General features: G+C 31.6%; 10 protein-coding genes, 1 non-coding gene and 1 pseudogene across 27 annotated transcripts; 4 read left to right on the plus strand and 8 right to left on the minus strand.

Annotated features, from left to right (window-relative positions):
* Positions 1-587: 587 nt before the first annotated feature.
* Positions 588-5,730, minus strand: LOC25499054 (cyclin-T1-5-like; annotated as a pseudogene).
* Positions 5,731-20,192: 14,462 nt separating this feature from the next.
* On the plus strand, positions 20,193-22,631 carry LOC25499056 (probable LRR receptor-like serine/threonine-protein kinase RKF3). The gene is made up of 2 exons (XM_013594207.3): positions 20,193-22,310; positions 22,514-22,631. Exons 1-2 carry the CDS (start codon positions 20,336-20,338, stop codon positions 22,522-22,524), a joined length of 1,986 nt encoding a protein of 661 aa, XP_013449661.1. The 5' UTR covers positions 20,193-20,335; the 3' UTR covers positions 22,525-22,631.
* A 4,802-nt stretch (positions 22,632-27,433) lies between these two features.
* On the plus strand, positions 27,434-31,536 carry LOC25499057 (sugar transporter ERD6-like 7). The gene is made up of 18 exons (XM_013594208.3): positions 27,434-27,731; positions 27,888-27,950; positions 28,201-28,290; positions 28,400-28,459; positions 28,548-28,613; positions 28,705-28,770; positions 28,882-28,957; positions 29,084-29,148; positions 29,251-29,343; positions 29,463-29,543; positions 29,746-29,830; positions 30,013-30,056; positions 30,147-30,209; positions 30,305-30,364; positions 30,448-30,501; positions 30,605-30,664; positions 30,921-31,035; positions 31,180-31,536. Exons 1-18 carry the CDS (start codon positions 27,555-27,557, stop codon positions 31,293-31,295), a joined length of 1,434 nt encoding a protein of 477 aa, XP_013449662.3. The 5' UTR covers positions 27,434-27,554; the 3' UTR covers positions 31,296-31,536.
* A 273-nt stretch (positions 31,537-31,809) lies between these two features.
* On the minus strand, positions 31,810-32,522 carry LOC25499058 (SKP1-like protein 1). The gene has a single exon (XM_013594210.3). It carries the CDS (start codon positions 32,450-32,452, stop codon positions 31,973-31,975), a length of 480 nt encoding a protein of 159 aa, XP_013449664.1. The 5' UTR covers positions 32,453-32,522; the 3' UTR covers positions 31,810-31,972.
* Positions 32,523-41,756: 9,234 nt separating this feature from the next.
* On the minus strand, positions 41,757-42,260 carry LOC25499060 (SKP1-like protein 1B). The gene has a single exon (XM_013594212.2). The coding sequence runs from the start codon at positions 42,236-42,238 to the stop codon at positions 41,768-41,770; it is 471 nt and encodes a 156-aa protein (XP_013449666.2). The 5' UTR covers positions 42,239-42,260; the 3' UTR covers positions 41,757-41,767.
* A 1,491-nt stretch (positions 42,261-43,751) lies between these two features.
* Positions 43,752-44,569, minus strand: LOC120576858 (uncharacterized). The gene is made up of 2 exons (XM_039827433.1): positions 44,384-44,569; positions 43,752-44,074 (listed from the first exon to the last, which is right to left on the minus strand). The coding sequence occupies exons 1-2, from the start codon at positions 44,417-44,419 to the stop codon at positions 43,775-43,777; spliced, it is 336 nt and encodes a 111-aa protein (XP_039683367.1). The 5' UTR covers positions 44,420-44,569; the 3' UTR covers positions 43,752-43,774.
* Positions 44,570-46,265: 1,696 nt separating this feature from the next.
* LOC25499062 (SKP1-like protein 1B) lies at positions 46,266-46,780 on the minus strand. Its single transcript, XM_013594214.3, has one exon. The coding sequence runs from the start codon at positions 46,755-46,757 to the stop codon at positions 46,287-46,289; it is 471 nt and encodes a 156-aa protein (XP_013449668.2). The 5' UTR covers positions 46,758-46,780; the 3' UTR covers positions 46,266-46,286.
* Positions 46,781-47,598: 818 nt separating this feature from the next.
* Positions 47,599-50,533, plus strand: LOC25499063 (uncharacterized). Of its 17 annotated transcripts, none has more exons than XR_005642849.1 (7): positions 47,602-47,829; positions 48,054-48,062; positions 48,195-48,215; positions 48,495-48,564; positions 48,912-48,995; positions 49,906-50,028; positions 50,305-50,533. XR_005642849.1 is itself a non-coding variant. In XM_024769854.2 (6 exons), exons 1-5 carry the CDS (start codon positions 47,614-47,616, stop codon positions 49,918-49,920), a joined length of 477 nt encoding a protein of 158 aa, XP_024625622.1. In that variant the 5' UTR covers positions 47,599-47,613; the 3' UTR covers positions 49,921-49,962; positions 50,305-50,533. The 17 variants fall into 17 exon arrangements, 2 of the variants coding, with proteins under 2 accessions (XP_024625622.1, XP_024625621.1); XR_003006696.2 differs by lacking the exon at positions 48,495-48,564 and adding an exon at positions 49,380-49,444 and having other exon boundaries at positions 47,604-47,829; XR_005642847.1 differs by having other exon boundaries at positions 47,612-47,829; positions 47,935-48,062.
* Positions 50,534-52,497: 1,964 nt separating this feature from the next.
* LOC25499064 (probable indole-3-acetic acid-amido synthetase GH3.6) lies at positions 52,498-55,160 on the minus strand. The gene is made up of 3 exons (XM_013594216.3): positions 54,685-55,160; positions 54,200-54,307; positions 52,498-54,087 (listed from the first exon to the last, which is right to left on the minus strand). Exons 1-3 carry the CDS (start codon positions 54,966-54,968, stop codon positions 52,737-52,739), a joined length of 1,743 nt encoding a protein of 580 aa, XP_013449670.1. The 5' UTR covers positions 54,969-55,160; the 3' UTR covers positions 52,498-52,736.
* A 6,938-nt stretch (positions 55,161-62,098) lies between these two features.
* On the minus strand, positions 62,099-62,180 carry TRNAS-UGA (transfer RNA serine (anticodon UGA)). The gene has a single exon. It is a non-coding gene; the product is annotated as a tRNA-Ser (tRNA).
* Positions 62,181-63,787: 1,607 nt separating this feature from the next.
* LOC25499066 (protein RESISTANCE TO PHYTOPHTHORA 1, chloroplastic) lies at positions 63,788-66,173 on the plus strand. The gene is made up of 4 exons (XM_013594218.3): positions 63,788-64,179; positions 64,606-64,816; positions 65,360-65,529; positions 65,687-66,173. The coding sequence occupies exons 1-4, from the start codon at positions 63,931-63,933 to the stop codon at positions 65,711-65,713; spliced, it is 657 nt and encodes a 218-aa protein (XP_013449672.1). The 5' UTR covers positions 63,788-63,930; the 3' UTR covers positions 65,714-66,173.
* Positions 66,174-66,833: 660 nt separating this feature from the next.
* LOC25499067 (probable galacturonosyltransferase-like 4) lies at positions 66,834-68,058 on the minus strand. Its single transcript, XM_039828236.1, has one exon. It carries the CDS (start codon positions 68,041-68,043, stop codon positions 67,198-67,200), a length of 846 nt encoding a protein of 281 aa, XP_039684170.1. The 5' UTR covers positions 68,044-68,058; the 3' UTR covers positions 66,834-67,197.
* Positions 68,059-70,694: the final 2,636 nt, after the last annotated feature.

Raw genomic sequence — 70,694 nt, forward strand, 5'->3', positions numbered from 1 at the left:
TACAGATCAAAATTTAAATCTGTCACTACCTCATTCACGAATTATGGCAAATCATAAATTAACCACTCAAAGGTATGAGAGATTAAAATAGGATATACAAACAAAGGTGTAATTAACAATAATGTTTTTTTATTTTATTTTAGGAAACAATAAATATTGAAAGCATGAGAGATTGATTCAAATTGCCATTCAAAATAGAGATTGATTCATATTGTTTTTTTAGAAGAGATGTATTCAAAGGAGGATAATACTTGAGTGACATTATTATATTGTGGTTGGTGAGAAAGAGAGGGTTGTGTGAGGGCTGCGTTTGGACCTAAGATGGATTTGGATTTTTTTTTTACCATGATTATTTAATTAAAAAAACATTCAAAAGCAATCTAAAACATTCTTCTATTTTTCTCTTGTTTAATTAAATTTAATGTAACTGTGGAGACTTAAGTGTATAGAGGTTGAAATAATCAGTTTGTGGAGAGATCCAAGTCTTGAGAGGTTTAAGTATGATCCCAAGCTAGGATTTCCAATTCGAATTTATTATATCCATTCCTAAGCCAAATACTCACTCACCTTTCCTATACACAAGTTGCTACTTTGAAATATATTTAATTTTGTAATAAACCTGTAATAGAAATTGGATAACTCTATTTTATATATATAGCCTTGAACTACTCTAAACATACACAACTCCAAAGAAGAGTTCAAGTGTCATATCCTAACAATAATTAATTTTAATGATCATATATTGCGTATCCTAAGCTGTTTCTTCATCTCTGGTTGCCTAGCTGGAGGATTATCCATCTTTCTTTTGTGACTGTTCAACAATGATGAAGCATCATCATATCTATCACCTCCCCTTCTTCTGCAATGTATTCATTCATGTCTTTCTGCAATTGTCCTTTCATGCTCATCTGTCTCTCATCTTCATCATCAGTCTTAGGCCAATTCTGTCTTCTCTCTCGCTTATTTTTCTCATTCTCAAGAGCTAATTCAACTCCATCTTCTAGCTTCATCTCAATGTGATCATCCTCATCCATTACATCTTTCTTTATTATGATTTCACCTCGTTCATTTCTGCTTTTTTCTAATGCAACTTTTGACTTGTCTTTGTCAATCATCTTCACTGCTTCTTTGGGTGAGTAGCCAAGTGGACTTTCCCGAAGATCCAGATTTCCACCAACCATTCTATCTCGGTCTCTGGACACTATATGAGGCAACTTTTTTGAGTTCTGTGAATCCTTGGTTTTCAAGTCCATCTTGCGATCGGTAATGTCACTGCCCATTTCTTTACTCCCACCGGTGCTTTGGTTTTTAGTTCCCCTATATTGTATTGCACTATTTTCTGCAGATGAGTGCTGGGGGACTGGATGGGATGGAATTTGTTTCCATGCCTGCTCATCTGAGGCAGGAGACTTTGTTCTCCCTCCAACAGCCACTTCTGCTTCACTTCCTTGTGATAGTGGAATGCCAATCTCCTCATAGAATTCCAGCAGTTGATTGCAAATTTCTGCAAGAGAATAACAATAAGAACTCAGAAGGGTATACAAAAGTATTAAAAAACACAAAATGACAGCCTGCTGTTTAACAGCAAAACTACACATGGCATAAAAGTGGGTTTGTTGATTATGTCTAACTCAATCAGATATGTGGATAAAACAATTCAGACATGTAACACTAGCAGAAATTAATATAATGTATTTAGCGATGGGAACACAGAAAACTATCCAAATTGGATCAAATTTCTTAGCATGCAAATGAATTGAGGGGATGACAACACCAACCCTCCAATTGTCGTGGGGTGACATCAAACCCTCGCCACCAAGCCTTCTCACCACCCGACGGAAGCTTCACCTTCAGGAACTTGGCAGCAAGGAAAATGGCACTTGCAGCAATATGCTTTGGCTTAAATTGCAGGCAGAGCGATGTACTCAGCCTGAAAGCCACTTTCCAGAGAGCGAACAAACAAATTACAAAAATGAATTCAACATAATTAAATTAGAACAAGTGGATACACAATCATACCCATCATTAAGAAAGTTCCATGCAACTTGTGCAAGGGCATTATTTGCAACATTGAACTTCTTTATGGCCGCAATAAGGGGCCCATATGGTTCTTGAACATCGAAGTCAAAACCTAAAGTGGCAAGTACAACCCTTTCTCCAAGTAAAATTAATTCTTTCTGCTGCTCATACACTTCCTGCATCATTTACAAACCATGTTGAACAGACATAAATATAACAAGGACTATGAGCAACTATCTCATAGAATGGGTGGAATCAGGGAAACTATCCAATAAAAGACATGTGAAGACTTTTTGTAATTTATAAGCTGGAAAAACATTGTATAGGACTTCAATCTTGAGGCACCATCTACCATGTTTGAGACATTAATATTATGACCAAGATGTATTGACTAGACCTTAAAAAGTTGGTGGACAGCCCAGTATTGAAGCAAATAGATTAGAAAAAACTTAATTTCGGACAATAATTGGAGAAGGATAGAGCAAGAAAAAATTACTGGAGAAATATAAGCTAACAGATAAATTAAGAAATCACAATGTCAGTGTATATGAATGAATTAAACAAAGCACAATCAGTAATAAAATACCTTCTGTTTTATCTTCTGTGCAGCCGCAGGATCCTTCTCATGAATCATCTCATTGGAAACAAAAATTATATCCCTTAAATGACAGCGACTTTCTTTGACCTTGCTAGCAAGGAACATGCACACTGTTGCAATGATCTGTAAAAATGTTCAACAATTGGATTATTAATTCAAATAAAGTAATCTTTGAGTTTATATTGCTTTTATATCTATCATTTTCCTAATATAAAGCTGGAACAAAACTACAATCTCTCGACATTAAAATCTCGAATAATAAAGCACTAATGGGTTGAAGATTCTGACACTTGCTGAACAGAAAACTTCAAGAAGAAAAATGCTAAATTTTCTATGATTTTTGTCCTCTACTCATTTTCGTATGTTGAAAATGTTCAATGATTTTTTCATACCCAATTCTAAATTTTTTATCAACGCATATAATCAAACAATCAACCAACTATTCATCTCTCCATGCTCCCCATTCGTTCCACATTCTTCTTGGAGATTTTGATTAAAAATCACAAAAAAAAAAATATAAAAAAATCAGCCTCTTAATCTCTTTCTTTGTTTGAGATAGTGTCTCATTTTCAAAATATGACGCTTTTTTTGTCATCTTGGGTTTTTAGTGTTACAAGAGCGGTAAGAGTAATAGTAAAAGACTAAATTAGAACCAATTTAGGTTCTCTTCTATATAATAACTTTCTACAAGCATCTTAAAAGATCTTGTCTTTTGGGGAAATAACTTTTCTGATGGGGGCAAAAATAATTATTAGAAAGGATAAACAACCATTTTGGTCCCTGAATGTGTTGGTGCTTCCATTATTGTTCATGAATGCATCTAAATTGCAAATACATCACCAAGTGTCTCTTTAGTAAGTCATTTTAGTCCTCAAATGTGTCTTTTGTTAGTCACTTTGGTCCTCAAATGTGTTTTTTGTTGGTCAGTTCTTCAGTCCATAAAACTACTCACAAAAGAGAAATTTAGGGACGTATTCGCAATTGACATACATTCAGCAACTATAATGTTAGCACCTCACACGCTCGGGGATCAAAAAAACTATTTACCCTTATTAGAAATGTTCAAGTATTAAGGAATTACCTTGGGAGGGGGGATTGTCTCTATCCCTATTAGGTGTTCACATTACAAGTCAATAAAAAAATACCGAATTGAGTTTTTATTTGTGAGAAAAGATATCCAACGTCAAACATGTGAAGTTGTAAAATAAGTGTCGTGTAGATATTGGGAGCGCATGTTCGAACCCACAAAACCCAATCATCTGTACTAAAAAAAAAAAACATGTATCAAGCAGCTTTAAAGTACCAAAATGGATCGCTAAAGCCCATCTACCAATTATCTGCCAAGCAAGCATGCCAAAAGCATTGAAAATTAAATTAAGAAAATAAGTTTACAGAAAACTAACCGGCCTCTAGATGGTACTGTAGTATTTCTATGTGTATGTTATATGTCAGTTATCTATCCCGTTAGGCAAGAGCACAGACGTGCCACACAACACTAAATTAAAATGGAACTTACTAAACTGTTTGAGAGGTAAAATGCCTACATAATATCAATTTGAAAGCGCTACAACCTACCCTATGGTCGTTCTTTGCATGAGATTGTCGAAGAAAGAATCGCTGACAAAATAATACGGCCGTTGCAATAGTTATCTGAGGCCTGCAGTGTAAGCAATTACAATCAATATGAAAACCTCCAACCGAATTCCAACACCATGATATTAATGTTTTTTCCATCAAAGAAAACTCAAACACATAATAAATATGTAACCCAGACAAATAATAGTTAATAGCAAGTAGCAACAAACTCACATTTTAAGTCTGATGCCTAAATCCTTTAAGAATGTGCAGTAAGACTTGCGCAGACTTGTCTCTTTCTTCAAGTCAATTCCATCTTTTCTTGACGGGGAATTTTCCTCGATTTCTTTTCTAGACATATACCAGGTACCCATATGTAGCAGAAAGATTCTGGAGGATAAATATAAAAAATGAACATCATTAGTCATAGCCAGGAAGTATGGATTTTACAATAGAAATGCTGAAATTGTAAATCAAAAACAAATGCTTTTACATAGTTATTGCTAAAACAAAAAACAAAAAAAAAAGTAAAAGATACTTCTGCTGGCTCTGAAGGGTTTCAACTTTCAGCTTTAACCTTATTATTCATTACACAGTAATATTAACATCTTAGGGATAAATATAATATTAACAAAGAACAAATGTAAATCAGAAATAAATACTATGATGGAAAATATAGTTTAACCATGGAAGATTAAAAATAGCAGCATCAACCATACATGATTATAGCACGGGAGTATGAGAAATTAAAAGGTAGAAGTAGTCCACACAAAGCATACGCCGCATTAAAAGTAGTAACATGAAAGTTTAGACGTTTTTCAAGCGAAGATAATAAGAAGGACGCTAATAAAAAAGTGAAGTTTGGGTTCAAGTTCAATAGCCCCAAAGTGAAGTTTGGGTCGAAATTGAAAAGCCATTGAGTTAGGTTTCAGTGGCCGAGCTTAACTATAAAATTTGGGATGCAACAACCATAACAACCAAAGCCTTGTCTCACATAGTGGGGTCGGCTACATGGATTAAATTACGCAACTTGACTATTCTCTATCTGATCCACTCCTTACTACAAAATCCACAAGTCTTCTACCATCATCTTTTCTTCTATCTACGGACTCAAACTACCTAAGCCTATTTTACATCATCTTTTCTACCATAGGTGCTACTCCAACTCTCTCTCTAATGTTGTCATTTCTTATCATATCCCACTTAGTGAAAATAATAAATAATAATGCAAGTTTTCTTTCCTATTGAAAAAAGAATCAATTTTTCTACCCTTCATTTTTATATAGGAACAACAAATTAACAATAACTCAATTCAAAGTAAGCAACAAATCAATTCAAATTTAAATTAAACAAGAGAGTGAATGAATTCAGTTCAAATTTCAATTAACAATAACTCAACTTTGAATTGAAAGAAGAACTCACATGTACAACGCAGTGGAGACGAACAGACAGTAGCGGCAGCCGGAGTAGAGAGCGCTGCAAGCGCCGTCGTGTAACAGGGGTTTCTTAGGGTTTAAGAATAGGTGTTGCAAATTTTAATATAGGTGAGGGTATTTTAGTCATTTTACTAACGCTATAATCTTATTTAATTAGTTTTGGGACCCTAAATTGATAAATGATCGATTGATACACCTTCAATTTGTGATTTGCTTTTTTTTTTTTTTTTTGTGGTAATTTGTGATTTGCTTTATTATTGATTAAGTGTGTGTTTGGTTTAGAAAATTGATTTTGGATACAACTAATTTTGTTTAAAAGTGAGTTTGTGTAAATTTGATTTATATTATCGTAAAAGTTTTTTTAATATATAATATTGTTGATAAAATATTAATACGTAAGTTCTCACGAGTTTTGCTCAGTTGACATGGACCACTACAATGTATAATATATGGTTTCAATGTTTTTTTTTTAATAGGTTAAAATGGAATATATTACCAACAAAAAGTTCTTTCCTAGCACAAGGTGTACTAGGAAGAAGACAATAAAGTGAACAAAATATTTATAGACAATTCATGTATGTCTAATGTTTAAAAGGCAACAATGTAAATGTTTTATGACTTAAAAATCATTTTGTTACATAAAAAACTTTACGACTAACTTATTATAAACATCTAATTTAAAAGATCGTTGAAAGTATTTAGTCTTTTATAAAAATAAAAATAAAACTCTTTAATTTTTAAAAATAATAAATACAATAACAAAAAAAAGCAAAATAATGAATACATAAATTAAAAGCAGGAAATTCATTGAAGTGGTATTTAGATTTGAAATTCATCGACTTAATCCATAAACTATAAAATTATGCTGAATAGCCTTTAAAATATTGAACTTCATCAATTTAGTTTGTGGTATTGAGATAAATTTTAAAAACACTATTTTTCTAACTTTTTTTTCTTCAAACATTCATTTTTTTATTGGATGAAACATACGTGAATCTCACCGGTTTATGTGTAATTCATTTTCAAATGCAATAATCACATGAATTTCAATCAATGAAAAGTAAATGTTAAAATGAGAATGTCCGGACATCGTGGCACTCATCTATAAGAGAATATGGATCAATAAAAATTCAAGGTAGTACACAATTTTTATCTTGAGAATATATCTTTCTTTTTTTATACATGAAAATATACCTGTTATTGAACTAAATATATCAATTTTTTGTTAACTAACATTTTATTGATAAAAAGGACCGGATGTAGTACATAATTTTTATCCGGAGAATATAAGTCAAATATTTGCAAAAGTAATCAATACACAAGTAATCTTTATATAAAAATTACTTTAAGGACACTTGATGATATTTTCTATAATTTATTTTCATCGTTGATATGTCTTTAAATATACTAAAGTCACCAAAATCATTGTGACAATCCATTTTCCTTTATTTCACATGACCTTAGATCAAATAAGTTTTTTTGAGCAAAAACCTTGGGTCTTGTAAGTTTTTTTGCTCTATCTTTTTTCTCATCGCATTAGTAACATATCACATCTATCGCATCTCTCTTTCTTTGTTTCTTCCTTATGTCTCTTGCAAGATGTAAAATGGATATATATGTAGTTGTTCATATAAAAATCCAAAAAGAATATCTAAAAACCCACTTATCTTACGTTTTTTTTCCTTTCTCTTAGTACCCCCTCTTTCTCATTTTTACCCACTCTATTCCAAACCAACTCTACTCTCTCTCCCTCAATAGTTTGTGTTTTCTATCACCGTTGCTATCTCTGCCTAGAGAGTTCAGTGTTTTTTTTCCTCAGCAAACAAAAAAACAAACTTAACTCTGAAATTTGTATCAAATATTTTCTATATATAGCTAAGCAGCAAGTTCAATGCATTTTGGATTCTCCATCCATTGACTTTGTTCATTTTTAAATTCATCTGCTCTCCTAAACAAAAAGAAACTCAAAAGTCTATCTTTTTCTTGATTCCTAGTTCTTTTATCTCTCAAGCAACAAGGAAACACCACAAGTTACATCCAAAGTACTACAAGATATAAAGAAGAAAATTTGTCTAGTACTTTATTTTTATTTTTCCATGATTAGTGTAAAGAGCAAGTACCAAAAAATGTGTGTTTTTATCATTTTTATGCTTCTTCTGATGATGATGTTGCTACTGAGCACTGCTACATGTGAAGCATTAATTGATAAAGACAGGTTTGAGAGATCCAGAGCTGGTTCATATGCTAGTTCTGAGTTGAATTCATCTTCTAAATTCCATTTAGTAAACAATGCAAACAAAAATGGAGATCAAGTTTTTGGTGATAACAAGAGGAAAGTCTTCACTGGTCCTAATCCTCTACACAACAGATAAGTTAATTATTATCTGCAGAGACAACAAATCCACTACCATTTCTATCCTCAATCCATGTTCTCTTAATTTCTCTTTCTCTATTTTCCTTTTCATTTTTTTTTCTTCATATATTACACTTTGGAAGCATATTTTTTGAGCAGTATGAGTATATAGGTTTAATATTGATGATGATGATGAGAATATAGTTTTATTCTTTTTTTGGTGAAGTCTTATGCATGATGAGGTTTTAGGTATATGTAGTGAATGAATCTTCGATCTTGAATATATTGGTCAGCTTTTTGTTTAGGTAATGGATGTGTTTGTTAGCATGCTTCATTTGTCTTCTGAGCTTTTGGTTTCTTCCAAGAGATTCTCATAGACAGAGTCATGTTTTCTATATCTCACAAAGGTTAATTCAAGAGATTATAGAAGATATGAATTATGTGATGATCTTGAATATATTCTAATAGTGTTTGCTGTCTTAATTATGTGATGATATGAATATATTAGTAGTTCTTTATAAAATGTTCTGAATTTTTTTGACTGATGATGTGGATATTGTTGAATAGCTAGTTTGGTACGTATATATATACACCTCATCTATTTTCTATTGTTCAATAGTAATCCTCTCCTCGTATAAAGTACTAGGGTTTGTGGTAGCAATAAGTAAATATTTGGTGGACCATATAATTTGTTCAACATATATAATGTACAAATGAGATGAATTGTGCACCATGGTTCTGCTAAAAACTTTTCAACCTACATCAACACTTTTAATCATGAAGCTAAAAATCAAATGTCCTCGCCGTCTAGTCTTGTATATTAATTTCTCTATCGTAATTATGATTCAGGCCCCATTATTATTCCAGCCACATATCCAATATAGATGTAGGGTGGGAGTAAAAATGAAAAATGCTTGTATAATTGATTACATAGGTATAGATATCACTCAATTACTTCTTTTATGTCATCGATCATATATAAACTAAGCATGTCTAATCTAATTGAATGCACTATTATCTTTTATACATAACCTAGCTAAAATATTTCCCTGGTAATGTTTAAAGTTCAATTTAGTAACAGGAAAGCATGTTCTGGCAAGTTTAAGCTTCAACTTTTTCTTCTTCAATTAAACATTAAAAGAAATAACAATGAAAACTATCTTTTTCTAGGTTTTACTATAAAAATAGGAGTAACATGCAAGCGACAAGAAAGTTAGTGTTTGCTCAAAAAAAAAAAAAAGATAGTGTTGCTGCTTTTTACCTTTTACAAGTAAATATAATAGGGATAATGTTTTCGTTTAGAGGCTTCCTTTTTACCCTCTTTACCTCATAAGGAGGATACAATTCAATAAGGTGACAACTAGGGTACCCATAAAAAAATGGTGGGTAATTTACCCCAACCAATAAACATTCACCTTTTTAGGTGGTATCTATAAACTATCTTGACCCCACCAATAAATTGCTCATTATGATTGGTTGGTGGGTTATTTTTCAAAGGTAATCTAAAAAAAACCATTCAATAATCATTTTGGGTACAGAACATACCAATATTATTTTGAGAGGAGATAGTGTGAACAATTTCTATGTGGCTGCAAATGCATCACGATTATGGAGAATTCTCCATAACTCGAAAGAACACACGACGTTTGATAACGAAGAAAGACCAATTTTACCTACGTCCCCATAGCGGTTGCGGTTCAAATTCGTATTATGTATGATTTTAAACTTAGGATTTACAAAAGTACCTACTGACCGCCTTCACCCAGCACCCCAGCCCGTCAACCTAACAAACGTTTGGGTCTAGCCTAAAGGGCAGGTCTCTCTCGCTCTACTTGATGGACCTGCCCACTTATCACATTTGCAGTTTTTTGAAGAAATCAAATTTAATATCATATCGAAGACATGCGAAAAAGAGGATGGACGAGAAACCAAACACACCGAAATTGTAGCTCTAAAATGATTGTGTATAGTACCACTGTGTTTCCAAGTCCTTCTACAATCTCAAATACCCTTCTAAAAACAATGTTTAAAAAAATTAGTGTGCAATTGCATTTTAACTCCAATTCGTTGTAATATTAATTTGAGATGCAACCACGGTTTAAAATCATTTTCATGAAAATTTATCAATAAAAACTCTCTTGTTCAAGAGGTATTCTTATTTGGTCACAAGACTAAATCTATAATGCTTAGACGCACGCACATAAAGATACACTTTTTCTCAAAATGTTAAATCAGTTGTTATAAATTATTAAAATAAGTACCTCATTCCGTGTGTGCATAAGTACTATAGGCTTGGCCTTGTGAACATACAAAAATAGCTCTTTCAATACATGCATAAACAAATACACACATGAAGAATGTTAATTAATAACATATTAACATACATTTTTAATAACATAGTCTTTAGTGATTGTTTATTTCATAAAATATCAACAAATTTTTGAAAAGTGATCAAATTTTCAATGAAACTGGTGGGATTTTTAAAAGTTATGTCTAGGCATTCTTAATTACAAGACATCCGCACGAAGCGGAATTAGCGTTATGATACCACTTCTTAAAAGTTTAAGAGTTTCGCGAACAACATCTTCTTAAAAGGATTCATACTTCAATGACATCAATGACAAAGAAAAGCAAAGAAATTTGCAATAATAGTAGGACTTGAATAAACAAAGTATAGCCAATTTACCCTATGCCTGCACTGATAGAGTGAAAATGAGAAGAGGGTCCATGTCTATATCATAAATGTAGTAAAGAAGTCATTAATTTCTACTTATGACATTTGCACGCCGGATTTGTCGTAAGTTCTAATCTATGAAATGAAATATACTCGAGCGGACACAATAATGACACGTCTACACTTATAATAATTTGACAAAATAGAATAATTGAATGTAAATACATGTTACAATGTCATTTCAGAATTGTACATTTAACATATATCTAACACCAAACACATATTCAATATGAAATGTAAGTGAGAGTTGCTACAAAGGTTCTACCTTGTATGCTTTCGTAGGGAATGTTATTTTGCTTTAAAAAAAGGCAAATGCCAACATGTTCTTCGCATGTTGGCACAACCCTAAAAACCCTAAAAAATATTACGTTGCATTGCAAGATTTTTTTCCTTGTTTGTAGTACTAGATTTTTCTTAAGAATTCCAGTGTCTTTTCAACTGCAAAATTTTCAACATCCAAGAATCATGTACTTAGGAGTCAAAGAGCTCAATGCATTAAGTAAAGCTAGTTTCGTTGAAGTACTAGCATAGGTGGGTGGGAGTTATATGTAAAAATGCATTAACTACCGAACTTATGCCATCAACAATACTTTAGTTGTGACAAATCTATGGCTAGATGTAACCAAAAAAAAATCTATGGCTAGATAGATCCTTAGTTTGAGAGAAAATAGGGAAGAGGACAAAGACACCACATCACTCTATCTTAAATGCAAATTACTGTGTGAGTTTTAAAAGAATTGTTTAAGGAGCGAGTAGAGTGAATCGTATTAAGAGATTCTTTGCGTGCTCCGCAAGCAAAAGGTGCTATATGACATTAAATATTTAGCATTGGATATTCATAAACACCAACTCTCACATGCATACAAGAAAACTTATAAATGACATAAACTTACCTAGAGATCATATTTCAACAGCAGTTATACCAACACAATCATGGGAGGTGTTATGTACAAAAAATTATACCAAATGCAGTTATATCAACATAATTTAGACTCTCTATTTGGTCACACATGAAAAGGTAGACATATTATAATCATTTAAAAATTAATGATTATTTAATTATTATTATTCTTTGTATTTTTTTTTATGTGTGTGATCAAATAAATGGTCTAAATTCTTGCGTTCATCCAAGAGTTGGTTCACACCTCCATTTGATTATGAAGAAAAATAGATCGCCTATAAAAAGAGATAACTCCTTATAGAGGCGCACACACTCTCTAATGTGCGGGTCTCCCTATTGAAAAAGAGAAAAATTGTCACGAAGATAGAATATTAATGATTGTAGAACCAAATAACCAATGACAAATCCAACAAACTTCCCCATCCAAAATTTAAATCTAACTAAAAAGAGAAGGGTGTATTGGACCGCATTACTGGTGATAAGACCAAAACGGTGTGGTATAAGTGGGGCTGAGCTTCAGCACACGAGTTAGTTTTTGGAGTAAAAGTTAAGCTAAAATTCTAAGATATAAAGGTGGAATTTGAACAAACTCCTCCAATCTATAATTAAAAGACTCACAAGAAACAAAAACGGGAAATTCTTTAGGGTTTATTTGGCAAACTGCATATCAGATCTTATAGTTTGTGTTTGGGTTAATAGTGCTTTTCAAAAATCAAAATTTTTTGAAAAAAAATAATTTAAAATGGCTTATTAAGGGTGTTTTCCGGAAAATAAAAATTTTACGAGAGTGTAAATCAAACCGAAAATTTTATAGGGGCGAAAACCGAAAATGACATATATTACAGGGGTGAAAAAAACTATTAACCCTTTATGTTTTACTAGCCTCTTGACACGTGCGAACTATCGCACGGGTACTACCGAGAAGAAGTTAAACGAATAAGTCGCAACAATGTAAACATATATCGTTAATAGAAGTTTTAACAAATTTTAAAAATATGTTCCCTTCTACGACAACAATAGCAACAAAATGGAATGGTAGCATACATAAAAAAATGGTTTGAACTTTAATCCTCAAGATACATTACGAAAGAAATCAAAATGTCTTTGAAGGACATGAATTCAAACACGTTCCGAGGCACATTGCTTGCATTCACCCCAGTAAATCTCGAATTTTCCATCATGTTAAGTTTGTACTTGTGTGGCAAGAGTTTGTAATTCCCCTCGTTAAATCCTACCATGACATTCTCTAGCTTATATCTTCCTCCTTCTTCAACCATTTTTTGAATCGTTGGCACCAAGTATTTACGAACAGTGGCATGGATTCGTTCTCGCTAAACAAAAATGACATGTTATTAACATAAAACATAATATATGTAATCGTAGTGGCATATTGAATTAGTGTTTTTTTTTTTTTATACATGAAGTTTATATAATATACCTTCTCATTGACCAATATCATGTTCATGAAGATGATCTCGTATTGGATTTTCCTTATCACGGATGAGCCATATATGGGTCACACGTACAATCAACTTCAAGTCCTTCTTCCCACCTGTCTTGGCTGAAATGGGGGTGAAAATGTTTGTCATCTTATCAATTGAAAGAAATTGTTGTTTTTGCTAAAAGAACAAAAAAGTTGTATTCTCACAACTAAGTCCCACTTATATAAGATAGTCTTAAAGGAAGATAACACTTGTAGGGTTTTGGTTTTGAAAAAACCAAAATAACGTGCATGGACATTAAACATCAGCAGCACACTAATTAATATGTCAATGAACATAGTCTTCTATTGGTAATAATTTCTATTCATTGCAACCATAAAAGCAATTACTGCATAATTAATTGTAATGCATTATGACGTTTCCAATTTCAAAAGTTGTTAGTGTCAATCATAAATACCAATAGTTGACATTTGGCATGGACATTGATTTACTACTTAATATTTATATCAATGACCTGAATTTTCGATTAGCAATAATAAGTAATAATTAAGTTCCATCAATATTTGAAACATGAAAGGTTATGAGATCTACGGCCGAGATGTAGGAAGTTGTTGGCAGATGGGATTGACATTAATTACGTATTAGGGAGGAAAAATGAGGATGAATTAGGGCTAACATACCAGCTTGATAATAAAGGATAAACTTATTTGACTAAAAAAAGTAATTGTTTGGTAACCATTACTTTCTCATGAGCTTTTCTAACTTATAACATTTTTTTATAAGCTTATAGCTTAAATGTGAGTCAATTTCTTAAACTACTTTCAGTTTGAAAATGCTAGTCAAAAGTGACATAATCAAAGCAACTCATAAATACTTAGAAAGCAAGAACTGAAAAACCATTAAACTTGTATTTTCAGGTTCTATATATCTTTCTTAATGTGTTGTTTACTAAACGAACCCGCTAGAGTGGAAAAACCAACGTACATATATACTCCAAGGAGTCATATACTGATCACATTAACAATTTTTTTTTTTGAGGCATTAACAACATCTTATAGGCGAAAGTAACAATGCATGTAGTGGGTAAACAATATGGAGAATAACATTATTTGCACACAAATTTTGACAATATTAACATCGTATGTGCTGTTAATATTTGATTTAGTCCTAAACCTTAAACCCTAAAAAAATTATAACGCCTGAATCAGAATTTTGACAATATTAACATCGTATGTGCACCCTAAACCCTAAATCTTTAAAAAAAAAATATATTAGATTCCTTAAATACATTTAATTGTACATGTGCTCTTCTTTTTTTTTTTACTGGTATACATGCTTCAAGAAAAAAGCTTGTAATTTAGTACTACTATTTTTCATTTTTTCTTCAGCTACATACGTACACATTGTACGGAATTACTCTATTCTTTGTTCATATTTTTTAATTTTGCTTTACAATACTCTTTGTTCATTTTTCCTTTAGAAAGATGTCAACAAGATATATATTTTCTTCCCTAAACAAAAGAATATATATTTTCTATTGGACACAACCCAAGCTTCACTGTTTATGTTATGAAATTTTGACTTAAGATAAAGTCGTGGACCTAATTCCATCATGCCTGCAAAAAATATTATGCAGTCAATTAATATAACACTATCTTATTGTTTTGTCTATCTGCAGAGTAATTTGACCACATGCATTTGGTTTGAATATAATTGACTAATCAAAGATGTGTTCTGATTCAGTCCTGGCGGTATAATTTTTTTTTATCAACTTCTTCTTGAATTGCCTATAAGCTATAAGCCAGTTTCAAATAAAATAAGCTTAAATTATATGTATGTCTCAGTTTGGGTCTGTATAATTTGAGCGTCAAAGTTCACCAGTCACTCGATGATTTTCTTTTGGATATGACCCTAATTGAAAATATAGCTTAATAGTCAAGATACTAACGTTGGATAATGTCCTCATATTTAAGATACTAACGTTGGATAGTTGATGAGAGAGCGATTTTCTAGATAGTGTCTTAAATTTTTTGTTGTACTAAAAAATGTCAACCTCTTGGTTTCAAGAAAGTTCAACCGTTGAATCACGTTCGATGATTCTGTTGAGCAAATCGTCGGATATAGTGTCGTAGAAATATATGAAATCAATTTTTATTTTTTAATCAGGTAGTCTAGTGGCTATAATTCACTTTTTAAAGTGAATAAGTGGGATGTCCAAGGTTCAAACTCCGACCCCTGCATATAATAATGCATTATCCCTACTAATCGAACTATGTTCACGGAAAAAATCAAATTATTTTAATTTAAGCACATCCTCATAAGCTATCATAAAAATAAGCCGAAAACAACTTAATCACACACATCCACAAATTGTTTACATAAGTACCTAAACAGTCCTACAAATGTTAAAATATATCAATTCAAAGTGGCCCATATTGTATAGATTAGAAAAAAAAATGAACAAATTAATTTTGTCTGAACAAAGGAATGAACAATATTGTATTGGACTCTGACGAGGTTCACAGCCTAATTTGAGTTTTAGTTATCTAAGTAAATGTATTTAGAATTCTGCTCTTCATCCAGCACATTTTACTCGCGTCCTGCACTGTTTCCAAATATAACTCTGTGCGAGTTAAGTAACGCCGCAATACTTAATATGCGCACCTTATAATCTTTGCGTGACTTAAGTCGCGCATCACTGAGCCTATGCACGAGTTAACTTGCGCAAGTTGACCGGTGGTAAAAACTGAAGCACAAACGTTTCTTGGACGGTAGTCAATGGTTTTAATTGGATTTTACACGTTTTTCTTAGTTTTTCACACGTTTTTGGACCTCATTAAGTGCCATATACCTTATACCACCTATAAAACCCTCACATACTTCCTTTTTTCCTCACATTTTCTCCTCTCACTCTCTCCCCCTCTTTCTCTTCTTCTTCTTCTTTGTTTCTATAGTCTCTAGGGTCTTTATACCCCTTTAGGTAAATACCAGTGGCTTTTGGGGGAAATAATGGTCTGTTAGGTTAGGGAAAAAGACATCATCCCTTGAGATAAAATTAGGTTTGTTTCCTTTTACTCCCAAAATCTTTTTACCATGGGTAAAATGAATCAATATGAGGGTATAAAAGGAACCAAATTTAAATTTAACTCAAGGGGTCTTGATGTCGTTTTCCCCAACAGGACGGATCACTATTTTCCCCAAGAGCTATTGGCATATACCGAAGAGGGTAAAATATATGTATTATATAATGTAATGTTTGAATCATATTAATAAAATGAGAGTTATTTTTATTAATTTTGTTTTTTATTTGTATTTATTTTCGTATTTATTTTATGTTTATACTTATGTATTGAATAAATGAATATTGAATAAATAAAATCGACTTTATTTTCTAATTTTGTATTTATTGAATAAATAAATTAGAATAAAGTGACCAAATAATTTAGAATAAAATAAAATAAAATAGAATTTATGTTTAGACTTTGCGCCATATTGACTAAATAAAATAATTTATCGAATCATATTGAATAAATAAATTATTTTAGACTTTGCGCCATATTGAATAAAAGTAAATAAAATAATTTATTGAATCATATTGAATGAATAACAAAAAAGTAGCAACTTTGCGCCACTTAACGTTCACACTAATTTACACTTGCGCCACTTAACATGCGCAACGCTACTTAACTTGCGCACAAATTTACACTTGCGCTAGTTAACTAGTTCATGGGCAGTTTGGGCATGGCTGCAGGGTGCGAGCAAAATGTGTTTGATGAAGAGCATAATTCATGTATTTACAATGAACCATTTTCTAAATTTAAAAATTTCAACAACCATGTGCAGGGGTTTGTCCGATTAGTCGAATCCCAGACCTTACATATATTATGCATTATCCTTATCAACTGAGCTAAACTCACGGGGACTTAGATTTATGAGTTAAAGAGTGAAATAATGAGAGAATTTGATTTATTTATTTTTTTAAAAAGTCTTGCCACAAAATTTTCACATACTAAGTAGAGAATATGAATAATGCGGGTTCAAATCCGCATCTAAGCCTATATTATATGTTTCAACAGCCTTTTCTTTTACTTTACGAGTTGTGCTTACAAAAGAGTTTGATTTTTATTTCCGATATAGTATAGCAAAAAATAAATCATTTTTCACATTATCAATTGTATTCAAAGACAATGTTTCAGAAGTTTCCTTCACAATATAATTGTTTGAAATAGAGTGCAACGTACGCCACAAATTTATTTGATTTCAATTATGTGGCTAATGATTTCCTCAAAAAAAAATAAAAATTATGTGGCTAATGATAGCATCAATCACATTATTCATGGAGCTTTGGTCGTGGATAATCCGTGTATAAATACTGTATATGGTGTTTACCCATTGTAAAGCTATGTAAGGGTATTTATGGGTTGGGTCAACCCAGAAAATCCGTCAAACCCACTCAAAAAAATTTAAAAAATGATTTGGGTTGGGTAATTGGTGTGTATGGTTTTCAAAAATGGAAAATCTGTAAAAATAAATGGGTCTTGGATAAAACCAGATTCAAACCCAAAAAACCCACTTACTCAATAATGTTAATATTTTCTATCTTTATTTTCATAAGGTAAAAGAAACTTATATTTTCAAAACATACGCATTGTACCCTATATATTAAAAAGGCTTAATTGCACTTTTAGATCCATATCTTTTCAAAAGTTGCGGTTATGGATCCCTAACTAATTTAAATACAAAACAGCCCCTATGTTTTGATTCTTTGACAGTTTTGGACCCGCAGTCCATTGTTGACTCGGTCAACGCTGACGTGGCACCCTAAGTAAGGTGCCACGTGTCAATTTTTATTTTTATTTTGCCTTGGGGGTCCAAAACTGCCAAAGAATCAAAACATAGGGGGCTGTTTTGTATTTAAATTAGTTAGGGGTCCATAACCGCAACTTTTGAAAAGATAGGGGTCCAAAAGTGCAATTAAGCCTATTAAAAATTAAAACATACTAGAGTTACAAATTAATATGTTGCACTTTTTTATTATTTTGATACTAAAGAAATTTTATGTCATGCAACTTTGATTTGTTGCAAGTGTTACCTAAAACTTTATTTTAGGTAACACTTTCGTCCTTTATCTTTTTTGATGAAGTTTATTATTTGATATTCTATGATGCATAAAATTATAGTAAAATAAGTTAAACATTTTTTTTAAGAAAATTAAAAAGTAGAGTATTATTTTAAAACAAAATTATGAGGACTTGTCATTTAATATTAAAAAAAATAGAAAAATAAGTTGGGTAACCCATTACCCAATCCAACTCAAAAATTAATGGGTTTGTCCAAACTCACTCAATAGTATAATATGTGATTATTTTACATCACCCAAACCGGAGTACTCTATATAATTTGGTTTTGAGTATGGCCAAATCCACCCACGAACACCATAAAAAGTCAAGTCATCGGTGCATTATGATTTTCATAGTGTTCATTGACTTTGTGATCTAAATTCATGTGTATGTCGCCTACATAGGAGTGGAATAATTGTCAAGAGCATCACTAACAAACAATATATGAACAAGCCCTCATACAAGACATAATAAACCAAGCATATGGAAGTGGGCTGTGATAGGTTAGAAAACATATAGAGCTAGTTTGAACTTTGGATGAACTTTTCAACAAAATACTTTTCAAAAAGAAAATTTAAAGGCAAAATTACACAATTAATTCCTAACTTTATTTTAGATAACGCTTTTATCCTTTATTTTTTTTGTCACGATTTAGTCCTTTATGTTATAAAATAACAACATAGTTATCTTTTTTTTATGAAAAAATAATAAAAAAAATCATCAAACTCAATAGCAAACGTAAATCTTCATCATACAAGCCTAGAAAATCAAATTTCTTTGAAAAAAATTTCATAAAAAATGATAAGATATTGTCATTTTATAACATAAAGGACTAAACCGTGACAAAAAAAAGATAAAGGACGAAAGTGTTACCTAAAATAAAGTTAAGGGACTGATTGTGTAATTTTGTCAAATTTAAACGTTGAAAAGTGAATGTTAATATTTTTTTTTCTTTAAAGCGAAAACTCAATTTGGTTTTTGAATTGACTCAATTTAGTCTTCCATAAAAAAAATATATCAAATTCGTTCTTGACATTTTTAAATCGAAGATCAATTAATCGCTTAATTATAATAAGATAAGGACTACCTTATCATATGTATAAAAATGTTATGTACTATTTTAGATATTATTTCGAAAAAATGACTAAATTGTACCATGAGAAAATTGTTGGGATCAATTCGAGTATAATTAATTATTTCTCTCATACTACTTACAATATTCATTATCTATCTAGGATGAGTTGTCAACTGTCATGCTTTGTTGTTTTTGCTGTGTACATGCTGGATTAGTTTGTTAGGCTTCCAAGTCACTGGAATTGGAAACCCAAATGAATTAGGTGGTTTAAGTGAGGAGGTAGTTTTTTTTTAAATCCAAATTAAACAAAAAGCCATGTTTTTTTCAAAAAAAAAAAAAAAAAAAAAAACTAAAAGAGCAATGATACTACCTACCCAGATAAAACATGGAAGGGGTTGTTAGATACTATATTTTTTTTATCATGTCTTCTAGATGATACATATTAGACCATAAGAAAAAGAGGAGTATAATAAAGATATATACTTTGAAATGGGTCAATGGTCAAAATCACACAATTCTGCAGTAGTGGAGTGTTTACAAAGAAGTTGGCCTGAGTAGCTCCCGAAAGCAACGTGCCTCGATCGGTCACTCATCACTATCAGTCAAATGTGTGTTTAAATCATGGAAAATATACTAAACAGTGCACATAAAACATTTGTTAAAAAGTAAATATAGAAATGGTGTTGGAAAATGATGAATAAAACTTTATAAAAGTTTCAAAAATGATGTTTTCATTGTACTATTTTTAACTTTGTTAACCATGTAACAATTATCATGGGAAGCATATTATTCATCTGTCACTTATTAGAGCCATCTTTACAATTTTTTCGTCTTGGAGTAATGAAAACATAGTTAACACCAATAAGCACAATTAGTATAATTAAAAACACATTTATTTGGTGGGTGAATATTGATCAAGGTCATGAATAACAAACTCCACCATAGTCAAAGTCTCAAAATTCACAAATATCGTTTTGTCTCTCTTTCTTTCCTTTTCCCTTCCAAATGCTAACTAAAACTCATCAAACCTTTATCACTCACTCTCACCAACACTTTCCATTTCCACTTTTCTTCCATCTAAAATGTCCCTTCTCTTCCATTTCCTTTTCCTTCTCCTCACTTTCCCCTCCATTTCCTTCTCCGCCACAACATGCCCCCTCAATATAACCATCCTCCGCCACATCGGCGACGGTTCAACACCTTCCATCTCCTCCGGCACTACACAGTGCCAAACCGTCCTCCAAGCTCTCCATCTCGTCCAAGCTGACTACCTCCGCCGCACCGGCTTCTTCGTCCCACCTCTCAACGCCTCCGAAGCATGCTGGTCATCTTTCCAATCTTTCATCGATGAATTTCAACCTAATTTCGATATTCGTTCCACTTGCGGTTTTCAAACCTCGTGGATCTCACAAGGTTGCCTCAACATGACAACCAAAGAACAATTTGAAAAAAAAATTGCTAAACCTGCACTTCTATCTCTTCAATCGAGTTGTAACGTTTCTTTTGACAGAAACGATGCTTGTGCTCTTTGCACACCTAAACGCTCTGTAGCGCTTACTTATTTGACCGAAGTTACCGTCAGTAACGTCTCCGATTGTAATTCTTACACTGCCATTTACGCCGCTTCACTTTCCGATCACACTAGCGTCGGAGCTGCTAACTGTTTGTTTAATCTTGATTTTTCTTCTTCGTCCAAATCTAGTAACAAGAATCGTAATCTTGTTATTGCACTTGTTACGGTTTTTGCTTTCTTAGGATTGTTGTTTATTGTTGGATTTTGGTTTTTTCTTAAACGGAGAAAGAGTATGAAAGAGAAGGTGAATCATAATAGGACTGAGATTGTTGTACGTTTAGGTTCGGGTTTGGATTCGATGAATCAGAGTACTACTTTGATTAGGTTTAGTTTTGATGAGATTAAGAAAGCAACTAGGAATTTTTCTAGGGATAATATAATTGGGAGTGGTGGTTATGGAAATGTTTATAAAGGTTTGTTGAATGATGGAACTGAAGTTGCATTGAAAAGGTTTAAGAATTGTTCTGTTGCCGGTGATGCTAGTTTTACTCATGAAGTTGAAGTGATTGCTAGTGTTAGACATGTTAATCTTGTTGCTTTAAGAGGTTATTGTACTGCTACTACTAATTTAGAAGGTCATCAGAGGATTATTGTTACTGATTTAATGGAGAATGGGAGTCTTTATGATCATTTGTTTGGTTCTTCGAAGAAGAAGTTGAGTTGGCCTGTTCGTCAGAAGATTGCTCTTGGCACGGCTAGGGGTTTGGCTTATTTGCATTACGGTGCTCAGCCTTCGATTATTCATAGGGATATTAAAGCTAGTAATATACTTTTGGATGAGAAGTTTGAAGCGAAGGTGGCGGATTTTGGATTGGCGAAGTTTAATCCCGAGGGAATGACTCATATGAGTACTAGAGTCGCTGGAACTATGGGGTATGTTGCTCCTGAGTATGCTATGTATGGACAGTTGACGGAGAGGAGTGATGTGTTTAGTTTCGGTGTTTTGCTTCTCGAGCTTTTGAGTGGAAGAAAGGCGCTTGAAACGAATGAGGATGGTCAACCCTCTGCTTTCAGTGACTTGGCTTGGTCGTTGGTTAGAAACAATAGGGCCTTGGATGTTATTGAAGATGGTATGCCAGAACCTGGTACACCAGAAATTCTCGAGAAGTATGTGTTGGTTGCTGTTTTATGTTCACATCCACAGTTATATGCGAGGCCAACGATGGATCAGGTCGTTAAAATGCTGGAGACAGATGATGAAGCAGTGCCATCAGTAGTGGAAAGGCCAATCCCTTTTATTGCTGGGCGACTTGATATCGAGAAATCTGCTAGCAGTAACTCGGGTCAGCTCTGCAGTCCTACTGGTTATCAAGCATATACATTGCAATTACAAAGTCGCCGCGCTTCTACTTGTAATGAAGTGGAAGAAAACTCGGAACGTGCTTCTAATTGTAAGGAAGAGGAAGGAAACTCGAGACGTGCTTCAAATTGTAAGGAAGAGGAAGGAAGCTCGAAACGTGCTTCTAGTTGTAAGGAAGAGGAAGGTAACTCAGAACCCAAGTCTGTAAGTAAGGATTGAGATTGAAGAAATATTAAGATTGTATTCTACTAGTCTGTATCAGCTTGATTTGTTAGTATATTTAGATTTTAGATTGTATGTTTTCTGAAGTGTTTTCTGTTGTAACTTGTAAAGCTTTAAAAGGATGTACAAAAATTGTTTTTCACTTTTGTTTTTTTCTTTCTGTAGAATTGATTTGATGGCAATAGAATATTATCAAGTTTTGCATAGTTTGATGAAATCAGATCAGGTGACACTTTTAGAACTTATTCCTGCCAAATATGACCAATAACAAGGTTTGGCATGTCATGCTGTCTCATGAATTTAAGGATTTCTTTTAAACTGCTGGTGTCATCGATTGATAAAGGGCATTGTTGACAGGTATGTTGGCTTAATTTCATACTACATTAATTAGGATAGTCAAATGGTAAAGCTTAGTAATTAGGTTGTCATAAATGTCTGTTAAATGTGTGTTGCAACTTGCAACCATTTTGTCTCGAGGCCATGATGTATATGCACCTTCTGGACTCTAATAGTATAAGCAACTTGCATGTTAATAAAAAGCGGTAGGTTTGTCCACAATCCTAACTAAACTAATAAACATCTGAATGTCGTGATCGGAGTTTGAATCCCAATTCTTTCACTTGTGTGTGTGAGTTTTCAATGACTATTGTCATTTGGTTCATGTAAAAAAAACAAAAGGCTTTGGATTCCTTTTTGGTCATCAGAAGCGAATGATCTTTTTCTTCTGGGCACAATCGCAAATAGGTTATTGTAACACTTGAGTAAGCATAAAAATAGAAACTAAAAAAGACAATTGTTATGAGTTCACAACTAAATTAAAAAATAATTAGTATGTAGATAAGGAAATTTTATAATTATGGGTTAATCCAGGTGGTCTATGTTTGATGATGGGTTGGATTATTCTTATTCTTGATTACTTGTCCAACTGGTTTTTTTTTGTACAAAAGAACTTGACCTCCCAACATCATTGGCCACAATAGACATCAAAGAGCTGGCAAGAATATTATTCCGTAGTTTGATTATTAGGATTGTAATAGGTGGTGTTAACATAAAATAATGTGTTATTATTGGATAGATCTTGTAGACAGTAGATTGAATAATATTATTATATAAGTATTGTTGTACAAAAAAAATTATATGAGATTTTTTTAGAGGAAAAAAAAATAAAGTATTGTTAACCGGTGCGGTTAAGGAACTAAAAGTAGAAATGAAGGTTATAATTTACATTTTTTTAACTTTTAAAACATATTTTTATGTCTCCTAATCTTGAAGCTGTGTCATTCAATTTTGCTATATGAGGTTGAGGTAAATGGAGAATCTAAAATTCAAACCGCAGTTCTTATATATTGTATTGTCGCCGACAACTAAACTATGTTCATGTACATAAATATAAAAATCAGAGAAGCTCTAGCGGCCGCCTTTTTGAGTTTTGACTTTTGAACATCACCAAACCCTTGGAACAAAGTTGAAACTTGAATATTGTGAGGTAACTTCATAGAACATTGCCACCCACAATAGACAACACTAGTGTGCCTTGTTGCGTAATAGCTCTAAAGTCTCATAATGTTGGTGATATTATATTACTCACACGAGACAAGACAAATAAGATGCGACAAAGCTTTTTGACAATGGTAGTTTTATTACTTCTCAACTCTATATTTCTGGTAGTTTTAGTATTTTCATTTTATTTCAAAACAATGGGTTTTTAGAAATTTCGAATGTAATTAACTTTTCCAACTTTACTCTTAGATATAAGTAAGACGAATCATGTGTTTTAGTGAAACTGTCCATTTCACAATCCATTCTTATACTGAAGTCCAATATTTCTACTGTCATATTATAGTTTTCATTAATCATTACCACATTGTCACAACCAACAACAGTCCATCAAAATTAGTAGCTCTTCTAAAAACTTACCTTGTTTTTTTCCTCGTCAATTTGTTCCTCCCAGCTTAAAAGTTTAATTTTGAATAAGTACTCAATTTTTTCTTTTACAATTTTCTCACGGCTCAATTAGTCTCTTACCAAAAATAATATGCAAATTAGACAATAACATTTTTATATGCAGGACAAAGTAGTCCTTGATTCATTATAATAGAGACTAATTTGTCTATATTTTGAAAATGTAAAGGAATAGTTTGATATTACTTTTTGTCAGATACTAAATTGAGCTGCAAGAAAATTGTGAGAGACCAAATTGAATCTTTAGACTTTAATTTTTCTTCAATTTGTTCTTACACATGTATTTTTTATTTTTTATTTTTTGCAAAGGCTCACTAATGAAAATGAAGGAACATTTTTATTGATAATATTTTTGGATAATTATGTACAAAGGTTATAATGTGTATTTAATAACACATATACGTCCAACGGTTATGTTTAGAGTATGAAGAAAGGAGAATATATTAGCATAAATCAAGGTTGAACAATTTGATTTGTTTTTACTCCATGCCGGACCGTTCCTACGATATTGGAGACCCGGCTCTGAAAGTAAATATAGGCCTCTAGAAGAAAAAGAAAAACACAAATGTTTTTAAAGAAGAAAAAAAATGTTTTTTTTAGAGAATAATTTTTGTTGTTAGAGCTTTGTTATTTCATACCATAAGTATGTGTCAAAAATTGCAAGAAATGCTCTAAAAATTAAAAAGAAGAAAAATAGTTATTTTGTGTTTGTAAATAAGAACAAAAAATAATAATAATGTAAATAAGAACAAAAAAATTATAATTATAGGAAAAACCCATTCCTGTTTGGAGTTGAACTTATTCAATATATTTACGCGTTACTTGTATATATATATATGTTTCTCAGATGTATTATATTTTAAAATAAATATTTTGGGCCCCAAAATTTAAAAGACCCAGCTCTGCAGAGCTGTTTGCACCCTCAAAGGACGACCCTGACTCCATGAATTCATGTTCAACATTTTCTGAGATTTTCTTTCAATTACTTGATATTATGTCATAATTCCTTACTCTGTTTGACTTCATTTGCAACAATTAAAGCATTCCTTTAGGTGCTCGTGTTTGAGTTGTTAGTGATTTTTAAAATAATGGAATCACTTTAAAATCAAAAGTTTTAACTCTTCACCAAAAGCAGGAACTCTTCATGGGAATCATTCATATACATTGTAACCTTTGGCAAATGAGTGTTTAATGAACCATAACATCAATTCAAATCAAATGCGTGTTTTCTCTCATGTGAATGGACATATAATGCACTATAAATACTTGACATTTGGGCATTAATATGGACATACAAATATAGGAATTATGTTACATGAACAACATAATTCTCCCACATTCTCTTACTCTAAATCATCCATCAATTCTCTGATGCATTAGCGAATTGCTGAAACCATATATCTGTAAAATATTGTTAAGAGATACGCTTGATGTGGTTGTGCAATACACATCAAGGAACTCATAGTATCATGAAGTGGATTCATCGGTCATTCTTATTGCATCCAATATACAGTTATTGGTGGGGGTGAATTGAAGCTATAGGTTAGTATGGGAACCCGTGCGCTTTAAGTTTTACATGCATAATCATTAAAAATTTCAGGTTTCAAGTCCAACAGTCTCTTTCCAGCAATCAAGTTATATAACATGGGTTCCTAAGAAATGCTATCAACACATTCTTTTCAACATTTTCTCTAACACCAACTTTCTTATCGTGTGAAACTAATGTGTGACTCGATTGAGGAACTTCCCAAATAGAAAATGAAAATTTGGAATAGAAGAGGAGAAAATTCGATGCAGAGGGTACACTGTATGGAAGTGAGGATGAGAAGAATCTAAGAGTGTATTTGGATGAGGTAATTGAAAATTTTTAAAGAATTTAAAATTCTAGACAATTCAAATAATTCAATAAAAATGCTTTAATTTCTCAATACTTTTGTTTGGATGGAATAATAAAAAATTTCATTGTCATCATTTTTGGGCAACTTTTATAAATTTTAATTTTTTGGGCCAAATTTGAAAATTGAAATTAGGGGTCAATTTGTAAATTTTGATTTTGAGGGGTCAAATTATATAATTTTAGAAAAATTTGGGGGATCAATTTGAAGATTTTGCAGAATTTGAAAATTTATAACAATAAAGAAATTTAAAATTCGTAGTTTTTAGATGTGATTTGAAATTTTCTAAATTTAACATCAACAAAATACTTTATAAATTTATATTATTTTAAAAAAATTTCAAAATATTATCCAAACAATAGAATTCAGCTCAAAGTAATTCCCTCAAAACATTTTTCATCCAAATACACTCTAATGGTTAAAAGTCATGGTATATTCCTTCAAAAAAAAAAAAAGTCATGGTATATTATAAACCACATATTTCACTTGTCAAAATGTACGTTAGTTCCTTGTCCTCTCAAAGTCCAGACATGAGATCTAGTTGGGCAACTTATCACGAATGCGACCAAAAATGCCAGCCATGTCTGGAATGGTAAGTGTCACGTTTATTCACAGTGGTTTGTTTGTTTGTATATTGTTTATCATAACAAAATATATTTAAGCTGAAAAAAAAAAAAAAAACTAGGGATTCAATTACAGATTATTTAAAAGATCATTGATCTAGTTACAAACTATTTAAAACAATTGGGGGTCCAATTAAAAATATTTCTGTTCAAATATTTACATATAAATTATTAACAATTTCTTTCTCAGATCTAACCATAAAACACCTTTCAAAAAAATTTAACCATAAAACTTGGTATTGAACAAAATTTAAGGTGAAAGAATGATGTCCTAGTTTCAAAACAGAAAATATACCTTAGGACTCAAACAATAGTTACAACGGATTTACATGTAGGCGGACCTGAAATTCGAAACCTTGAGGTACAAAATAACCATTGGGTAAAAAAATTGTCATTTTACTACTATAATATATATTAAATATTTGGAGTTTAAAACCTTTTAATTTAGATTTTTTTTAGAAAACTTTTTAATTTAGACATTATTTAAAAATATTTGTATAATTTATAGATTTGCAAAGTAATTATTAATTAAACATAAATAAATTGCATCTCTTCTTCTTCTTGTTTTTTTTTTTTTTTTTTTGAGTGATTGAATTACACTCCTTCAACATCAATAAGAGCAAATGCTTAGCATTTGAGTCATTTAGATATTTCCTATAGACTTGTGTCTCTATCATAGTCATCAATACTACCAAGGAACTAAGATTGTACACACAAAGGTTAAGAATGAAGATGGATATCAAAGAGGATGTGGAAGGTGGCAAACAGAAAGGAATAAGAGAACCATTGATAGGTGAACAAAACAACCAACTTGTCCATGCAAACAAAGATCATCATCATCCATGGATGGTTTACTTCACCACATTCATTGCAGTTTGTGGTTCTTATGAATTTGGTGCTTGTGTAAGTCTTTACTTCTCTGTAAATCAGCAATAAGAAGCACTATTTTAGATCAAAATCAGTTAGAAGATTCTTGATTGCTTGGTAATTTAATTGACAAAGTTTTATAGAGTATGTGTTTAATTTCTCTTTGGAATTGTTGTTATTTTGTTTTTTCAGGCTGGATATTCATCTCCAACTCAAGAAGCTATTAGGAAGGATCTTAGTCTGTCTTTGGCAGAGGTAAGCCAGTAATGATTGAAAAATTGATTTAATTGCATGTACCTTAGGATTAGATTAATGAAAACATACGAAATACACTGAAAATGGTAAATATACAGTTGAACCTTGGCTGCTAGTATAAGCAATTTGCAGCAAGTAATACAAACAATGTTTAGAGGCAGAAAACTCATGTACTCAAAAAGTTTGTATAACTTTTACTTAACGGATTTGATGTAATTTTCTTTGCTTTTTGTGGATTGACTAAATGCAGTACTCCTTGTTTGGCTCCATCTTAACATTTGGTGCGATGATTGGCGCAATAACAAGTGGACCTATTGCTGATTTCGTTGGAAGAAAGGGGGTAATTTCAGGAAAACGATGCTAGTTATTTTGGAATTAACTTCCGAATTGTTAATCATCTTTATTATGTGGAATATTCATAAAAAGTTTGTTTTGGAATATATATGCAGGCAATGAGAGTGTCAAGTGCTTTTTGTATTGCAGGGTGGCTTGTTATTTACTTTTCTGAGGTACTTTCTTACTCCAAAACTTACGTTATTTTTTTCGCCATAATGATACTCCAAATAACATCTGAACTTTTTTTCCTCCCTTTCATAGGGTCCAGTGCCTTTGGATATTGGGAGACTAGCTACAGGATATGGAATGGGAGTTTTTTCATTTGTGGTTGGTTTTAGTTCTATTTATTCAATGAAATGATTCTCAAAATTTCATTTTTAAACTGTTGACTTTATATTTGATGTGTTACATATATAAGGTTCCCGTGTTCGTAGCAGAAATTGCGCCAAAAGAACTCCGAGGCGCCCTGACTACCTTAAATCAGGTATATTTTTCTTACACATTGTATCTTCATGATCACGATAATAACTAATATATACGTATTTGCATTGAACTTAGCAAAGACATATAAGTTTGTTTTCTGCTTCTTTTGTAGTTCATGATTGTTACTGCTGTATCCGTGTCATTCATAATTGGAACAGTACTTTCATGGAGGGCTTTAGCTATAATTGGTCAGTTTTCTTTGCAATTTGAATATAATTCAACTAAGAATAAAACTATAAGAAGAACATACACAATTTAGAACATTATAAATTAATTGAAAATTTTCAGTACTAAATACGTGTTTGCAATTGCAGGCCTTATTCCCACTGCTGTGTTGCTTTTGGGTCTGTTCTTCATTCCAGAGTCTCCTAGATGGTTGGTAAGAAATAAATTTCCATAAAAATGTATTCAGAGGAAAATATGCAGTGGCTATTTAGCATAACATCAAGAGTACCAAGTACCAACCAAATAATGAATGCAGGCAAAGCGAGGACACGCAAAAGATTTTGTGGCAGCATTACAAATACTACGCGGTAAAGATGCTGATATATCTGAAGAGGCAGGAGAAATTCAGGTTACTGTGTGTAGTGTTGGATATTATTATTATGTAGCCTTGCCTTCATGCACAATATTGAAGACAAAGAATTCCAAATATAATGCAATTAAGCCGGTGTATATGTCACTGCCACACAGGATTATATAACTAGTTTAGAACAGCTCGCGAAACCGAAGGTGCTGGATTTGTTTCAAAGAAGATATTTGCGCTCACTCACGGTATGTAGCTATAATTCCACTCTGGATATCAGTTCATTTTCTTCAAGAATGTGTACGATGGACTACTATGTTGAGAGGTGGAAGATAAAGTATTGGTTGAATATGATAGTTTATTTTCCACTTATCATGTTACTATTCTATTAAGCAAATCTGAAGTGATTTCCATTCAAAATTTTCATCTTCCTATTTTCTTCATGAGTAGATTGGAGTAGGGCTTATGGTCTGCCAACAATTGGGGGGAATCAACGGAGTTTGCTTTTATACTAGCAGTATTTTTGATCTAGCAGGTACTTAATTCTGTAATTGGAACTCTTCATTCCAAGTTTAACACCCTCATACTTTCTTGCATATCACTTTTTGCAAGTAAACTATAGCTCAAAATTAAAGTAAGTTTTAAAACTTGAATAACCTTCATGAAGCACTCAAATTTTTTATTTTGTTTTGGTTTATTGGTGTATTTTTGTCGTAGGATTTCCTTCTGCGACGGGGAGTATAATATACGCTATCCTTCAGGTTCTTATTTTTAAATTAACCAATAATTCTTGGAAAATCTGATTTGTGTTTCCCCCGAATCCAACTCAATCATGATTTTTATTTTCACAGATTGTGATCACAGGTGTTGGAGCAGCCCTCATAGATAGAGCAGGCCGGAAGCCCCTACTTTTGGTAAATTCAAAGCGCAAACAACTTATTTTTATTTTCATTTGCTTATCTCCGCTTCATGTATCATACTCTTATTGTTATTTCTTGGTTTCAATTAGGTATCTGGATCGGGATTGGTTGCAGGATGTATATTTACTGCAGTTGCATTCTATCTCAAGGTACATCCCAACTAAGAACATTACAGCTTCAAGTTTTTGTTCCTAATATTTATGTAAAATTGATATCCGTGTGTGAGTAACAGGTTCATGATGTGGCTGTGGGAGCAGTCCCAGCACTTGCGGTAACCGGCATATTGGTATGGCTATATTATCTTTCTCTGCTGATGCATTTTTTATATTTATCTCATAAATATGAATTCATGCTCCATGTAACGTTGCTCTTTCTACTGCTGATATTAGGTCTACATAGGATCGTTTTCAATAGGAATGGGAGCAATTCCATGGGTTGTGATGTCCGAGGTACTCCCCCATCCTTTCTCCACTTTCAGTTTTTAATATCAATAAGATGAGAACAAGAGAAGAGATGCAAATTAGTTAAATAGTTGCTTTTCCTAAAACAAGTTGCACTTAAGAAGCAAATGTTGATCCTCGACTGGAACTGTTTCTCTTTTCTTTGACCTGGAGAGGATCTATTTATGTGTATTACTTTGCTAAAATCAACTTCGAATTTGCCAGTTACAAAATGTGTCCTCTTCGAATTTACCTTATGTTGCAGATATTTCCAGTCAATATTAAAGGGCAGGCAGGAAGCATAGCAACATTAGTGAACTGGTTTGGTGCATGGTTATGCTCCTATACTTTCAACTTTCTCATGAGTTGGAGCTCCTATGGTAAATACTAATACATTATTTTTCAGCTTTATTTCATTTAAAGACTAATGATCACTGACAAAAATTATTATACCATAATCATTTTCCCATTTAGTTCAAGAAACCAATAGAACATGCAAGTTTACTTTTATTTATGATTTTCAGGTACCTTCGTTCTTTACGCTGCGATCAATGCACTGGCTATATTATTTATAGCTGTAGTAGTCCCAGAAACCAAAGGTAAAAGCCTTGAACAATTACAGGCAGCCATTAACGCGTAGGAAGTTTGCGATTTGCGTAGTGTTAAGTGGAAATTGGAACAACAAAGGATGAAAGTTGATGATTGAATTGAAACACTAGCCTTGTTTTTTATAGTCTGTTAGCTTCAATATTTGATGATTGCATTCACTATCTTAATCAAGTATTGTTATGAACTTTTTTTGACTTAACTGAACAACTTAGGCCCCGTTTGGATCGAGCTTATGAAAATTAGCTTATGCAAATAAATAAGCTTTTATATTAATTCATAAGTTCTCGCCAACAAATATTGTATCTTAATAAGTTGTTTTTTCTATAAACTATCTTAACAAGTTTATGAATAATAAATAAAAGATTTTTTTTTGTTTTTTTGCATAAGTTGTTTTACATAAATTCAAGATAAGATCAATCTAAACGAGCCCTTATTGCAAAACAACAAACCTTAGATGACTAAATTTATTAAAACATCTGGAGGTATTTGACCTAATAATAAATACTTGATTCATAAAGAAATTCGATAAAGAATAGAAAATTTAGTGAAGGTCAAACAAGAAGAAACATATCCAAGCCTAAAAAAACCAGAAACACAAACTAGAAGAGAACACATCCTATACTAATGAACATAGTAAATAAACAGAAAGGTAAACAAAACAAAAAGAAACATAAAGCATAATAAATCCAAATTGCACCCAAATTTAATTCATTCAAATGCCCATTTGTTTTCTGCACGAATTGCTGCTTCTTCCTCTGGACTGAAATCATTCTTGATGTTAAACATCTCACGCATTTCCTCGGGCGTCTTCCCTTTCATCATGTCCGCCGCAGACTGGCAGGTAAGATCCAGTAGACTCTTGATATCCAAGTAGTTTGCAGCAAGGATGAGTTCAAAAAGCGTCTCCTTATCAACCTTAACGAAATCAGCATCCCAATTCTTAAGATATTCTTCTGATTCTGAAGGTTTTTCATCGGCACTCGCCACCTGCACATGCTTCTTGCAGTATTCAATCACCTTCGCTAATATCTTGCCGGTAACGTTCTGAACTGGGATTGCGTTGTCGGCACAATCGTCCTCGATCATGTGCTTGATTGTCTGTGATTCGAGCGCCACCGCCTCGGGGACCTCAAAGATTTCGTTGTCGTAACTCTTCAGGGTGATCATCTTCGTGGTTGTTGAAGACATGGTGATTGGTCAAATCGCTAACCCTAACTCTTTTTCTTAGTAGAAATTTGTGAGACTGATTGAAACTATAATGATATTTCTCATATTTATAGGCGTTTTTCGTATACATACTTTTTAACAAAATCTTCTTAGATTCCGTCAAAAAATTAATATTTTTTTACCACAAAAAAAAAAGTTAATCTTTTTTTGTTTTTGTTGTTGGTACAAGTGAGTCACGTATTCCTTAAAATCGGTTTTAAAATAACTAATAATGTAATACAACCGTTCTAAATTATACGTCAATTTAACATAGATCAAGAAATAAGAGTAATTGTGAGTTTTTTTTTTACAAAAATATCATTTATTAATGGTAAGAAAAATTCAAATTAAAATAATTGAAAAAAGATAAAGCAATGATAGCACATGACATAATAGGAAAATAAACATTCATTTTTTTTTTTGACAAAAGGAAAATAAACATTAATGATTCTTGGATATTTTAAAGTGACATAATTTGCAACAAACAATTTTGTTAGAATGACATATACTTCATTCATTCTAAAATACATGTCACAATCAATTACTGCACACATGTTAATACACAACTTTGATCATTAATATTTTTAATTATATATATAATAAAAAATTATAAAAATTTGATGTTTTGAAAATGAATATTCATTGAATCAAATCAAACAAATCTTAAATGCTAACATTTGTATTTATATATTAGTTAAAAAATATGGTTAAAGTAACCTATAAATAGTGCACATTGTAAATTAGAACGGGAGGAAGTACAATTTTTAATTGATTCTTCCCTCGGTAAAAATAGTAATAATAGATTCTTGTCTACAAGTAACAACATAAGATTCATGATTGTTACACATTAATATGTACATAAGATTCGTTAGTTGGAATTAGAGGCGTAGTTTATTTGATTGGGACTCGGAATTGATGATATTAAGGGTCCGTTTGGTTCGAGAATTAGGAGGGGAAGGGAGGGGAGGGGAGGGGAGGGATTTTTACGGAGGGGAGTGGAGGGGAGATATTTTTAATTAAAAGTGTGTTTGGTTCACAAGGGGAGGGGAGGGATTTTAACAGTATTTTACCGTTTTACCCTTAAACTTAATTAAATAAAAGAAACTGTTTGTTTTTACGATTTCAGAAACTGACAAAGACAAGCACACATCTAAGCCGCTATTTTATCTTAAACTGGCTCATGTATTTTGCTCCAAGCATCATATTGTTTTTTTTTTACAATGAGATGATGAAATTACTCACAATTCACTTTGGAGGAAGCCTCAAGCAGTCGTTGACAACAACAAAGTAGTAGTAAGAGCGGTTTGTACATCTAACAAATAAGAGTGGTAGATTATATAATAATAAAAATTGTTACAAGGAAAATATAACAAAATAATAATAATAATTTTAATCTAATAATAATAAAAGTTGTTACAAGGTTAATATTGAGATTTGAAATTAATTTAAGGATAATTATGGCAATGCAATAAAATTTTAAAGAGATTTGCTCCCCTCCCCTCCCCTTCCCTTCCCTTCTAAAAATTGAACCAAACACTTCAAATTAAAAATCTCCCCTCCCCTTCCCTCCCCTCCCCTCCAAAACTCTCGAACCAAACGGACCCTAAGAGATGTTCAATTCTAATCAAATATATACATATAGGCTAATTTCGTTAATATTATGCTATTTTCACGAACTTTATTGAAAAATTTGATTAATATTTGGCTATTTTCAAGACCTCATTGAAAATTTAATGATATGAGGACCAAATTAATTTGTTTCTACAATTTTAAATTTTCTTTTATAGACAAATGTCAGTTTGTTATTATTTGTTACCGTAGATGGGAAAATGTTAGCAGTCATAATCGAACCCTGGACTGTCTTCCCAATCTTTTTCAACGTTGTAACCACATAACTACATCTTCGGGAACTAAGTATAACTTGAGGGTATTTACTCTTCCTTCATCTAAACATGTAGACAAATTAACACTGCGCTAATTCCTAAATTAACAATGAGTCTCAGTGATCAGGAAACCACGTAAAGTCACATCTGCGCTAATTCCATTGTATCTTGAAGGTGATTTATTGGTATAACCTATTTGCATCCGGTTGGCATAATGAGTGGAGGCAAATCAGGTGCCATTTAATTTGGGAAAGGAGAGTTCTTTCCCACCATGGGAAAGTTGATCATGTAATTTGTATTCCTCATTTAATCTAATGGACATGATCAACTTTCCCATGGTGGGAAAGAACTCTCCTTTCCCAAATTAAATGGCACCGGCAAATCAAACCTAAAGGTTAGTGTGTCCCACACACACTTTGAAATTTATGTGCACATTTAATCATGTTCATCTTCATCATCTTCTTGATCAAGTTATTGCTGCAAACCCCCAACACAGGTTCTAACAATCTTTAGGTTCGATCTTGATTTATTTGTGATTAAATAATGACTGCAATTTTGTTGAGAGACAGAAATAAGGTATTAGGGTTGTCATTAGGGTTAAAGATTTTGATAATCAGATCACCTTAGATTTACATTACTTAAAATGTGTAATAATATAATTTCAACTTTTTTTATACATAATGATGGTTTGATATGATTATAACCTCATTATCTTTTATAGTAGACATGAAATCGGTGCAAACAATTTGTTTTTTGTAATCTAAATCATTTCAAATTATAAAATAATAAACATAAGAAATACCTTTTTTTTTTATTCAGATTATATAATCCGAATAAAATTGACCGAAAACAAACAGGCTCAAAGAAAGCAAGGCAAACTCGTCCCTTTGTTGTTCAGATTAGGGTTTTGGAATTAAATTCAAGGTTATGTTAATCAACGCTTCCTCCAGAATGAATCTCGCCTACAGTATGAGGCTTCCTTCATCCTCCAGAATGAATCTCTCCAATGGCGCGAGGCTTCGCTCATCATCTCATCCCTGCAAATCCGTATGATCTATCTCTCTCATCCATTTTATTTTCGGTTTAACTTTTTCGGTGGTGAATTTCAGATACATGATGTAGGAGTTTTCCACAGGACATTGGATTATGGATTTTCCAGAGTTATCGACAGAGGAGGTATATTCACCCTTTTTCATTTTCATTTTCTAAACAAAATCATATTAAGATTTATCTTGGTAATCTTTTCTCACCTTTTACAATTGCAGTTGGACACAGTGTTAAACTGAATTACCAGGTGCTACCAATTCGATGCCTTAGACAAAGTAGGGGCCTGAAGTTCATCCTAACTCTTTTTATAGTTGTCCTTCCTTTGCATGTCTATGACTTTTATTTTCCCGTTTCAGCGTCACCGTTGCCAACAGGCGATTATGAAACAATTACAAATTCTTCTGATAACCAACGGGGTAGTTTTACTCAACTTGTGTCACACCATGTTGCTCTTGCGTTTTGTTTTATATTGTTGCGCTAAAAACACACTTAGAGCAAGTGTACTCAATCGCATAAGTAGTATAAAAGATTATCGTATCCACATGGATTAATTAACAAGTACTAAACTAATTAAGATTACTTTATTATTTAGACGAACAAGTAGTAGAATGTTTTGGTAACTAAGTAAAAAGAAATGACGAAGAAGCATAAAAGTGCGAAGATGTAAATCAATGGAGAGAGGTCTAGGGTCGCAGTTTCACTTGCAAGTTTCGATTCCTTTTTGTCTAGTTCTAATCAAATTCCTATTTTTATTCAATCACCAATCCCTTTACTAAAACTATTAATCCGTTTGGTCATTCGTGATTAATATTCTTTTTCTTAAATTAACACTTTGTTTGGTCATTCAAAGAGTTGAAACCAAGAAAAGCATAAAGCGCGAAAAGGTTGAACGATTGGACGACTAAAATCAAGGTTTGATCATGCAATAATTCTAGTCTCAGTTGTCCTATAGGTCCATCAATTAACTGCAGTACGATCGCTGATCAATTCCTAATCATGTGATAAAATCAATAGAATAAATTTGATTGGAATAAAAACTGAAATTCAAATTAATAAACTAGAACATTACAAAGATCCACCTAAACCCTAGAAAATGATTTAGCTATCCATGAACAAGAACACTAAAATGGAAATAGGATTCATGAAATTAGAGTAAGAGATAACCCAAAATAGAGTGCAAATTTTTGCTCCAATTTTAATCCCTACTTCAAGATCTTCAATCCCCAACTATGACTAAAAGTAGAGCTGTCAAAACGGGCGGCCCGGCCCTAAACGGGCCGGCCCTAGCGGGCTTCGGGCTTTAGCGGGCCGGGCCAAAAAGCCCGGTTGACAAAACGGGCTTGAAATATACTACCCGAGCCCGGCCCTACACGGGCCGCGGGCTAAACGGGCCGGCCCGTATTAAAAATTATATTTTTTTTATTTTAAAAAATACTATAAAACACTACTATAATTTTTTTATAAATAATATTTTTAATATGTTTAATTAATGTCTAGCACAAAAGTAAATTGTAAACATTTTCGTACAAACGTCGTAAACTAAAACGACGAGAAAAATGATTTTAAATAAATTAGATATGTTATGGTTATAGATATTTATATATTCGATCTTTAAAACTATAAATAACGAAATGAATAAATATAATTTTATATTACATTTATATTTGTGTTAATTCATTGAATTTTCACTTTTGTTTTATACTTTGATAATCAACTAAGTAAATAATTATTTGAAAAATATATATAATTTATAGAATTTTTTTTTGTTATGCGGGCTAACGGGCTACCCGCGGCCCATTCGGGCTAGCCCTAACGGGTACCGGGCTTTTAAGGGCCGGGCTAAAAAGCCCTATTAAAATTCGGGCTCAATATTTTAGGCCCAAGTCCTATATTTATTCGGGCTAAACGGGCCGGCCCATACGGGCCGGCCCGTTTTGACAGCTCTAACTAAAAGACACAGGCACTTTTGATTTTATTTGGGTCTTCTTGTAAATACTTCTTGGGCCTATACTTGTTTATTGTTTTAAAAAGAGTAAGGCAAGCTCATAGTTATGTGAACATTGGTGTGTGTAAAAAGAAATTTTAATGCTACACATATATATTTATCTATAAGCACATAGATTGGAATCTTATAAAAATCTAATATTTTAAATATATTTTATTCTACTTTCTTATCTATATAAAATAAAGAAAAATAGATAAGTATGTAATTAATAATAACATAAATTGTAATAAATTATACCCAAAATATTAATATAAGTTATACCATTAAGTAGTTTATCATATATGCTATCACTTCTTTATGTCTGATACTACTGAAACACGTCATTCATTTTTGTGTTCCGTTTCTGCACTTATTTCAAGGTTTCTGATGCGGACTTTTATGAACACTTTGAAGCTTGGTGCAAGAAATATGTCAAAACATACTCCTAAGAGGAACATAAACGCTACAGGTTCAAACTGTTCAAGGACAACTATCCCATTAAGCCTCCTCACAAAAATTACCTTTCTCTGAAATTTCTCAATGAGAATGCTGCTGATGATCACCCAAATGGCCCCTCTCTTCCCCTAGATATCAAAGATGCCATTCATAAATATGGTTTTGGCCTCAGCAAGTACACGTGCGACATCTCGGCTCAACCCGGCACCATTTATCTGCACAAAAATGGAAACCCTTTAATAGTAAGACTAATCACTTCCATCGTTTCTATTCTTGATTTCTTTTTCATATCGGTTTGCTTTCATATCTTTTGTTACAGTGGCTATATGTTAGATTTATGCGGTAATCTCATTAATATGCTCTATGTTTAAATGTACTTTTGACCACCTAACTTTGAGAAAGTTGTAGTTTTGAATAAGGGCAAAATGCATAAATTTATGACTACGCACCGACATGGATTATTTTTTTTGTACAGTCCATTAGATTCTAATACGTCAAACGCTGCATTTTTAAAACGCTTTGATATGGACGGTGACCAATTAAATTCTTGGAGGATTAAAGTAACTGAATCGATGATCAAAGGAGATTTTGTACTGGTAATACTTCCTCATCTGTACTTGTTTTCTTTTATTGTCTCGTGTTATTCTTGGTTATATCACATGTTTGATGAAAAATCATTGTAGAATTTCCCAAGAAGAATTTCCAAGAGGTTTTTGATCCACAATTCTTGTTACATGAAAGTCATTGATCAAGAGTTCGGTGTACATTTTCAATGCAATTTGAAGAGTTCTAGTAGAGATTTGCATGAGAGTTTATTTCTGAAGGTTGGAATGATTTTGTTAGAGCCAAAAAAGTTAAGTAGGGTGATATCCTGAGGTTCACTAAGGCAAATAATGGAGGAATGATGTTGGCGCAAAAGGAAGCTTTGAAGGATTAGGTGCCGTGTTGTCAACAAAACATGTATAAGTTCTAATTTGTTGTTTTTATCCAAACAACATTAACTCTTAGTGTATCCGAACATCATTCAAGATTCCAAGTTTTTAAAAAAAATGTTGTAACAAACAAACTAAAACTTTCAAGAGTGTGTACCAAAAACTATCAAGAGTGAATATTTTGTTTAAAAAAAGTGATTCTATTAGAAAAGAAGTTGTGATAAACAGCCTCTAAGTGTGAAAAGGTAGAGGTAATTTGTAATAAAAAAGTCAATTTTTTTTAGATGTATTCAAACAAGTTAAAAACTATTTTCTTGATTTTTTTTTTATTACGACAAACAAACACAATATTATACTATCTTATGAAGCCTCTGAATTGTTGAATGTCAATTTTTTTTTTTAAAATATGTAACAAACTAGTCCTAAAGTAGGTGATTTCATTTTTTGTGTTGTTTGTTTGGTTTATACTGAAAGATCAACTTCATACAAAGATTTAAGCGGCAATGTAGTATTAACATTTGTTTGAGAACCCACTTGGGTTGTTGGTTTGGGATCTAGGAGTTTGCTCCTCCTTGAGGTCTCAGGTTCGATTCTCCCTAATGTCAATTTAGGTGGGTTAATTTAGCTTCTTCAAAAAAATATTTGTTAGAGATTTTCCATTGTCTTGATTGGACCTAGTCATGTAGAATTAACATATTTTTGCCGATCATCAGATGATAAATTCTGATGGACAACTATTGAATTTTGCAATTTTACTTGTTTTCTGTATATTATTTTTTTGAACTAGGCAAAATAAAATATATTACCAACAAAAAAACATTCTCCCTAGCACAAGACATACCAGAGTATAACACCAAAGTTTAACAAAAAAAATACAAGTCAGAGAAAATAACAAAACGAAAACTATTAACCAATGCTCAAACAAGTAAAAGGGCAAAACCACCAACTATGGTAACCAAAAGCAATATTAACGTATTTTACATTCAACCACCAATAAGAAAGCAACTTAATGTTATGAAGAAGTTGATAAGTTGAATTTTCCTTTTTTTTTGAAAGATGAGTTGAATTTTCCTTATTGTTAAAGATCCTGGTATTCATTTCTTTTCAAATTACCCAAGCACACACAAGAGAGCCAAATTAATTGCATTAAAGATTGTCGCACTTTTGAAACACCTGTTGAGTGAACAAACTGAATAAAATGATGCAAGATTCCAAAAGGATCAATCAAAGAAATACGCCCCAATGCCAAAGTGGTAAAATTTGAAAATTTGCAGGTGGTGAGCATGAGTTAAGTTTTGCTATATTTGTTATGAAAAAAATGTCGGGTTTTGGCGAGTATTAGTTTCTCATGCTGTCAAGAGCTCAGTGGGGAGGAATCGGAAGAAGTTAAAGAGATGTATGATCAAGTAGTCTATTGACTAGAAATCCATCCATTATGTGAATAAATGAGAAATTCAGTGTTCGAACTCCAATTTTTGCATACTACACACAACGTCTCTATCAAATGCGACAAAGAGGAGATCTTTTTAGTTAAGAGAAGTTTTACTATAAGATTTTCAGCTTATTAGGTTACACGAGCTATTTAAGATTGGGAGGCATACATCTGTAAAATAAGAGTGTTACATAAGAATTAAGAATACAACAATGGAACATTTCTTAGGTGAATATTAAAAATTTGGAGATATTGGAACTATTTTTTTAACAAATTGGTCATGTAAGATTTTCAGCTTATTGGAACTATTTTTTTAAGAAATTGGTCATGTAAGTCGTAATTTTTTTACATTATTACTCATTTTTCATTTAACTTCGTTAAAAGTTGTTTACATTACCGTTTAACATTGAATTAACACAATTGTTTTTATGAAACTAAACATGCTTACTAACATACATCTCTTTTTGTTTGCAAATTCAAACGCAGTTTACAAATAAATGTTTCATGAACAACATTATAAATCAAGTAGTTGATCAATACATGATTCTTAATTTTAAGATCAGTGAATTTAGATCCATCAACTTAACATAAAGCAATTTTTAAACGAGTTTGTTGAAAAATGGTTAACGATGAACATATTTTATGAATTAAGTATCAACTTGTTGCCAAAAAAACTTTGATGACTAACTTATTAAAACATTATGAGATATTTCACCTAATAATAAATACTTGATTCATAAAAAAAAATCAATAAAGAATAAAAGCCTTAGTTAAGGTCAAACTAGACTTGATTTATAAAGAATCGAAAATTTAGTGAAGGTCAAACTAGACTTGATTTATAAAGAAACTCGATAGAAAAGTAGAAAATCTAGTGAAGGTCAAACAAGAAGAAACATACCCTAGACTAGAAAGTCAATAAAAAAACAAACACAAACTAAAAGAGAACACATCCTAGACTAGTGTCATCTATGAAGTGAACATAGTCCATTCACTATTTTTGGGAACTCAACTAAGCGTAATTTCATGTATTAATTTGGCGAGGATTGCATTCACGTTTAAACTTATGTTCATTATATCTTATCAAATGTAAAACTCTTAACACATCAAATAACCTTTGTATTTTTTTAAACAAAAATTGTATAAATCAAAGATATAACAACATTATTAAAATAGTTGTTTTTTTAAGAGTTATAAAATAGTTATTTTTCTTAAGAGGAATAATTGCACTATTGCAGTTTTCTTTTTGACAGAAGGAATAATAGATTTTTTTTTTTTAAGGAAGAATAATAGATGTTGATAATTGCAAATAATCTCATTCAATAAAGAATAGAAAGTCAAACAAGAAAGTCACTTAAAAAACAAGAATAAAAACTAGAAGAGATCACATTAAACATCATTGTCGTTTATGGTGTGAAGTGAACATAGTCAACACAATCAACAGCGGAGATAAAAAAGGAACCCTAAAATAAACAGAACGAAAACAAACATAAAAGTCTTTCAAACAAAAAAAAAAAATATATAAAAGCATAATAAATCCTTCAACGTTGCAGCCAGAAATATGATTCATTCAAATGCCCATTGATTTTCCCTGCGAACTTCTTCCTCTTCCTCCGGAGTGAAATCATTCTTGATATTAAAAGTCTTTCGAATTTCCTCTGGTGTCTTCCCTTTGATCATGTCCGCCACAGTCTGGCAGGTAAGATCCAGTAGACTCTTGATATTCAAGTAATTTGCAGCAAGAATGAGACCGAAAAGCATAGCCTGATCAACCTTCACGAATTCAGCATCCCAATTCTTAAGATCATCTTCTGATGGTTTTTCATCGGAACTCACGGCATCGACATGCTTCTTACAGTATTCTATCACCTTCGCCAATATCTGACCGGTCACGTTAGGAACTGGAATTCCGTTGTCGGTACAATCGTCCTCGATCATGTGCTTGATCGTCTGCGATTCAAGTGCCACAGCCTCGGGAACCTCAAAGGTTTCGTTGTCGGAACTCTTGAGAGTGATCTTCTTGCTGGTTGAAGACATAGTTATGGAGAAAAAGTGTGAAATCGCTAACCCTAACTTTTTTTCTCAATTAGAAATTTGTGAGACGGGTAGAAACTTTGAATAGTATTTATAGGCGTTTTTTGATACATATATTTTTAACAAAATCTTCCTTAGATTGCGTAAAAAAATATAGCAAGCTCTTTTTTTTTTTTTTTTTTCTTTCGAAAAGTTATAACAAACTCAACAAAAAAGAAGATTTAAGATATAATATAACAAACGACAATTTCTATGGTACACTCAATAAAATTGAGTGTACCGGTACACCCATATGTACCAAGAATGAGTTATCAAGAAAATGCTAGATATCAAGAATGATTTATCAAGAAAGATTTAATAATGACATGGCACAATAATCACCCTTAGATTTCAGTCTCATTTATTCATTTTATACAGAAAAAAAATACATAACACCCACCACCCCATGATTTCCGGCCCGACAGAGATTTTATTGGCTAACATTAATTTCAGTACAATTTCTTGATAAAATTTAAGGATGATTATTCTGCCATGTCATTCTTAAATTTTTCTTGAGAAAATCTTTCTTGATATATAGCATTGCTCTTAAGATATAATATAACAAACTCCTTAAAAAATATATATATATAAGAAACTCATAGATATTTGATTGATTTCAAAATATATTTAAAAATTAATAATTGATTCTTGATCAACAAATATCAACATACTTGTAATCTATACATTGTATAGATTAATGTATAGATTACATTGTAATCTATACATATTACATTCATTAGTTGGAGATGGAATCGGAGGCATAATTTTATTCGATTGGGAGTCGGAATTCATATTAAGAAATGTTCAATTCCAATCAAATGTGCAGGATAGTTTGATATGGTTAAATCTCGCAGTAAAATCTGGGCAGCTAGCCATGACACAGTATGCAAGAAGCTTGGTCCAGTCTAGTATACCTCAAAGGTGATCATCATGGTTTGGCTAGCGTATACTTAAAGTGGTCTTCCGACAAGGGCATTGCTGGTGCGTAGGGGTATCATTGACAATAATGCAGGTAACTCTTGTGTGTTATGCACTGCTGCTGTAGAAGAAGCCAATCACTTGTATTAACTTGTCCCTTTTCTTATAAAATATGGTGTTATGTGTATAGTTGGATGGGTGTGTGTGGGGCTGCTAACAATGGTGTTGAATCTCATTTTCTCCAATTTGGAAGATTTCTAAGAGGGTGAGGTGTATATGGGGATTGCAGAATTGTATCATTTTCAAAGGAGCTGCGGCAAATTTGGCAAAATTGTACCGAGAATTAAACTTGTTTCTTGGGGCTGGTTCATTCGTAGGGCGGGTAAATCCTCAGGTGTTAATTAATATGACTGGTTATCAAGAATTGTACCGAGAATTTTGAAAATCCTTACTATATGTTTGAATAAGTCAAATGAAACTGATTTCCTAAGATAAAATCCAAATGTACTAAGTCAATCCCAAAATGTTACTGCAGTAAATAAGGACCATCACTTAATTATTTAAATTCAACAATAGCTAGAATTATTCAAGCCAATTAACATCACACCATATACTTGAATAATTAGATCCTAAACATCTCAAGATACCAACAAAAGTCCTAATATATGTAGATTCTACTACACCGCGATTGCAGAGAAGTATTTCACCAACTGTTGTGTATCGGACAACACTCAAGCAGCTTGATCCAATTCCAACTTCCGAGACACAAACCATCCTAACCACTGCAAAAACACCGGTGCAGATGAGCATGACAGCCGAAGAATGACACAATAAAAACAACCGAGCAGACCAGCTACAAAATCTCATTAACCTTCCATTAATCTAGGACAGAATGACATAGTAAAATTCAAGTAAGTTGAGTTTCAAAACATATATTAAGATTAACCAGTATCTTATAGGAGCTTTTCTCTATATTGGAAGCATAGAGTATGTATGGTCATTTTTATTCACATAAAGAATAAGCTGTGTATCATAGATATTAATTAAAATGCTTGAATTGCCTGATATTTGAACTTGACAAAATAAAACTTATTCAATAGTTGTTGTAAATTGGAAATTTATCTAATACACATGGTCATGGTTTTTCTTTGTATTGTATGTGTGAGAGAGACAAAAAGAAAATAACTTTACCTCTAATTTTGCATTTCTACTACCAAATGAAGCCATGACATATTGTTAAAGCTTAGTTCAGCTTAACACTACCTGCAAGAAGAAAAATAAAATTAAACTTATTGGAGATAAGGACATTCTTAGATTGAGAAATGGTGCTTTGACGGGGAAGACAATTGTATAAGACATTGCTTCAGTCGACCCTGATAATGATGAAGTAGAGATTTAGTATAAAATTGAGCACATTCGTGTTCACAAGTCTAATCATAGATTGAGACATGATTATTGAACTTCAATAGGGATGACATAGAATTATGACTCATGTTCAATAAGATATGTGTATTTTCAAATCATGAAGGATTAATATATTGTCCATATTTTGTCAGACTTTGCATCACACAGTGAGCAAAGGGAAAGTTGGCCCGTACTTAAATTCCTACTTAGCTTACAAGTAGTTTTAGAGACCAATATTCAGAAATATTTCATAAACAACAATATTAACAATTTAACACTAGTTTAGAAATTAGATCATATATGATGAGTTGAGGAACATCGAAGGAGTACTAACGATAAGATTCAGAGTTCAAACCCTGAAAAACTAACTAAAATTTACTATCATAAAGTTTGCAACTTGAAATCATGATAAAGCAAGAATAAGCAAATCACGGTATTGAATCAGTTTTGGTATATGAACAAAAGTACTCAATAAAATTTGTCATCTCACGTACAAGCATACATCACCGCAAGTAATATAAAATAAAATAATTAAAACAAGAATCATTATTACTTCATGGCTAAAGTTTCGTGCTGATAACGTGTTGTGAAATAAACTAAAATCAAAGAAAAAGAAGAAGATGAAGAAAGCTTTTGTATTATTCTCTTCACAAATGTTTCTTTACATTGCAATATAGGTCCTATTTATAGGACAAGTAAAGGAAAGATCACATTATAATCCACTCACTAGTGGGAGTTACAATCATGTGGAAGGTTAATGGATGGACATCAACTATATCTATTATTCATAACAGTTTCTACAATTTTTAAGTTTTTTTATGGACAAATGTTATTGATACATGAGATGGGGAAATGTAATTTAGCAGCCAAAATCAAACCCTGGTCTTCCATCCTAACCTCTTTCAATGTACCAACCCTTTTTACCTACTGGTCTACATCTTTGGGAACTCAACTAAGCGTAATTTCATGTTTATATATTTGAATGTCATTATTCAAGTGGAAAAAGGAAAAAAAAACACCACAATGTATGAGTATACACATGTATGTTCTATAAATCAAGTTCAACCTCTATCGGTCATCGACTTTATGTTCTATAAATCGAGTTCAAATTCTATATGTCATTGTATTGATTTGGATTTAGTCTAACTCAACCGACAAAATCAATTTAAAAGACGAGGATTGCACTCATTGTATTAATTTGGCGAGGATGTACTCACGTTTAAACTCATGTTCATTATATCTTATCAAATGTAAAATTCTTAACGCATCAAATAACCTTTGTATGTTTTTCAAAAAAAAATGTATAAATCAAAGATATAACAATATTATTAAAATAGTTGTTTTTTTAAGAGTTATAGAATAGTTATTTTTCTTAAGAGGAATAATTGCACTATTGCTGTTTTCTCTTTGACAGAAGGAGTAATAGATGTTGATAATTGTAAATAATCTCATTCAATAAAGAATAGAAAGTCAAAAAAGAAAGTCACTCAAAAAACAAAAACAAAAACTAGAAGAGAACACATTAAACATCATTCTCGTCTATGGTGTGAAGTGAACATAGTCAACACAATCAACAGCACAATAAAAAAGGAACCCTAAAATAAACAGAACGAAAACAAACATAAAATCTTTCAAAAAAAAAAACGTAAAAGCATAATAAATCCTTCAACGTTGCAGCCACAAATATGATTCATTCAAATGCCCATTGATTTTCCCTACGAATTTCTTCCTCTTCCTCCGAAGTGAAATCATTCTTGATATTAAAAGTCTTTCGAATTTCCTCCGGCGTCTTCCCTTTGATCATGTCCGCCACAGTCTGGCAGGTAAGATCCAGTAGACTCTTGATATTCAAGTAATTTGCAGCAAGAATGAGACCGAAAAGCGTAGCCTGATCAACCTTTACGAATTCAGCATCCCAATTCTTAAGATCATCTTCGGATGGTTTTTCATCGGAACTCGCGGCATCAACATGCTTCTTACAGTATTCTATCACCTTCGCCAATATCTGACCGGTCACGTTAGGAACTGGAATTCCGTTGTCGGTACAATCGTCCTCGATCATGTACTTGATCGTCTGCGATTCAAGTGCCACCGCCTCGGGAACCTCAAAGGTTTCGTTGTCGGAACTCTTGAGAGTGATCTTCTTGGTGGTTGAAGACATAGTTATCAAGGAAAAGTGTGAAATCGCTAACCCTAACTTTTTTCTTATTTAGTAGAAAATTGGGCGACTGATTGAAAATATGAATCGGAATTCTCTTATAGGCGTTTTTGTGTACATACTTTTTAACAAAATCTTCCGTCAAAAAATATATAAGATATAACAAACTCAAAAAAAAAAAAAAAATTAAGTTATAACAAATTCATTCATCATCTGTTACCAAAAAAAAAAAAATCATTCATCATCTAAAAAAAATATAACACTCATTAATTAATATTTGATTGATTTCAAATATATTTATTTTTAATTTTTTTTTGAAACAAAATATATTTATTTTTAATGAAGATTTCAAATTATTTATTTAAATATAACAAAGTAAATAATATAACAAACTCATGCCCTACAATCTATTTAAAAATAACTAATAATGTAATACAATATAATAATTTTTTAGTTTGATGGTGGTGGGTCGACAGTTCAAAACAACTTTGCACACACAACCAATCTAATCATTTAAAATTGACACATCAATTGATGATTTTAGTTTATATGCATGGCAATTCTAAATGTTTTGATTGATTGTGCGTGCAAAGTTGTTTTGAAGTGTCAATCCGCCACCATTAAACTCATACTATTAGAATAGTCTTAAATACCGACGGATTTTAGAGACAGAATTTATTCTATCTCTAACGGAGACGAATTTCTGAGACTTAAAATGAATATTTGGGACTAATTTTCTTACATTAGAGACGGAATTTAGAGACAATGCTCTCCGTCATAAAATTATTCTGTCTCTAGTTCCGTCTTAGAGTAAAAAATAATTAAAATAAAACAAAAATTTCCCTATATTTGGCTCCAAATGCTTTATTTCACAAATTTCACGGTAATAAAAAACCCCTCCAACATCTCAATCGAATTGGGTTATTTTTCACTTTTCCCTCTCCCAATTTCAATTTCAATTTCAGATTTTCCCTTACCTCTTGTCTCTACCAATTTGATTTTTCCTCTTCCCTTCCACCACCCATCTCTCTCCATCAACCAATCTCTTTGTTTGCTGAAGACTCATCTCTCACAGGTAAACTTCAGTTTCAATTTGATTTTCATGTACCATTCAATTTCAATTTTGATAAAATTAACTTACTTTAAAACTAAATTAATTCATGTATGATTCAATTTGAAGAAGCTAAATCTATAATTGAAGACACCAACGATTTACCCCTTTTTCAAACCCTAGAATCGAAGAAAGAAAGAGTTCTCCCTTTTGTGTTACTAAATTCATGTACCTTTATTTGATTTCAGCGGGCGGAGGTAAGAACTTAAACTCTATTTTTTGATTTTAATTCCTGATCCATGTTCATGTTCATATTAGAGAACCACTCTCTCACTATCTACATATCTGGTTTTCTGTTATACGGAAACGGTGACGTCCTTCTTTGCCAGCGACAAAATTGAATATATAAGGTACCACATACACTCCTGCGTTTTTCTCTTGAGTTTTTATTTATGATTTTAGATTTTTTATCATCAGCTATTGAGTTTTAATCATTGATTTTATGATTATCAATATTTGAGTAATGATTTCAATTTTTCATTATTGATTAGTGAGTTCTCGATTAATTTTGAATTTGAACATCAATGATTGGGTTTGAATTTGAGTAGTAATGCATTTGATATTATTCTTTTATCTCTCTTTTGCTGTTGTTGTAATGCTTAAGTTTTAGCCAACTTATTTTGTGTCAGGGAGGCAATGGCATTGAATTCTCAATCGAAAAAGAAATTTGAGGCACCCTTCCATTCTTTTGTTACATTGGTTTATTCCTGGCTACCTTTTTTTTTTTTTTTTTTTTTTTTTTGCATTAATGATTATGAGATATACCATCAAGTTGATTTAGTTACTTCCATAGGTATTCTAGATGAAATTTTTACCATAATGGTATTAAAGCTGAGGTTTATCATTTTAGACAAGTTGTGATGAATTTAATCTACTTGAATAACAACTTCTCAATCCATAATTTTTTGTATAATTGAAATTGTTCACTGTTCTTTTAGACAAGTTATAAGTTTCAAGACTTTATATTTACATGATTCCACTTATAGGCCAATGTTGTTTAGTTGAACTCAATTAGTTTGGATATTGAAGCATTTTCTATTTTATAGGCTGCTGTAGTCCACTTATTTCTGATCTGTTACAGTTCAAGAAAGAGGAAGAGAAATAAGAAGCAAAAGGGATTAACTCAAGAGGTTTTTTGTTTCACTCTTGCAACCATATTTCTAAAATGCTATCTATTTGAACAAATGCTTTTTTTTTTTGTTTAGTGTTATGTCCGTATATGTTTTCAAGCACCTATCATTGATACCAAAAATAAAATTCTGCACAATCTATTTTTGTTGTTTAGTATTATTAGTATTTAATATTCGTTCTCACATTAGCATTACTAGTATACATACATATGTTTGTAGTGAGAGAGTGCAACTTAGTGGTAATAAGAGTTTATGTGGTTTTGATAATTAACATGGTAAAGTTTATGTGGTTTTTATTTAATTGTAAATCTCTTTTAATATATATATATATATATAAAAAGGACTACTTGTGTTTCTTTATGTACACTCATTGTGAGCTGTTAGCCTTCTGAAGCTAAGGGGTTTGAAATGTACAATTGATGATGTTGGTGATGTTCTTTCAAGTTCAGGTGCATCTTTGAGACTTACAATAAACAATATATCATTGTTGGGCATAGATTATTAGATATATTTTTGTATTCAATGTTGATATTTGTATTGCTACTATAGAATAAATACTTGTATAATTGCTCTGCATCTACTGTTTGGTGGCATGTTTTTCTGGTGCATCATTCAGATAGGGTAGTTTATCATTGTTGGGCATAGATTATTAGATATATTTTTGTATTCAATGTTGATATTTGTATTGCTACTATAGAATAAATACTTGTATAATTGCTCTGCATCTACTGTTTGGTGGCATGTTTTTCTGGTGCATCATTCAGATAGGGCAGTTTTCGAGGCTTTTGGCTCACTGTGTTTATTAATTTAGGACTTGTGTTTAAGTTCGTTGTTTATTATTAAATTACACAAAACCTCTTCTCTCGTCATTGTGGCTTATTTGTTATATGGGAAATTTGATTCTATGTAGGTTGGAGTGATATAATACAATTGAGAAGACGGAGTCTATGATTGATGAGGCAAGCAAGTTAAGACTATTTTGTTTTAGGTCAACTTTAACATAAGCTACTCATTAGTTTCATCAGTTGTTATGGTATGACTTAATGGTCTAGGAGTAGAAACCTTGTTTAATAAATTAGTTAAGCTTAAGAATATCCTACGAAGCATCCTATTTTGTCACATTTTGATTCTACAACTTTGGCATTTATAGTTGTCAAGTAGTTTATTACTTGCTAGTGTATATCTCTAGATTTGCAGCTCATGCATGTGTTGTTGTTATTACACTACTAGAACAGTCCAACTCTATATGCCAAAGAGTATCTCTAGACAATTATGTTCATTGTTGTTTGTTTGATTTTGCTTTTGGCAGGGTACTGAAAATGGCATTCCTTTTGGTGAGATTGCAAAGGTCTTAACTACCCGAAATTACTTTAATAACTTTGCTGGAAATATTGTTTGTACAGCTACTATAGTCTATACATTATCTAGAATGTGAATTGTGAAGCTTAACTAAGATGGTGTAAATAAACAACTTATTGTACGATGTTAATTTAAATTATGTTAGTTTATTATCTAGAATATGCAGGCTTACACCTATATATTATATAGTTGCCAAATTAGTAACATGAAATTTATTTTTAAGCTAAATTTTTATTTTATAAATATATTATTATTAGAGACGGAAGTTGGAGTTCGTCTCTATAGAGACGGAATTATATGTGTTTGAGTCGGATTTAATTTCTTCTAATTTTATCTTATGTGGTGTCTTCTAAGCATTTTTGCATCGTTTTATAAATTTAGGGGTAAAATTGTTAATTTTTTTTAGGGTGCTAAAATCTTAAACTTTTAAAAGTTAAGATTAATGATTGTTACAATGTAATCTATACATAAGATTCATTAGTTAGAGTTGGAATTGGAGGCGTAATTTATTTGAGTGGGAGTCGGAATTCATATTAAGAGATGTTCAATTCCAATCAAATGTGATGGCTGGATATGGTTAAATCTCACAGCGAAATCTAGGCAGCCATGACACAATCATTGCACGCCTATGCAAAAAGTTTTGGTCCAGTGTTGTACTCTCGAAGGTGATTATCATGGTTTGATTGACATATGCTTCAAGGAAGTCTTCCAACAAGGAAGTTGCTGGTGCGTGTGGGGTATCATTAACAGTAATGCAAGCAACTTAAGTTGAGCAACACAGGTCGCATGTCTATTTTTATTATTGTCTGGGCTTGTTACTCTATTTGAAGTTGAGGCTTATTTATCATATATTTACGACATTAGTTGGACTTAAACTTAAGAGGATTAGGCTATCATAATACCTGAACTCCTCTCTTGCCTTCTTAGTTTTGGGTTTGAACTCATACAGGGTCGGGTCGTATGGCTACCCATACTCCTTTTATGTTTGAGTCAAAGACTTGATTTTCTAGTTTAGTAAGATAGTAGAATTCATGTGGAGAATAAATAATTTAAAAAATAGATAATTGGTGACAGAGGTCATATTTTGTTACGTTCATTCAATGAATAAATGCAACTCTGATACCAATGTTGAAAAATTTAGTGTGAGAGCTAGTAGTGAAGTGTTTAGTAATATGAGACAAGAGGAAACACATTTCTGATGCGTATATTGTAGGAGGAGAGAGATATATAGAATGGTGAAGCCTTCCATATTACTGAAAATTACTTCTCAAATGCTTGAATACAATTGTACATATATGTTAACCTATTTATAGATGTGGGAGGTGGTTATGAACAACTTTTGGGTTGTTCATAAATGGAAGAGAAACTATGCTAAGAGAATAAAAACTACATTAAAATTATTCTAACAAACTAATTTTCTTCATTCATTTCATTTGATAATGATTACAATCACCAATCATTTATTTATAACATGTGTATTCTAACAACTTACCAATGACTCATCTCTCTAGATCCTTTCAGAATATGATGGCTCGCCTCTAAATTATCTAATACAACTAACTCATCACATTCCTTAGCTACTTGGGTTATTTTATTTTCTTGGACTTATCTTGATTCATTACATTCATTAAAGAGGTATATTCTAGATACTACATTCTAGAATGTTCATGACATTTCCTTACGAAAATGTCGTATTAATTTATTCTACTAGCTACTCAAGTATTCTATAAAGATCTATAAATGTGCATTATCATCACTTAACAAGAGTTATTCTATATCGTTCTAGTGTATTTTAGAAATGTCAAGAAATGCGCATCATATTTCGACAATAAGATTCACGACCGTTACAGTGTAATCTATAAAAACAATGCATATTGATGATTGAATTTGATCCCTATCCATCTTTTTATAGTATGTTTCTATCAACAAAAAAAAAATTATAGTATGTTTGCTTTCTATATTTGATGATTGAATTTTTATAATTCACATTGGTTGTCTTGATGTCATTAATTCATGAAATACATAGTCCAAAGAAGCATTTAATATTATTTGAAAATATACGTACCCAAGTCTATTAAAATGATCTGGTTTGAAAATTATTTACAAGGTAAATTTAACCACATGGAAGAACAAATGTGAATACTTTTTTCCCCTAACTGTATTTTATTAGAGTATTTAAAAACCTTCCTCCATGCTAAGGTTGAGTAACCTCTACTCTATAAATACACAATCAAGTCTTGATGAACAATTAATCTTTCAATTACAAGATATTGTTATTGTTCTAAAGAGCAACTAAGCACACCTTGTACATATCATGTTTAAGAATGTGATCAGATTGAAATTGAGGTAGTAATAGATATTCACTCCATTCACTTTACATTCTTAATCATCCATTGATATTGTAACAAAAGCAAACTTTTCCAAGAATTTGACAACTTCATGATTCCTTATAATCTTAGGTGGTTTATATTGACTAGCTGGTGTTCCATTCCTAAGAGCCAAATCTGATAACTGATCAAAAGCTCCTTGCCTTAGGATAATTATCATTAAGTTCCCTATATGACCTTTTTCTCTCTGCACCTTGTACAATGCTCCTAAACCATTCTCAAGAGAGGAAATACAACTTTTAAACACTTTAACCCATTCCTCCAAGTTATTAGACTCATCTTGAACTTCTTCTACTTCTATAAATACCTTCAACTGCTTTGACGCCGGTTCCTGATATAAGAAACTTGCAAACTCAACAATCTCAATCGAATCGATTCCCATAGCACCTCTAAGTGCAAGTTGGAAATTTTCAACTGCTGAAATCAAGTCTTTCTCATTGAGAATCTCAGCTGAAGACTTAGGTGCTCTCATCACAAATTCAACTTGAGGTGATGAATTGTGGAAACCAACAACTCTAACTATATCGCCCAGTTTGTATCGATAAAATCCGCGGTAAGTAGTAACAACCACTTCATACATCTTTCCAACCTCAACACCGCAAAGGTCCACTGTTTGCTCACCGATAACATCCTCATCATTCTCATTCATCTCAAATGGAAGAAACTCAAAGTAGGCAAAAGTAGGAAGTAGTACGAACCGTGTTGTCTCGGGCGGTTGTGTTATTTCTAAATTTAAACCTACACAACACTCAGAAGCAAAGTAATCTCCTCCTACAATCGGTACATCTCCGGCATAAAACTTAAGTTTTTGATAGTACTGCTTCATGCTTCCTGTTGTAACGCATTTGATAAACCGAACATTTGGAAACAATCTATGTACAATCCCACCCCAATTCTTACCTTCACAAACTAATCTTATTCTATTTGACAATTCATGTTGAGGACCACCAATAGTGTTGATTACAGCTTCTCTCATTTTCTCATCTGAAATTTCATGACTTGGAAATCCACAATCAAGATCAACACATAGCTGCTCCCATTTGGACTCCAAAAAACTAAATGCTTTAATCAAACCTATGGCATAAGGAGTACTAATTCCATCTATAACATCAAGATTCCTAAGGCCACAGAGAAGGTGGCAATACATTTGTTGTTCCACATTAGATCCAATAATAACTTCGAGGGGACTAGAGAACAATGCAAGTTGTTGAGGAGTTACCTTACCACTTTGTAAAGAGTATGAAGAGGCTGCCATAACCTTTAAGCCACGTTTAGTTGTAGTAGTAATTTTGTCAGCATAGAGAAACCATAGGATCTTGTTTACATTTGGCCTTGGAGGAAACATCCTGCATCATGGAGGTTTCAAATTTAAACTCATTGTTAAACGAACGTGAGAACTTCCAAAATTTGGCAAAAAAAATTTAAAAATTATATTGATCACTGATCACTAAAGCTTACCTATGAAGAACAGCGATACAGCCTCGGTGACCAAGAAAGGAGGCAGCTTTTGAAAGGCTTGAATCAAAGTAAGGGATCAGTTTTGGTTTCATGGAGGTTGTTCCTGAGCTGAGAAAGACAAAGTCACAATTGTGTCATATCCACAACATAAGTCATCCATCACAATCACATCAGAGTAAATCATCAATTTTGTTTCTAAAATTATAGGCAATGGATGATTTGATCCTAAAATTAATGAAATTGCATTTTTAATGCAAAGGTGATGATGTCAATGATTTAGATCAAGAAGGGTCTCTTATTCCAAGAATCTATCCTATGATAAAGCCTACAATAAGAATGACAAAATTTACAAGTGTTCCATTTTTAATTCTATGGTGATGAGGTCAATGATTTAGATCAAAAGGGGTGTATTATTCCAATAAATTCTCCTATAACAAAGCCTAGAAAAAGAAGTAATTGAAATGAAGAGTTAAAAGTGGACTCACCTATAAAAGAAGCAGAGAAGAGGATCAACAGAGAGAAGATCATGATGATCATCATGTTCTCCATCAGCCATCTGGTGGATAAAGTCAACGTAATCATCATAGGAAGACAAAGGAACAAGACTTGTGAAAGTAGCAGGATCAACACTTTTGTTATTATTCAAAGATTGAAGATATCTAACAGAACCATTATGTTGAAGGATTGATCGAAGAGTTTCCAACTGGTGATGTTTTGCATCCATTGTCAACTCTTCTAGCTTCTGCATAAGTTCATCGTCTGTCATCATTGGATAGGATATATAGAACAGTTCTAGTTAATATTGTTGTTCTGTTTGTTTGATTGTTGTACTATATATGTGTTTCACTTTCAAGATCACAACATAAACTCTTTGTTGGTGGTATCATCAAGAAAGATTCTTTGCCTTTTGGGATTATCAACTCTTGGTTGTTTGTAACCCTGCCGGCTGCCAATGAGTAAATACAATAGTAGTATTCTAGTTTGTTTTCAACATTGCTTTTGACTTTTGGTCGGTGGAAGACAAAAATTTATATTTTAGATTCATTCAATTAATAATTAATAATGTATAAGATCTTTATTGCACACTGTACATATCATCTAATAAATAAATCTAAAGTGATGATTTTTACTTATAATAATTATCAAATGATTTACTTGTTTTAGCTGCTTAACCAATATCATTGGAACACTCGTTAATGTTGTCTAAAGAAACTTATCTAAGTGGAGAGATATAGTCAGGTGAAGTCTTCAATATACTTCATCCGGTCTTATATATAAGAAAATATTATTTTCTTAAATTCATTGAATAATTAATATATCTAGTTCACATTGTAAAACAGATACATTAATTATTCAATCAATCTAAAAAATATATTTTCTTATATGATGAATGCTAAGGACACTCTCTTTTCAACATTCTCTCAAACACTCACTTGTTTATTGGTTTAAATGAATGTATGTCCCACCATATTAAGTGGAACTCATCTCCAAAGTGTGAGACCGACCTTCATTTAAACCAATAAGTAAGTGAGTGTTTGAGAGAGTGTTGAAAAGAGAGTGTCCTTAACATTCCTTTTTTGTATATATATGGAAGGAAGTATTATTAATATTAGATTTTCAAAGTCTTGAATTGAACTTTATGTTTTTCTATTATTTATAGATTCTTGAAAATGTTTTTATAAGTAAAGTAATCAATGTTTTTATTTGACTTTTTTACATTGCATCGTTATAGTAGATGTTTTTAGGTTAGAAGCTGCTTTTTCTGTCTTAAAATAATTATGTTTTTAATTTTTTTTCTTTGTTTTAAAACAATAGTCACTTTAAAATACCAATGCAACATTTATTATTATTTTTTACTAGTATGCTCTTATTTATTGAATTTCATTCAATTTAATTACTCCACTAACTATAATATGAGTATTTAACATTTATTATTATTTTTTACTAGTATGCTCTTATTTATTGAATTTCATTCAATTTAATTACTCCACTAACTATAATATGAGTATTTTAGTAAATGATATTCACCCCGTCCCGGATTAAGTGAGTCATTTATTCATTTCACACATGTTAAGAAAAATGTATAAATGAAGGAGAGAGAAAAATGATTTTAAGTGTTTTTTTTAAGTATTGGTGCATTCTCCACTATCATAAATGCAAAGTGGAATATATTGAATTGATAGTGATAAAAGTAATATTAATTAGAATTATAAAGGGAAAATAGTACTCCATCCGTTTCAAAATGAGTGTTGTTTTTGCCAAAAAAAATTGTATCAAAATGAATGTCACTTTCAGTTTTCAATGCAATAATAATTTTTTCTTTTCAATTGTACCTTTCAATTAATACTATATAGTACACTACTTGGAAAGTATTATTTTTTTCTTTAATGAAAAACAAACTAATAGTTTATTAAGATAATTTGGTAAAATATCACATCTTTTTTTCTAATTAATTCATTTCTTAATATGTGTGTAAAAACCTTAAACGACATTTATTTTGTAACGAATGGAGTAATTAATATTGTATTGAAAAGTAAAATAACTCAGTTATTTTAAAACATTTTATATTGCAAATTGTTCAATTATTATGAAATGGAGGAAGTACTAATTTTTCCATAAAACTCAACACAATTAACCATTTCTGTATAAATCGTGCACAAAACTTAGAACATTGTCATTTTTTTACGTTACATTGTTTTCAACATTGCTTTTGACTTTTGGTCGGTGGAAGACAATTAAGTAGCACTTGCACAATACTTCCTTTGGTCACTATTATAAGCAAAAATTTACTTTTTAGATTTATTAAATAAATGATGTATGTAGTCTATATAAGTGACCATATACATCATTTATTAAATGAATCTAAAAAGTAAACTTTTGATTATAATAGTGACTGGAGAGAGTAAGATACTACCAGTAGCATTTATTATGATTTATGACAAAGTGGGAGGCTTAAAAAAAACTTACTCCCTCCGTCCATATATCTAAGCATCTATTTGACTTTATTTTTATCCTTAAATGTAAACTCTTTTTAAATTAACAGATACATTTATTATGTTTTTCCTAAACATACCCCTAATTAATATTACAAATTTGCCTTGAAATATGAAAAGTCAAATTTAATACATATACAAACAAAGGATAATTTGGTAATATTAACATATAAAATAGACACATTAATTGCACTAACAACTTTTCTTAAGAAATGTGAAAAAAGTAAAGAGAACTTACATATAGGAACGGAGGGTATATTTAAGCAAAGAGATATAGTTAGGTGAAGTCTTGATTATATTATCAATATTAAATTTTAAAGTCTTAAATTAAAATTTATGTTTTTCTATTATTTATAGATTCTTGAAAATGTTTTCTAAAGTAGATTAATCTATGTTTTTATTTGACCTTTTTACATTATTATAGATAGATGTTTCTAGGTTACAAGCTAATCTAGCATTGTTATAACAATCTATAGAAATATGTAGCAATTTTAGACTTTTCTCTTATACATTGTCAATTATTTTAACTTGAATGACTTCTAAATATATGCATCAATTTCAACAATTTTCTATTCCATCCAGACATATTTATAAGCAAAAAATTTAGGTTCATTGAATGTCTCTGGTCTATATATAGGATTAATACATTAGTTATTCAATGAACCTATAATATAAACCAAATCATTAGATATTCAATAAACTTTAAAAAATCGACTTTTTTCTTATAATAAAGACCGATGATAATATAATAACAGAATACATAGGATTGTAGAATAGATAGTTGATGAAAATAGTTGATCACATGATGAATTATTTTGTTAGTCACGTGGATCAAACGTAGGTATGATACACTTGTTAGAAAATATAACATGAGATTGGTAGTGAAATGTTTAAAAACAAGAGATAAGAGGTAACACAAGTAGCAATTATTTACAGAACTAGACTTTCCATCCGTGCTGCCGCACGGGTTATATCCATTGTAGATATAGTAGACAAAAACAAATCTCAATGCATATCAAAGAGAATGAAATATGTGGTCCCAAATATATGCAGATGTTGGAATTCGAACCTCAGACACCACGCTTATTCACCAAAAAAATATTAATTTTTATCAATCGTGTGTTACTTCATTCTTTTGTTAAAATTATATGTCAATATTATATTATTGGTATGTTACTTCATATTTTTCTTTTTTTTTTTTGAAAAAATGTTACTTCATTCTTTTGTAAAAATTATATGTTAATGTTATATTATGTACCTAAAAATAGTTCATTCTTAACCTGAACATGTAAAATGTTTTATTTAAATAATTTTCCTTTTATCGAATATTTGGCATTTACCGTAAATGATACCCTTTAACTGTTTGTTGAAATGTTTCTTCCACCTGTTTATATAGATTGCAAAATTCAGGTGCATTTTGTGGTAAATATTTAACAAAGAGAGTTCAGTTCTAATTTGGATGAAAAGTGTAATATTAACAAAAAAAAATGTTGCTATAATCTTTCAAAACCCTTTTATTTCAATAGGGCGATTTGTTTTGTTGAAGAAATAGGGCGATTTGTTTTGAAGAAATAGGGAAATAAAGACCGATGATAATATAATAACAGAATACATAGGATTGTAGAATAGATAGTTGATGAAAATAGTTGATCACATGATGAATTATTTTGTTAGTCACGTGGATCAAACGTAGGTATGATACACTTGTTAGAAAATATAACATGAGATTGGTAGTGAAATGTTTAAAAACAAGAGATAAGAGGTAACACAAGTAGCAATTATTTACAGAATGTGAGTCGTGAGATGTAGTGTAATGAAACCTCCCAACATTATTAACATTATAAAGACTTGAATTTAACAGTACCCGTGTTTAAATAAAAAAACTTGAGAGGAAAAAAATAAGGAAAATATTAACTTGTGCCTTTAGGACACGTGTTAAGGAACCTAAAATAAAAAATTTGTTTAAGAAAATTGTGTCAATTTTATTTTTTTAAAAATTGAAAATTAATGTTTTATAATAAATATTTATCATTTATTTTGTCCAAAAAATAAATAAATATTTATCATTTATAAAATCCTTAACATGTGTCCTAAAGACACAAGTTAGCATGACCCAAAAAGTAAAATAAGTAATCAGAGAAGAGAAGAGAGAACCGCAGGAGTATAATTTTGTGTCTAGTTTTTCGTAATCCAAAGCTACAAATTGAGTAACTTCATTTCATTCACATTATTCTAAATCTTTGGAAGAACACTATACACAATAAAGGGTTAAGAAGGTGGAAGCAAGAACAAAACCAACTACCCCTTCTCTTTCGTACAATCAAATTAACCAAATTAAACTGAGAAGGAAAGAAAAGAATTCAATCTATATATATGTTGTAGTGTGTGTTATACATCTACATTTTTAAATATTTTTGTTTGTTAAAGGAAGCATATTTTTAAATAAATTGATTAATTCACAAGTAATTATATGAGTATATAGGTTTACGTAATAAATGGAAGAAATATATACCTTTGCAATAACCCTAATAGCGATAACTCTCCATTATACTAAGAACATTAAAAACAACCTTATAATACTATGTATAATGAAGGAAAAGAAAATACACAATCCAGTTAAAATACTCCGTGCATTTTTAAAATATCACAATATTGCGAGACAATGGACACATGACGGATGATTGATGACTGAAGCAACTTTTGAACCATTGGAAAATACAGTCTTTATGAAAAACATGCAAACATTTTGTCATAACACATTGTGACTTTGATCCATTGAAGAGCTCTTCCAAACAAATTGAAAAATTGAACATTGAGTTGTAGAGTAACAAGATGAGTTATCCATTCCAATGTTTGTCAACCCACCTATTATAAGAAGTACGACGTCCAGAGCATCTTCAGCTTCAATATACCATGTATAGACAGAAAGCGTCACATCTATCTCCCACCTATTATGACCTTCATTGTTGTTTGCGACCATCTCCTTAGCATATTTTCCAATATCTTGACAGAATTTGTTTTAATATGTCAGGAGAAATAGGCATGGAGGAAAAAGTGTAATATAAGAAAGTGTTGGCATCCTTATCTAACGGTGTAATTTCATCGCAATTACATAAGATGTCACAAGGAATCAACAGGATTTGATACATCGTAGTCTTACAAGTCGATAATGAGATTGATGCATTGAGATGCAAGGGAAAGTTAAATTGGATGTAATGGAAATTAATGTAAAAGTGATTACTAAAAGGATCATCTTTTGGGATTGTAAATGTTGGTTCTTCGGTTGGACTTATTTTCAGGTCATAGATACGATTCATGATGAGTGATCTTATGGAGAGTTATCGCTATTAGGGTTATTATGGATGATGGCTTCTCTCGACTTTTATTTATATTTCACAGTTGCTTAACAAATACGCTACTTCCTATTTTATATCTTCTTCTTTTTTGTTATGCATAATTTTTTGTTACACTAGCGGAAATCCTCTCTTTCTTGTTACACGCTGCTCCTTAATTTTTTTTTTTTTTTTATAATATCGTTTCTAAAATATCCTTTAATTAATTTAAATTTTACTTTTCAATATCTTTTCTAATATTCAAAGAAAAATATTTTAGATAATACCATTTCTTCAAAGAACAATATTTTAGATAATACCATTTCTTTTCTATTACTTTGAGTAAAATTAATTAAGTTAACTATTTTTGTTAAAGAGTGTGAAGTAATTTTTTTATTTTTTTTTACTTAAATATTAGACCGGAAAGAGTATGCGTGTCTATATGAGACCGGATAATTAAGTTTCTTTAATCATAAATTTAAGAAACAAAATCTTTAATTTAGGTGCAAACTGAGTTTTGTTTGAGTGCAAATTGAGTTTTGTTGATGCGGAGAAAATTGAAGATGGTGAGAAAAATTTTATGATGATGATGGAGGTGGTGGTTGGATGAAGAAATTGGAAAAAGAATCTAGATTTTAAGAAATGAAGATGATAACTCTTGAAGGAGAGAGCGAAGAAAGGACATAAATAAATGTTGAAGAAGTGTGAATAAAGGAGTTCTTGATTTTTTCTTCTTCTTTATTTTTCTTGTTTTCGTAAATAATAATTAATTTAAAAAATAATACTTTATTGTTTTGGACCCGCCACGTCAACCTTAACAGTGTCATACCAACCATTAACTAACAATTAAGTTTTCTGAGATGGACGGAAAATAATGGTGCAAATATTACATCAATTAAATGAGTAATATGAAACTAAAAAGACACAAAAGACTAATGTGTTACAAACGTTACTTTTTTTAAGGGTACAAACTTTTTTTTGAAGAATAAAGGTACAAACGTTAAACTTAAAGGATCACAGATGTCTAATCTTTTAGTTGCCATAACTTTAATGAAATTTTGAATTTATGCTTTTATTTTTAGTAAAACAAGCTCATATTATTTCATAAAGAAAAAAATAAAAAAAAATAAAATTAGAGTCGCCTTTTTCTTTTTGAGGGGAAAAATAGAGTCACATTTTTTTCGAGTGGAAAAATACAGTCACCACTCACCACCAATAGCAAGAGTATCATACTACAATATTAAGTCCTTTTTTTTTTTAAGGAAAGTCCATTTTTTATTTTCCTTCAAAAAGAAAAAGTGAACTTTTTCTTTTTTCCTAATACAAATTTCTAATAATTACCAGGAAATTTAGAAGAAGAGAAAAAGCTACCAGGAAATATGTCAATTTTATCCTTTTTTTTTTTTTTTTTGGTAGATAATTTTATCCTATAATTAATACAGTACCATTTAAACTTTAGATCTTATTTTGGACCAATTAAATTAAATATGTCTTTGTACCAAAAAAAATTAAATTAAATACGTCAACCTATGATTTTTCAAGTGATATATAAAAAATAAAAAGTAAAACATTATCGTCAACAGCAGGGTTCGAACCTGCGCGGGCGAAGCCCAACAGATTTCAAGTCTGTCTCCTTAACCACTCGGACATATTGACGTCTAATGTTTATAAACACTCTCGCCTTTATTTATAGTAAGATTAGATACCGGACAAACACTAATTGTTAAATAAAATCTTCTAATCTAGAGTAAAGAACAAACATTAATTTGCTTAAGATTGTATCGATAAATATTGTAAAAATAATCTGCATGCATAATTGAGGAAAATGGTTTTAATGTATATTTTTATTTTTCTTCCTAACATGCTGCTTCTGTTAGAATTAATATTGATTTTCTCATCATAATATAACTTTTTTTCTTGTTGGTGGTCGGGATTTGAACCTTGGACCTTGCATATATTATGCATTATCAATATCAATTAAGTTAAGCTCACGAAGACATCATAATATAATCAAATAAATTTTACGTTAATATGTAGGAATAAATAATCGAACAAACATAGTACTTAATAATCATATTAACAAACATAGTACTTAATAATAGTACTTAACAATTTTTTTATATCTCATATTAGTCTCTTTTGACTAAAACCACATATCAATTTTAAATTTTATTTGGTATTAAAAAAATAGCGTATAACTAGTAAGTTAGTTTATAGTTGATGGTTTTATAGTATAATATATAACTAAGAAACTAGTTTATAAACTCTTAACTAAATTTGTACCGTTTGGTAAACTTAAAAGTTGAACTAATGTAAAAATATGATACTCCCTCCGTCCCGTTTTATCTGATTTTTTTTTTCTTTTTACACATATTAAGAAAAAGTGTATAAGTGAAAGAGAGAGAGAGAGATAGTTTTGAGTATCTTGTTAAGTATTTGTGCATTCTTTCTTATCATAAATGTAAAGTAGAATATATTGAATTGAGAGTGATGAAAGTAGTATTAATTAAAGTTATAATTGGAAAAAAGTAATTAATGTTGTGTTGAAAAGTGAAATGGGTCAATTTTTTTGGGATAATATTTTTTTGCAAATGACTCAGTTATTATGGGACGGAGGGAGTATAACATTACTAAAAAAATGACATAATATAAAAAATGTGCTTAATTAATATTTAATTTCTTTTCAATTTAGATGAAAAGATGGTTAAATTGAAAGAATATTGATAGACTATAAACTTTTAGTGGTAAATTACTTGAATTATTTTATCAAAAAATGTAATAAGCTAGTTAAAGTAAACCATAAACTTACGGTAAAATGACTATTAACAAACATGTCTTATTTAATCATACGATAAACTATAGACTATCATATATAAATTATCTTGTTATATTTGTGAAACTGGCTCTTAAAAGATTGTTTAGAGTAAATTATGAGTCTTAAAAAATGATGATACTTTCCATATCTACAATTTTTCATGTATATCTTATTAACTATTTATCCAATAACTTATTCTTATAATTTTCTTACTACCAATTAGGTCGCTAACAAAAATAAACTTAAATTAATCTCAAACTAATATGTCACATGATTGATTGTTCAAACAATCAAATTCATACAACTTTTTTTTAAACTAAATATCCAATAAAAAAAAAAATCGACTAATTTGAAATGTCCGATCCCAACGTTCACGTGGGGTCCACATTTCAAGTTTACACGACTAAACCAACCCACATGAGTTCAAATCCTCACCGTTAATTAAGAGTTTAAGGTGGTTCCTCATTGTTTGAACACATCATCGCGGCGTTCCTAGTCACTACTCCACCTCACATTCCTTATCTTCCATCTTCTCATCACCATCCTCGAGTTTCCGACGACAACTTAATTTCATAACCCCCAAAAGAAAAAATGAACACTTTAATCCATTCTTCAAACCATTACCTTTGTAGGGTACCCTACCCTTTAGTCTCTCCAGTTCTAACCAACAAAAGCAACCTTCCAAAGTTCCTTTCAACCTTTAGACGCTCACCTTATCCCATTGCATGTGCAACTTCCAATGAAGAAGTTGTAGAAGAGGTTAAAGTAGTTGAATCCAACACCAATGAAGAAAGCACTTCTTCTACTTTTTCTACTCCAATAGACAAAGAACTTAAAAAGGTTGGTTGCTTCAGACCATCTTCCTTCAATTTTCATTTCAAATCATGTTTTAAGGACACCCATTTTGTAAAAATCTATGCTTTTCTAAAAATTGATTAAGGGTCTGTTTGTATTGATTTATTTGAGCTTATTTATTGACATAGTCACTTTTCAGACTATCTGGGATAACTCATGGAAAGAGTCTATGCCATGATAATAAGCTGTTTTCAACTTATTTTCTATGTAGTTATAGAAATAACTTGTACACAATCATATATATGATAAGCGCTTATACTATAAGTGCTTAATTAAGTTGTTTATGGAAACAGGGGGCTTCACTTAGAAAGGTTTTTGTTGTTGCATGTTGCTTGAGAGTATATGAGGGTGTTAGAAAGATAGAAAAAATGGTGATTTTTGTTTTTGAAATGTTTGCTTTTGAATTGATAGGTGGCTCAGAAGACAGCTGCAACCTTTGCACCGAGAGCTTCCACGGCGTCAAAAAACCCCGCAGTGCCTGGAAGTACCTTGTATACTGTTTTTGAAGTTCAAGCGTATGTATCAATGTTATTGGGTGGAGCTTTGTCTTTTAATCTCATTTTCCCTTCAGACCAACCTGATCTTTGGAGATTGATGGGAATGTGGTCCATTTGGATGTTCAGTAAGTTCAAAACCTACCAATTTTTTATCTTGATTTTGAAAGTTGCATAAATGAACAAGTGCTGGAATGGCAGTTCATGCTTTTCCAGTTATCATTCTGCTGAATGTTTGATTGATTGGTTATTTGAATTTCACAACCTTTTGTAAATATGAGAAAGAATATTAGGTTTTGAGACATTTGTGTCTAACTTAACCCATCAAAATTAGCTTGTAATTGAAAATTGTCTAGAATTTATAAGTTGTATTTAGACATAATCTTTAGCCAATGTTAAACTTGAGTATTACCCAATGGTGACCCATTAACATATCTAGGATAGACTTTAATAGAGTCATAGATTTGTATCGTAACTCAATTCCATAAACCAGACTTATAAGGCGAGGATCATCAGACTTTAGTTTTTTCAAATGAACAATTTTGCTTTTGAAACTGATTGTAATTATGACCAATAGTTGTTCCAGCTCCTTCATGCAAGATCTAATTGCTATGATTCTTTACTTGGAGTAAAAGTTTTGTGATAAATGCAATTCATTTATATATATGCAGCAATTCCTTCCTTGCGAGCTCGAGATTGCTCAAAGAATGAGAAAGAAGCTCTCAACTATCTTTTCCTCCTAGTCCCCCTGCTCAATGTTGCAATCCCATTCTTTTTGAAGTCCTTTGCTGTTGTTTGGTCGGCAGATATAATAGCTTTCTTTGGAATGTATGCATGGAAGGTACATACAATTTCTTAGGATTTATTCCTCTAATGAGCAATAGACTAAAGTAAAATATCTCTATCATCAACAGTTTAATTGTGTTACTTTGTACTAAAAAGTGAGTTGATTTTGAGCCAAGTTATCAAGATTTGACAATATTTTCTTTTTCTTGCAGCTTGGATGGCTCCAGAAAACAGACTAGTTGGCCCAACCTGGCGGTTAACTCTTTGAAGGCCAGTTGACTCTTGACTTTCTCATGGATCTCAATTATATATTATACATGACAAAGCAAATGAGATGCAACATTTCTTCAAGTGTTCCATAGATCACAGTCATCAACAAAGGATGAAAGAATTCGGCGTGGAAATTCCAGGTGCTTTTGTGTCTACTAGGGAGTTAGATGTCAAAGGAAGAAAATGCTTATACATTCTTTATTGTGCATGACATTTCAGAAAAATTAAAATTATTTAGTTAGATCAACATCCTCCCAAAGATGAAATGTAATTTAGTCATGGTTTATAGTACATATGATCTGTATCACTGTGATTTTGGTTTGCAGTAGCTTATCTGCTTGACCAGACGAAAATTAAAATTTAGAAGACAATGTTATCATATTGTTTGTGATGAATGAAATATTAAGAGTAAAAAATAGCTAGTGTTAATATTGCACCACTGTTTCATTGTCATTTAAATATTGAACTATTGCTTAATTGTTTGACACTGAGAGATCAGTGTCAAAAAGAGAGATGAAAGATAGAAAGGGGAAGATAGAGAGAATGAGATACATGAGTGATGGCCATGAATATTGAAGGACCATCAATTGTTACTAATGCAACCTGCTCAAATTAGTGAACTCATTCATACAAGTAGTCCATTTACAAATAAGTAGCAGGATCAGAGACCAAATTGCTTATGAAGAGGTGCAGAAGCTGTTTTCTAAATTTTAGTTCATTGAAATGAGCATATTCTTAGTTTAGTCCCTTTTAAATTGCCATTTTTAATCCCCTAAAGCATGGAAAATAGTTAATGTTGGATTATAGGTTTGAAAATAATAAATACAGTAATAATTTATATACAGCTTGCCCTGTGGATTAACATAATAACATGCACTATCAAACCAAAAAACAAGATAAAAGCCACAATACTTATATTCTAACATTGGCAATGAAATTGAGCTAAGAACATGTGCAAAATATATCAGGATGTTTAAAACAATGAAATTCATAGGTATCATCATATATGGAAGACAAAAGTTTGGTCAGTCCATCCATCTGGCACTGATACAAATGATATTATCATCTACAAACAAATCTACCATTTATTTCCTTATCCCCAAAACCCAGAAGAAGAAAAAAGGTAAACACCATGAGTGATATTGTTCCATTTATATTATCCTTGCCTTCTCAAGTGCCTTGCATAATAAACCATAACCTGTTCTTCCAAACTGCAAAAATGCAATGTTAATCCTTCCCATGGTAAACTAATTCCAATCAAGTTATTATTTCACCCTAATTTAGCACTTTATTTCCCTCAATTTTTCCTAACAAAAAGAGAAAAACATAAACCAATGACTATTGATATCTACCTCTAATAAATTATGTTGGTTAATTAATTCTTTCTACGTTTTGTTATAGATCTAGCGGACTTACAGTTGCTGCACCGTATTCAAAGTTTCAACCGTCATTTTCAATCTTCAAAGTAATGAGAAGTTGGACGATAGAGATCGTAAGGTGCCCAAAGATGATCAACGGAACAAGGATTCCTCGAATCCAACCTTAACCAAGGTTTACCCTTCCCACTCCAATGAAGCAAACTAACAGGCCCAGGATGAAGACTCCTACATTTACCTTCAATATTGTCCCCTCCTAAACCATGTTGATTCCACCTATGATCCACACCCTTTATCTCCCCAGCCAAAACAAGAAGAAAAGGAGGCAAAGAACCCAAATGATAAATCCTCCTATGCTTCTGCACTCTCATCCACTCTTCCACCTTTTGTGTATACCTCCCTTCCCTCCATTTTTCAACATCCACAATCATAACACCTGTGTTGAAATAACAAGGATTCCGACCATGAAATGCACGTGGAAGTTCTGGGTCCGACCAAAACATATCGGTGAAATACCTTGTGAAATTCGCATGACAATATTCTGGTGCAGCCACTACCTTGCCACCCAAGTCAACTTCCCAAAGCTTTGCAATGTCATCAACAACAACAAGATCAGAGTCAAGGTACAAGACTCGCTTAACATGACCCTCTATAATATCAGAAATATATATTCTTGCATAGTTTAGAGGCTGGTCCAAGGCCTGGCGAATGGATTTGGAGATTTTTTCACGTACCCTACTTGATTCAAATCGATATATCTTGAACTTGAGGTATGGAAATGTGGATTTGATGGCGTAATAGACCTCAGGTTCAAACGTTGCCCAAAGAAAATGGAAATCCACATTTTCAGGACATGTTGAGTGTTGTAAGATGGAGAGAATGGCTCCCATTGTACCTCTTAGATAGTTTGAGTCAAGTGTCATGGCAATGTGTATTCTTTCTTGGTTGCACGCATCACCGTTGCGAAAGGAAGGGGCTTCTCTAAAGGTGATGGGCTTTAGGATTATGTTGACGTGCATGTCGCCGGTGGTGGCGCTGACATGGCAAAGGTTGAGGAGGAGAAGGAGAAAGGGAAGAAGAGACAGGAGGAGGAAGGGGAGTTTGGCATGTTGCCATGTTGGGTTCCAAAACTCCATCCTTCCTGCCCCCTAATGTTGAAAAAATGAGGGTAAAGTCAAGGAGGAGGCATTCTTAATTTTTGTGAGGCTAGGTTGAGAACGAAGATGAAAAAAGAAGGTTGGGAATGATTGAGGGAAATGGGAGGATGGAGCTTGGTGGGATTAATTGTAGGGAAGAGAATGATTAAGTCACGACTTGAGGCTTCCTATATTAGAGACATCAATATTTTTCTTGGATGGTAATAAAATTACACAATTTGTCAAAAAAAAAAAAAAAAAGTATATAAAATGATTTTTTTTTTGTTGAAGGGAAAGTATATAAAATGATGTTAACAAATTACTTTTAAATGGTAAAAAATACAATTGATACTATACGAAAACTTTTGACTTTTTTTTGGAAAATAGTTTTATATTTTTGTTCTTTAAAAAAGGAGAATACCGGTTGTATAACATTTTTATTGAATAAATTAGTCAACTTTGTCTCTGAATGTGTAACGAATAACCACAATAATCTTTTAATATATCAAAATTTTAAAATAATCAATGATTATGCATTATGTTAATCAAAATAGTACTCCATCCGTTTCAAAATGAGTGTCGTTTTAGCTAAAACAAAAAATTCAAAATGAACGTCACTTTCAGTTTCCAATGCAATAATAACTTTTTCTTTTCAATTTTACCCTCCAATTAATACTCTGCACACTACTTCCAAAATATTACTTTTAAAACTAACCAATAGTTAATAAGGATAATTTGGTAAAATAATCATTCTCTTTCTTTTAATCATTGTATTTCTTAATATGTGTGTAAACACATAAAATGACACTCATTTTAAAACGGAGTGAGTATCTTACATTAAAATACTCTGTTAATATTATCTATCAATCATTTAATATATTTACTTGTTATCATATCGGTTCTTATAAACATTTCCTTATATTAGCCAAATATGAAAAGAAAAAAAAATTGATTAACAAAATGCATAATGAAAGGGCAATTTCTATGGTACTCCAAACAAAATTGAGTGTTTTGGTACTCTCAAATGTTTAACCAATAGAAAATAGTCATTTCAATTAAATGATCCATGTCAGCATTATTAAATATTGACTTATGAAAAGAGTTTTGGTACACTTGTCTATTCAATTTAACTCCCCAGAAATTGTACAAATTATTATTTCAGTCAAGTAATTAATTAATTTTTTAATCAAAACAAAGCCAAATCATTAACCGCCATCACAATTTTCTCTCCAACCTTCATCATCTCAAACATAACAACACAAAACTTCATCTATGTACCAATTTCATCTCAAACATCTTTGAACAAAACTTCATTTATGTTCCTTTGTTTCTTTCTCTCCATTAATTTTGCTTGAAATACTAGTACTGGATTTTAAATGGAAAATTGATGGCATGGCTTTCTTGTGTGACCTTTTTTCTTGTATTTTCATGGTACAATTTTATGTTTTTTTTATTTGTTTTTCTATCAGTATTTTCAAATATACCTGATTTCTGCTTTGCATTATAAATAAGGGAAGTTACGTGATCGTGATCCACAATGTTTTTCTTTAATTCAAAGTTAATGTTAGAGCCAATTGTTTCATGACATGGGTTAGTTTAAAGTGTAATCTTCATATTTGGGATGAAATAATTGGGATGAAGGAGTAGAAGAATGGAGTTCAACCAGTGGCGGAGCCACCTACAAGTCAGGGGATGCACATGCATACCTCAACTTTAGAAAAATGCACCAATAATCCATTTTTTTCACTATGAACCCCCTGTGTTTTTTTGATTGCATACCCTCAACTTTTTTTGCACTTTCAACTCACTCATTTTTATGGATCAACCTCTCTCTACATTTTTATGATTTTCTTTTTTTCCTGGTGTGGATCAACCCCTGCATTGTTTTGGTGTGTTGTGAATCATGGTGATGAAATATTTTAATCATGCTTGAAGTCTTACTCTACAACTTAAAGTTATAGCATGTAGTTGCCCTCTTGGAAGTTGCGTAATTTGCTCAGAAAATTATAGTTGCTTAGAGCATTTACATTGGTAGGATCTTTACTATTTAAGACCCGATACCTAATAGGTACTTCAAGTGAAAAAAGAAAATTGGAGGTCTCTTAAGACACATGGTCTCACTTAAGACCCCCAATCTTAAGTGGATCCCACACCACTTTTCAATAAAATAATCATTATTTGAGGTGCTTTTCAATAATAAATAGTTATTAGTTGGACCCATTTAGACTTTTTGATGGAGGATCTCCATTGGAGTGGTTGAGTACCTATTAGATACTATTATTAAAAAATAAAAAAAATGATGTGTCCACGTGGGACCCGTTTAAGACTTCAAATGTGAGGGTCTCCATTGTGGAGCTTATTTGTAATAAACTATTAATCCACTTCTATCTACTTTTTTTGTATTGTTTTTGTTCTTCCTTTCAACACATGATTGAGTG

Source organism: Medicago truncatula, chromosome 7 (genome assembly GCF_003473485.1).
Source record: "Medicago truncatula cultivar Jemalong A17 chromosome 7, MtrunA17r5.0-ANR, whole genome shotgun sequence".
Lineage (NCBI taxonomy): Eukaryota > Viridiplantae > Streptophyta > Magnoliopsida > Fabales > Fabaceae > Medicago > Medicago truncatula.

Bases quoted from the DNA above. Each gene is read 5' to 3' on its own strand.
- LOC25499064 (XM_013594216.3), bottom strand. From the start codon at position 54,968: ATGATGACAGACGATGAACTTATGCAGAAGCTAGAAGAGTTGACAATG. The intron at 54,308-54,684 runs GTGAGTCCACTT...TGTCTTTCTCAG, and splicing joins CTTCTCTGCTTCTTTTATAG to CTCAGGAACAACCTCCATGA. The intron at 54,088-54,199 runs GTAAGCTTTAGT...TCCATGATGCAG, and splicing joins TGTATCGCTGTTCTTCATAG to GATGTTTCCTCCAAGGCCAA.
- LOC25499057 (XM_013594208.3), top strand. From the start codon at position 27,555: ATGAAGATGGATATCAAAGAGGATGTGGAAGGTGGCAAACAGAAAGGA. The intron at 30,057-30,146 runs GTTCTTATTTTT...TTATTTTCACAG, and splicing joins TAATATACGCTATCCTTCAG to ATTGTGATCACAGGTGTTGG. The intron at 31,036-31,179 runs GTAAATACTAAT...TATGATTTTCAG, and splicing joins CATGAGTTGGAGCTCCTATG to GTACCTTCGTTCTTTACGCT.
- LOC25499066 (XM_013594218.3), top strand. From the start codon at position 63,931: ATGAACACTTTAATCCATTCTTCAAACCATTACCTTTGTAGGGTACCC. The intron at 64,817-65,359 runs GTAAGTTCAAAA...ATATATATGCAG, and splicing joins GTGGTCCATTTGGATGTTCA to CAATTCCTTCCTTGCGAGCT. The intron at 65,530-65,686 runs GTACATACAATT...TTTTTCTTGCAG, and splicing joins TTGGAATGTATGCATGGAAG to CTTGGATGGCTCCAGAAAAC.
- LOC120576858 (XM_039827433.1), bottom strand. From the start codon at position 44,419: ATGGCTTCATTTGGTAGTAGAAATGCAAAATTAGAG. The intron at 44,075-44,383 runs GTAAAGTTATTT...ATTCTGTCCTAG, and splicing joins GTAGAAATGCAAAATTAGAG to ATTAATGGAAGGTTAATGAG.
- LOC25499062 (XM_013594214.3), bottom strand. From the start codon at position 46,757: ATGTCTTCAACCACCAAGAAGATCACTCTCAAGAGTTCCGACAACGAA.
- LOC25499056 (XM_013594207.3), top strand. From the start codon at position 20,336: ATGTCCCTTCTCTTCCATTTCCTTTTCCTTCTCCTCACTTTCCCCTCC.
- LOC25499060 (XM_013594212.2), bottom strand. From the start codon at position 42,238: ATGTCTTCAACCAGCAAGAAGATCACTCTCAAGAGTTCCGACAACGAA.
- LOC25499067 (XM_039828236.1), bottom strand. From the start codon at position 68,043: ATGACACTTGACTCAAACTATCTAAGAGGTACAATGGGAGCCATTCTC.
- LOC25499058 (XM_013594210.3), bottom strand. From the start codon at position 32,452: ATGTCTTCAACAACCACGAAGATGATCACCCTGAAGAGTTACGACAAC.
- LOC25499063 (XM_024769854.2), top strand. From the start codon at position 47,614: ATGCTTTATTTCACAAATTTCACGGTAATAAAAAACCCCTCCAACATC. The intron at 47,830-48,123 runs GTAAACTTCAGT...TGTTCATATTAG, and splicing joins TGAAGACTCATCTCTCACAG to AGAACCACTCTCTCACTATC. The intron at 48,565-48,911 runs GTTTATTCCTGG...TCTATTTTATAG, and splicing joins TCCATTCTTTTGTTACATTG to GCTGCTGTAGTCCACTTATT.